Here is a 72,089-nt window from a genome sequence, read left to right on the forward strand (position 1 = left end):
AATGCAAGAAATTGAGGCCATGAAATATCAGGACCCTTACCTCTCATGTCTTCCAACAAGTTGTATGGAGCCATACCATGTCCAAGAGGAAAGTCTTGGAGACTGATACGACGTCGAGTCCTCTTGGTTTCTTTGGTCTTATTTTCCTTCTTTTCTCGTCCATGATCACTTTGTGATGTGACTCCTTCTTTCTCCTTACCTTTTCCACAGCCACACTTAATGCCATTTGATTCCATGTCCACCTCATTGGAATTTTTCACCTCTACCACATGCACATTTGGATCTAGAAAATGTGGAACTCCTTCCACTCCACGTGGAGGTGGTCTTACTCCATTTGGCCTTTGTAGAAGCCTTGGTTTTTGACTAGTGCCTTCACCTGTATTCATCACTAGGTAATTCAAGTTAGGTCTTCGTGGCTCCCCACGAGGCCAAGGACAAATATACATCCCATGTCCAGACTCTCCGCAATTCCAACATTGCAAGACTCTCCTAGGTCATGGTGGATCTTGCTCTTCTGACTTCTTTGCTTGTTCCTTTGGACCTATAGCTTGTGCAAGGTGAATTGACAGGTTGCTTAAAGATTCATTTAACTTCTCAATCACTTGAGTTGTTACCTTGAGAATCTCTCTGGATGTTGATGCTTGCAATTTTTCCCTTGGTCTAGGACCCTCTATTGGAACCTCTCCTCTTAGACACTTGAGTTTCCTATACTTCTCAACAGCCCTATTTTCAGCTGCAGCAAAGGTAGTAGGTGCACCCTCCTCAACTTTTATCTTGAGTGTGAGAAAGAGACCGGCTATGAACCTCTCCTTATTTAGGAACTATGCACCATCACCAGGGTTAGCAACATTTCTCACCCATACAGCCCAAAGACGTAGAAACTCTTGTTTATACATGTAGTAGTCATCTAAGTCTTTTTTCTTGTGAGAAACGATTTCTTGCCATAGCTTTTGAGTGTTTTGGGATCAAAGAAATATCTCTTGAAATGATCAACAACTTCGTTATAGTTTCCCTTAACCTCGTGAGATAGAGAGTCAAACCAAGTGCTAGCATCCTTCCTCAGAACTACCTCAAATATTTCTAAGTATTAATCATCTCCTATCGCTCTTTTTATGTTGCAAGACATTTTGAAATTTGCTAGAATTAGCTTGGCATTTTCTCCAGGCTCTCCAAAAAAGAGAGGATATCATGACATTTGGCATTGATCTCCATTGAATCAATTTCAAAATGGAAACACGTTTTTGTTTTTCTTTCTTAAAAATATTTACACAATAATGTTTTCTAAATTGCAATCTATTCTACAACAAAATAAAAATATGCACATTAAATGACCTATGATAATCAACAAGAGGCAAGATGATAGGGTTTGGTGACGCAAGAATTTCTCCTACTCTTTGGCTCCTCTTTGGGCACCAAACATGAACACTATACGTTGTTGAAAATGGATTTTCCTACTAATTGCAATGTTTATTCTAATGTGTGGAGTGAAATGAAAGGGAAAAACCTCTATTCTTGGGCCATTATCCATGGTCTATGCATGACTAATGCTTAAAGCAAAACAAAAATATAGACGTCCAAACTAAGGTCGTATCTAATGAGAGGAAAAATAAACAGATTTACTAAAGTGTTTATCTCGGCCAACCTAAGAGGCCCCAGAATTCTACGAATTACTTGTTGAAATTGTAATTTTGTGCTTTCAATGATATGCACCTTTTGCCTTGCAATAGGAACAAATGGGTCATACAAATCTTCGTGACTCATGCAAGCTTCTTGATTACTCTACAGGCTCAGTATTCATAACAACATACACAAGTGTTCCTCAGTGGGGGCACCAAAATTGAGGCGGTCCAGGGCAGGAAACAAGAGAGGCGACCTCTAAACACCCCTCAAGGCTCCCATGCTGGTTGGGCCAACCACAAGCAAGAAACAACAACAAACCCACAACCAAACAAGTGAAGGGGCACCACCTAGTTATGGTAGGTGAACTAAGATGCAAGAGAGATTTTATCACAACCAAGAAGATTCACCACAAAACACACAAGCAATCTCACACCAAGACACACACAAAAATGGACCAGGGAGAGCTAGAGCAAAGGGAAGAGAGAGAGGAATGAATCTTGTGTAATACCTTATTTGACTTGCGAATGGAGATGGTTCGTTATGAGGATATCATAGAACTTGTACAAAACTAACTCAATGCTTAGTGAATGTTGAACATTGCCAACACACACACACACACACACACTGTCTTAGGGTGTGGGAGTGGGAGACCTCTCACCACAATACCCTCTTACAATGGACACAAAATTGGCATGAAAACACATTAAAACAATTTCTAAAACAAGATCAACCAATAGAAACTAAAAATACACAAGTCACCTTGAATTCACCAAACCATATTGCACAAAAAGTGGAAGGACAAAGATTTGAACGTCGAATCACGCCTTTGATGCACCAAACCTCAATTTATCAATGATAGAGGAACATATACAATATGGATTTGAGATTTTTGAACTCACGCTCTCTCACTTGCAATGTGTAGCTTGAAAGCTTCTCTCCCACCAAAAGTCAAGCTCACAAAGTGGTTGCTACACCTAAGTCTCTTCTCACGCATAAAGTGTTGGGGTCTATGTGAGATTTTTGGGATCCTTTACAAGAAGGAGAGGGGCCTATTTATAGGTTGGCTCATTAAGATTATTGGAAATCCTAATTCACAAGCTAACAAATCAAGATTATGATTTTTTGAATATCAAAACATTGTGGGCATTCTTTGTCTTCTTGAGTAATGGATGTGGGCTCAAAAGAGAGCATTATTGATCGTAGATAAGGTGAAAGTAGAGTTTTAAGAAAGGGGGGAGAGAGAGAGAGAGAGAGAGAGAGAGAGAGAGAGCTACGATGCACATGTCTTGACGTGAGGTGTCTTTTATGGTTAGGTCAATGGCTATTTTGTGTTAGTATGTTAGTGGTTAGTGTTAGTAATCATTAGAAAGTTAATGATATATTTACAATGGGTAGAATGAGGTGGATGGTTGAAGTAAGATGGTTGAATAATTCCTTGTGATGGTGAAGCTTGAAGAAGTTTTGGACTTACTCTTGTAGGTTCTCAAAATGACTATCGATCCTCTTCTTCTTCTTCTCTTATTTATGCCACCGCCATCAAGGGTGATTATCGCGATGAAATTGGCAATTCAGTTGATGAGATATTTCAATTTATAGAGCTTAAGCATGGTTTACATGCTGAATTTTATGTATGTAGAGAAGGGGTAAGATGGAATATTGTACTTTGGAAGTAATAGAGAGAGGCATAGAGATGGTGTATGTACATGTAGAGCTCATATGAGAGCTATGGAAGTAAGAGAGGAGGTTAACACTAGGTTGGTAATGGGACACTTTTATGTCGTGGGACACTTTTATGTCTTGTTAAGTGACCATTTTCCTTGAATTATGTCAAGAGTTTCAAAATGGATTTTGAGGTGCTATTTGTCTATAAAGTTGTCTCATGAGATGAAAAAAACTTGACATTTTTTTGGAATATCAATTCCATCTTTAACCTTGTCCTTGCACAACATTTCACAACCTAAACTGTGTGAAAAAACGGGTCCTGTTTTTGGCTTTTTTCAACTTTTTGCAACTATACCACTCTAGAATTCATGTTTGTGAGGTCTATAATACTAGAGAACTATATTTAGGAGTCCTCAACATGTCCTGATGCTTCTAGGGAGAAATAAATGTTAAAGTTGTAAGTTATGACCAAATTACAAAAATTGTCAAATCCTTTTTTTTAGCGAATTTTAGCTCTTCTATGATTTTTTTGGTGGCTTTCATGATATCCAAATGCAGTTTTGATTTTCTATGTCGCATATTGTAACATAAAGCTAATATTCCTTGAGTTTTGGGGCACCTAATACCCTATTTTGCATAGTAGACAACGATGGTTGATTTTTTCAATTATAGAAGAAAACAAAACATTCTAGTATATCAAGTATAGCTTTTTCAATATTGTTAGTTTCTTGTGACAACTACATGCATTTTGTAGGTAGTAACCATATCTAGTCATAAGGATCAAATTTGGCTAGATATTAAATAGTTTCTATGGGATTCTACAACTCATAATGTTGAACCCACTTTTTTCATGTTTGCTGTATTTAGCACTTCATCTTTGTCCCCAAGATTCCCCTTGGTAAGAGATGTATTATTCTTTTGACATGCTCCATGGCTCCTTATGAACCTAAAGGACAATAGGGAACTAAGAGAACATGCATATATTATTTGTATTCAGCGTGGCTATAGAAACTTTGATGATAGATTTGCAGAATGGTAAAAATTCAACTTTTTTGTACCTATTTCTTTTGGAAAAACAAAAAATAGTGAGTGAGAAGCAATCATATGTTTAGATCACCAACCCATTGAAGTTAACTAGGGAATTTATCTCAAGTCCTACAAAAATACCTAATCTTTTTTTTATGCAACAAAACGTAAGAAATGACTGTTTTGATGAAAATGTACTGGTCGATCAACTTTGGAGGCTTGGTGTGACCAAAAGATGAGAAATTTTACAAGTTTCTTATTTTTTCCATGTGTAGTAGGCCTTGAACTATAACCTCATGAAAGGATTTTACAAAATGAGTGGATCTACTATGGTTTTGGAGGTTTTTTTCAAAACCCTGAAAGGACACTTTTATGTCCTGTTAGGTTACCAACCTAGTGTTAATGGTGAAGAACGTGAGAGAAACCATGGAAGGTGCAGGTTTGAGTGAGGGATTGAAAGGAATGTGTGTGTGTGTGTGTGTAGATGTGTGAAAAGAGGTGAGAGAAGACTATGGGCTACTTGTGAGAAAAGTGGGCAGACTGGGGTCGAATCAAAAAAATCACACCTCACCGGTGGTATCTCCAAAAATTATGAAAATGTTTTAGATGATTATTTACAGCTTGGTCCACATTTTGTCTTCTAACCACTGCTTCAAATTAGAAGTGGAGATGGATGTAAAAAATCCCAACAAAATGCCTATTTTTCTTCACAAAAAAGTCTTCAGTGGTCTCCCTTTTGTTGAATTTGCATATGGCTCCAAAGGTGAACCCCTCCTTGCATTAGAGCCTGACCTAATTGATTCTTAGGCGTTTGAAAGTATGCATGATTGTGGATTATGAATAAATATAATATATGTATATGATGGAAAAAAAACAGGCTAGTATATATAAACAATTCATGGAATCTAGAATAGTGTGGGCTATATATATAAAAAATAAATACATGAAAATATAGAGAATCAAATGAGGAGGGCCCTCATTTGTTTTTATTGATGTGTATTTATTTACAAGCAGTAAGAAGAAATACCTATAGAAAATAGAAAATTAGTAAAAGGCAATGACTGATGGTGGAAGGTATTTTTTGAGGTTTTTCCTTGGAGTGGATTCACACCAAAAATAAGACAAGCTTTCATGAAATGATTTTATAGAATACGTAGGGAAGAAAGCATATTGTATTGGGGAGTAATATATGTAGCATACTTAAAAAAAATAACGCACACCTAGGTAGAAATATTTAAATAAATACCAAAATAATTATGAAAATTCCTTGTTTTTAGGTCCTATATACAATGAAATATTTACACACCAATGGGCCATAATATACTTTGGCGTTTGTTTTTATTTTTATTTTTGGCTCAACTAGTCTAGTGACTAGTTAGCTGAGGGTTTTAAGAAGATATGGGAAAAGTCCCCTAACTTCACACGCCTATGTACAATGAAAAGGTAGGAATAGCCACATTGTTTAGGTGATTTTGGTAGGATGAGGTAGCTCACTATGGCAATTACGTAGAGCCAAAAGGCGGCTATCACCAGTATTGTCAACTTTATGCGATATAACTTACTATGCGGGATCCTTTGTAAGTGTAGCCCAAGTTAAGAAGATTAGTAAGGAGAAAAAACCCATATAAGATACTAGTACTGTCAACTTTATGTGATATAACTTACTACACGGGATCCTTTGTAAGTGTAGCAATCCCAAACGTGGCATGAGGGAGGAACAACCCCTTTACACTACGCAGTAGTATGCAAAAATTTCCATGCATCTGATAGAGTCTCAACAGCCACGACTCTAGGGAGAGAAATGTTAGTATCAAGTATAAGGTCCCCCATTTTTCACTATCCGAGTATTGCCACATTAAAGCACCACTATACTAGTTGTGCATTGGTTACCATATCATCCAAAATGAGTTACAGGCACTGTTCAAGCTAAAAAAACCCCAACCTTTTGCTAAAAAAAAACAAATCCCCTTCACACTACGCAGTAGTTATGCAAAAATTTCCATGTATAGTGAAGAATAGCTCCGACACTAGGCCAGACAAATGATAGTATCTCGTATAAGATCCCCCATTTTCTTGTCCAAATATTGTCACATGAAGCACCACTTATATGGTTTAAAGTGGAAGTGCTCTTAAATTCAATAGGTTGTCATGGGACCAACACCTATATTGTTGCACTGAAGAACAATACAAGTTCTTCAAAGTGACCCAACTAGTGTCCATGAGTGGACTAAAGGCAAGGCACTTTTTGAAGAGGGTTCCTCCCAAGCAAAGTAGTGCACACTCCCAAACGTTAACATCTGAAGGTGGATGGGAGTTACGGAAGGATCATTGCAAGTATACAATGGACAATGATAGCAATGCAAGTGTTGTGATTAGCTGACAACATGTTTGGGCGGTATTCAACAAATTGATGAAGATAATATGGCTTGCAAGCATGGTAACATCTGAAGGTGGATGGGAGTTACGGAAGGATCATTGCAAGTATACAATGGAGAATGATAGCAATGCAAGTGTTGTGCTTAGCTGACAACATGTTTGAGAGGTATTCAACAAATTGATGAAGATACTATGGCTTGCAAGCACAACCAATGAGAAACGATAAGAGTTACAAAAATTGGTGGTGGAGTTCATAAAGGAGGTTGTCATAGAATGGGGTGAAACAAACATTACACACTATATGGGGAGTGCTTGTTATTTCACCTTGTTCGGTTCTCTGCTATCATCAATGTGTTGTGGCTTTATGGACAGCATATCCTCTATTGCACATGGTGCATACTTTATGAACATGTATAATTCATTGTATATTTAGAGCACGCAAGGTATGAACAAGTCACACTATAGTGGCCAGCGGTGTCTACTTCAAGAATACAAGACATGGAGGGGGTTTAGTGCATTCATGCTATCTTAAGAAAACGTTCAACCGTTTTTACTGTACAAATTTTGGATGCAAAGTTTCCATTGAACATGCAAGGTTGTCGCAATTGGCAAAATAAGCCTATTTGTGACTGGCCCATGCTCATTTATCAGCGTGTTGGAGATCCTCACAAGGTCCAGCAAGACATGTAGTTTGGCAAGCATCAAGGACTAGGGTTGGAAAAGTCTGGGCCAGGAGGCAATATATGTACTTGGAATCTCATGAAAATGGAGAATCCATTGCACTTGGATGCACATATTATCCCCATTATCTGAGTATCATATCATATTTTTTTGTGTCACAACCCTCTTGTTTTTTGCATCAGGTGTTTTCATTGTTTGATTGTTTACACAATTTTTCAAGTAGACGTTTAGCTCTAGTGTTTGAATAGTTCTCTACTTTCATGTGGTTTTGTACTTCTAAAGATTATTTTCTCATCCTTTTAGCGGCTCTTTTCCACCGTGTGAACTCACCCTTATATGGCCACCCTATATAAAGAGGGAAAAACCCCCATCATAAACACAAAACACTCCCTCCCTCACCAAATACCACAAGCTCTAAGGACATACCCAAACACACTTTCTAGATGGCAAGGACCAAACAAGCTGCAAAGAAGAATCTAAAGACCAATAAGGTGTGCAGAAGGTGCGTGAAAATCGGCAACCAGAAGAGATAGCCAATCCAACACGTACAAAGACGGACACGTCCAATGAGCCTCCATTGTGGGAAAGGGAGGACATCCCAGTGAATCATAGGGTGGGCAGAAAGACGCTGCCAGGAGGAATGGGCATGAGGCCATCCGGTCTAGGTTGCCAAAATATGGTCAACAAGCCAGTGCCTAAGGGGATAGGTGTCATGCCTTCTAATCCACCCAACAATGATGAGCATAGAAATGATTGATGAAGATTATGATCCCGATGAAGATGCCCCCGAGCCATCTCCCAAGTGCCGTTGCAAGTCAAAATTCTACAAGAAGCCTCAAAGAGCATGTGCACAAGGAGCTCAGAGGCCCCCACAATGACAACCTCAAAGAGCAAGACATTATCAAAAGATGGTGGATGTGATTATCAGGAAGGCACCATTTGTACGGACATGTAGAGAGGTTCTACAAGCTACAGTGTAGAGCTTTGGATGTACGTTGCTACCCTTGAATCAATTCAAAAGGCTGCAGAGGCTTATTTGGTCAATCTCTTTGAGGACTTGTTCTTATGTGCTATCCATGCTCATTAGGAAAAATTTGAACCCCAAAAGGGCCTTGTAAGGATCCCTAATTTTAAGGGATTAAGGCTAAAAATGTGTGTGGTTTAGGAGACAAGGCCATTGAATCAGGGTATTCTCATAGGATTTTTTTTAGGCTGTCATATGCTTTTTTTAGACTGAAATAGAGGCTAGGAAGGGAGGAAAGGTACATTCTCTCTCTACCCAAAAAGGTGGTGACCCTTATGGACAATACCTATCCTACCCCCCCTTTCTTTTTCCACATCATCAAGGGCATCCAGAACCGCAATGCAAAAAATCACTTTTTTTTTAAAAAACCCAAAAAACCTCGATTTTACTCAAAACTTAAATTTTCTCTCTCAATATCCCACTGCTAGACCTCCAAAATGTTGAAATTCCCACCTTTTTTTATTTCCTTCTAAAATCACTCCCCTCTCTTTCACTCTCTCCCTCTCTCTTCTGTCTCCTACTTTGTAGCACACACTCTTCCTCCTTCCCTCTCCTTGTTGTAGGTCCACTCCATAGCTTTATTGCAGCTCCTCGCCCCCCCCCCCTAGCTCTCCATTCCATAGCCCTCCTCTCCACTCCGTAGCTCTCTTACAGCTCCCCATCCCATAACTCTCCACTCTGTAGCCCTCCTCTCTACTCCTCCAGCTCACCATCCCGTAATTCTACACTCCATAGCTCTTCCGTCCACTTCGTAGCTCTGCTGCATCTCTCCATCCCATAGCTCACCTCTCCACTCCATGACTTCATGGATCTGTTGCAGCTCTCCATCCCATAGCTCTCCACTCCATAACTCACCTCTCCACTCCACGGCTCTGCTGCAGCTCTCCATCCCATAGCTCTCTTGCTTGAGTTCGGCCAGCTTTATTCCCCTTTCTATGGAGCTAAATGAAATTACAAACCTCCCAATCATAACAAGATTGCCAAATTTGGAAATGGTGTCTCTATATGTTCGTTGTTGCTGCCAAAGGACTTCGCACCCTCAAAGCGTCATTACTTTCAAACTTCACAACAACGTCGTGGTGCAAGTCACACTAATGTGCACCTTTGGGTGCATGGTTTCCTCTACCCTAATGATCTATCCATCAATGTGTATCCAACATTAAATAGCCTTGCTTCATTCTTACAATATGTAGGCAGAGGGGAGGAAGGTCTTCTTTGGATATTGCAAGGGATTGTTGACTATTGGAGCTGATAGTGCACAATAGTCTTTGCATCAATGTCAACTTCTTTCCCATACCACTAGTGGATTGTGCTAAAGGATCGTTCATGCAACTCGCTTCGCGGCCATCATAACGAGGTAGAGAAAAGGGAAAGAGAGAAAGAGAACTCAAGAATCTGAAGGGCAACACGACGATGGTAGAGAAAGACTTAGGGATGGAGATGGCTTGAAGGTAAGATCTTGAGGGAGCGAGCTTCAGGGAGAGAAGGTAACTCTAATGTCAAGACAAGAGAGCTTCCGTTTCTGAGAGTATGTGTCTTTGTGTTCAAAGTGAAGGGAGAGGGGTCTCTCAAGCCCAAAATCACAAGCTAAAAATAGAGGGAAGCATTGAGAGATAAGTTCGTGCACGTATGCAGCTATTAAAATTTTGTTTATTATTATTTTATTTTTTTGCAAAAAACGGATTTCGATGTGAAATTTCGAGTCTCTAAGAAGAAGCTTGGCTTCCAAGAAAAGAGCTCTAAACTAAACTCCTCCTCTCTCTTTTCTAAAAAGTCTCTTTCTTTCCTAAAAGTACTCCTCCTACTCCTTGTCTTCTAAAATTACTCGTCCTTTCCTAAACTTGCTCTCTCTTTCCTAAAGGTTAACTCTTATCTTTAGATACAGTTTTGAGTCTTAAGTTTTCCATCAACCTATTGTTTTCAAGTGAATAAGGGTCATAATTAGTAGTTTTAGAGTCCGATTTTCAATCCGATCGCTCCATTAGAATTCTCCTTGAATTAATAAAATGAAAACCTTAAATATTTACAAAGTAAATGAAATAATTTTATTAAAAAATATTGGGTGCATTACAATCTTCCCAACTTAAGGATTCGAGATGTCCTCATCTCAAGGAAAAGTCAGAGTACTACTACTCTTATTACTTGCTCTTATATCCGAAAGGGTGGGTCCTTAGTCTGCTTCACTTGCTATTGCTGCTCCATTAGTCAATCGTGGATAAGAGTTCCGATAATGTCCCAACTCTCCATATTTAAAGCATCAAACATTCAAGGATCAAGAATCTTGCACATTAGCGGCATAAGATCTTTGTGGTTGACTCTCTCTGAAGCTATAATTTTGTTCAATTCTTCTTGTAATCCCTTGTTCCTTCATCAAAGGTTTAGCTTGTAGTAAAGCATCTGTACAATCATAGGTTTTAAAGCTTCTAATCGTGAACTAATTGGTTCTCTTAAACCTTGACAAAAGCGAGCTACCTGCTGCTCTATGGTCATTGACGATGTGTGACATCTAAGCCTTACAAACTTTGAGTAGTACTCTTCCAAGGATAAGATGTATTGTTTCAAGCTAAAGAAAATATTCATCTTTATCGCTTCATGGGCAAGGGGTAAGTATCTTTCCTTCATCACTTGTTTGATTTTACACCAACTCTAAAAGTTCTCCAACACTCACATGTCAAGACAATGTTGTTTCCACCATAATTTCACTTTGTCTGAGAGGTGAAACATCCCTAACATCGCTTGATTTGCAAGTATGGTCCTTGCAGTAGAGAAGTAATCATCCATAGCTTCAATCCATACTTCTGTATCTTTCTCAATATTAGCACCCTCTCCTTTAAAAGAAGGTGGTTGCATTTGTTTGAGCAACAATTTGTTTTCTTGAATTTCCGTGTAACTAGCATCATTCTGAGGGTTTCCAAACGTAGAAGGGATTTGAGGATTCACCTAAGTGTACATCAATGTTTATAATAACTCAAATCAATAGGGTATTTTCCAAACTTAGACTTACCAATTCCACTAACAGCTCAATCGTATGGCTTAACCAAGCATTACTTATCCGATGCATTAAAACTCAATCACATGACTTAATCAATCTTGACTTATCCAGTCCATCAAAACTCAATCACATGACTTAACCAGTCATGATTATCTCTATCACATGACTTCACCAGTCATGGGTCATCCAATCCACCAAAAAAACTCACTTACATGACTTAACCAGTCAAACAATTTCTTTGTAGAAAAACAACTCAATCTTCTATTCATAAAGTAATCAAAATGTCATATATAGGTCTACAAAAGATCTCTCAAATGAGAAAACATAATAGAGGTTTCAACCATAACTACGGTACACATCAAATCGGCATAATGTAATATCTCTGGGAGTCAAATTATGAGAATAGAAAACCATACAGACGAGGAGGCTCGAAGTAGCCAATTAAATCTTTTAAACCTAGGCTTTGATACCAATTGTGAGGTCCCAAACCCACACACGATTGGGGCGACTTGATAGATGGCATTTCCTTATTCTCAAGTTCCATTGATGACACTCTACTCTGTTTCCACAAAGCAGAGATACGAGCAACAGAAGAGAGGAAGTCCTCTATCCTTAATGAACGTGGTTATAAGGGTCATATGCCACAAGACAGGTTGATAAATGAAGGATTCTAATAAAAGTTGTTTCCTAACATAAAGATGAAATCCCATTATCCATAAACAACGCTTTTTTCTCTATGTTTAAGAGGCACGGCCACCATTCATAAACCTTCAATAGGATATGAGACATAGTCTAAACTAGCTAGTAATCTTGTGAAAAGTACCGACTAATCGGGTCCATAGCTTTTAGGGACACGCATATTTGGAACATCTCGACTCTTGGCACAATGAGTCTCTAATTTTGCTTCTCTTAATACGAGGGAGTGGAGAGTTTCTCAACTAATCGAGACCATCCATCCTTGAGTGGCAACCTAAGCTAGCCCCCACTTTCCACCCCACACTCACACATTTTAGCTTGGTTTCTAATTACTACAACACTATTTTACATATACAAACAGTGTTCCTTAATTAATTCCAAACATAGGTTCTTTTATACAGTCCTTCCAACAATACCAAAACAATTCAAACAAGGACTAATGAAGACAATCCTATATTTCAACAAAGATAACTTTTCCAATTTTTCATCAGTTGCCACTACCCTCAGACTTTCTCTGTCGAACCAATAGACCCTTTACAAAGGATCTATTTGCTAACCGTCAATTGCGTAACCTTCCCATCCCACTAACCGTGAGCCATCCCGCTAACCGCGAGGCATCTTGCTAATCTCCGGGTATCCCGCTACCCGTGAGGCATCTTGCTAACTGCCAGGCATCCCGCTACACGCGAGGCATCCCACTAACCGTAAGGAACAAAAGAGAGCTAATAACCTCAGCTTAATCTCCACTAACCATGAAATCATCTTGCTAACCGCTAGGCACAAAAGATATTCTTCCAATAATTATTCTCTTTAATTGATTCCTCAAACATGGTCAACCAACTCTTCATATCAACGAGTATCAACTTATCAAACAATAACAATTTTTCAAACAATAACATTTTAAAAAACAATGATAATTTATCGAACAGTTCTTTCACTAATCGATGAAAACATATGCTTGTTTCTTGTGAGATGGAATCACGTTTCTTGGAGGGTTTAAGGGGTTCCCTATTCTTGACTTCCCAGGGCAACATGAATAACAATGAAAAATTATAAATTTGTCTTACCAGATTAGCGACATGTTTGATTACCTCCCGTATTTGAGGCTGTACGATTTCACATTCTTTCGGAGTCGATACCTCCGCTTGAGTTATGATTAGAGTAGATGATATCTTCTTTTGCACCTTCCATGAAGATGGAACGATATAAGCATCCTTTGATCTTCGGTCCACTCGCTTTTAGGCCATCGTAACAAGGTAGATAAAAGGAAAAGAGAGAAAGAGAACTCAAGAATCTAAAGGGCAAGACGACGATAGTAGAGAAAGACTTGGAGATGGAGATTGTTTGAAGGTAAGAGCTTAAGGGAGAGATCCTGAGGGAGAGAAGGTAACTCCAACGTCAAGGCAAGAGAGGTTCCGTTTCTGAGAGTCTGTGTCTTTGTGTTCAAAGTGAAGGGAGAGGGGTGTTTATATAGGCTATCAAGGCCAAAATCCCAAGGTAAGAATAGAGGGAAGCAAAGAGAGATAAGTTTGCACACGTTTGTGGCTTTTTTTTTTGCGGACACGGATTCTGATGCGCGATTATGAGTCTCTAAGAAGAATCTTGGCTTTTCCAAGAAAAGAGCTCTAAACTAAACTTCTCCTCTCTCATTTCTAAAAAGACTATTTCTTTCCTAAGAGTACTCTTCCTACTCGTTCTCTTCTAAAATTACTCCTCCTTTCCTAGTATTTCTCTCTCTTTTCTAAAAGGTCAACTCTTATCTTTAGATACAGTCTTGAGGCTTAAGTTTCCCATCAACCTATTGTTTTCAAGTGAAAAAAGGTCATAATTAGTGGTTCTAGAGTCCGATTTTCAATCCGATTGTTCCATTAAATTGCTCTTTGACTTAATAAAATGCAAACCTTAAATATTTGCAAAGTCAAAGAAATACTTTTACTGAAAAATGTTGGGTACATTACATGAAGCCTGCAGAGAGGTTGCTTGATGCTATCTCAAAAGTGGAAGGGCTCTCAAATTCAATACGTTGTTTTGGGACCAACACCTCCATTATTGTACAGAAGAATAATGCAGGTTCTTCAAAGTGACCCAACCAATGTCCATGAGTGGACTAAAGGCAAGGAACTTTTTGAAGATGGTTCTGCCCAAGGAAATTATTGCACATGTCCGAACATCTTTGGGTGCATAGTTTCCTCTATCCTAATGATCCAGCCATCAATGTGTATCCAACATTCAATAGCCTTGTATAATTCTTACAATATGTAGGTAGAGGGGAGCAAGGTCTTCGTACGCAAGAAATGGTCAACTATTGGAGCTCATAGCGCACAATAGTCTGCGCGTCAATGCCAACTTCTTTTCCATACCACTAGTGGATTGCGTGAACAGATCATGCATGCAGAGGAGGAAATGAAAACTCTTAAGTTATAGGTGGAACAGAAGGACCTTAAGATTCTGAAGCTTGAAGATAAGATCTTGCATCTTAAAAAGATGCCCTTAGGTGCAACGGAATGTAAGAGGAGCCTGCAAAGGTAGTGCTTGAAAAAGAAGGGTTATAGCTAAAAAGTGCATTTTTCTATGCTCCAATTTGTGCTTCAAGTTTCTTCTATGGTAATTTTTTTGTCCCTCTTGTAGGAATTTTATCTAAGAGCTGTGTGGTGGCCACAACCACGAGGATTGCACCCATTTGTTGCGTTTGTGCCTCAAGAAATCGGATTTTGTAGCTCTTCTACAAGCACCAAATGTAGAACATTTAAACAATGCTGTCACAAAGGAGTTGATGCGAAAGTTTTCAAATCTTGTGAGCGATGTTGATGTACAAAAGGCTTGTGATGAAGTGGGAATTAGTACTAAGGGCTACATTTCCTTATATGATCTCCTTAAGGATGCTTTAAGGGAAAGAGGAATTACTGAGAATGTTTTTCTTATACCACTTAAGGTCAATCTTGCTAAGAAGGCTTCGAATGAGGATGTGTACTTTGAATAGGGGGCTATTTGCACATAGAGGAGATAATGCCTTCATCGATATTTACCAAGCGGTCAAAAGGAGTAAGGAAACACACCAATGCAAGTGTAGGTGGAGACACAGTGGACAAGGGATTTCCTTACTCGATGTCAAATATTTTTTTTTTAATTTGAGAAAGCCTCAAATGGCAATGGTACATTTTTATGGTGTACCACCTAATGGTGAGGCTACCATAATGCATAGTCTTTTTTTTTCAAACTATGGTTTTTCATATGTTATTTTGGACATTTTGTAGTGCTAGGAAAAAGGGTGTTTGTGCTTAAGCTATATGAGTGTCAAATTGTGAATAAAGTAAGACTAGAAAGGATGAGTATTACTCTCATGGAGGCATTATTTAATGCAAAATGTGCAGCTATGAACGATGATTGTGCACCGTCTTTCAGTGTTCAATCAAAGAAAGAAATTTGGTGGCTTGGTTCTACTGAGGTTTCCAAGGAGACCCATGAAGTGCTTGCTTGGATTTTTGAACGCATTCAATGGATAACAGATGTCATTGAGGCACGGCTAGTTGGGTAAAAATTCCAAGTAGGGGAGTTTGAATTTGACTGGCACTTAGGTGGAGATTTGAAAACAATCATGCGCATTCTAAGGTGCAAAAAAGGGACTGGAGCTTTGTATCCTTGTCCATTTTGCATTAAGGGTTGTAAGGGGAATGCACGCAAAAATGCAATAGTTAACAAAATAGAGGAAGAGTGTAGTTTACAAATTACACGTATGTGAGAGCATTTGGTGCTACGATGTTCTATGTTGGAAGATCCCAATCCTACCAGAAAAGACAGTAAATGGAACCCTATACTTAACTTCCCTCTCAAAAATGGTCATTTTTGAACACCTCATGCTTTTACGTGCATCTTTGATCGTTTATTAAAGCTTCATATTGATTATGCCTTTACAATGAAGCCTTCGGAGAGGTCGCTTGATGCTATCTCAAAAGTGGAAGTGCTCTTAAATTCAATAGGTTGTCATGGGACCAACATCTCCATTGTTGCACAGAAGAACAATGCAAGTTCTTCAAAGTGACCCAACCAATGTCCATGAGTGGACTAAAGGCAAGGCACTTTTTGAAGAGGGTTCTTCCCAAGGAAGGTAGTGCACATGCCCGAACATCAACATTTGAAGGTGGATGGGAGTTGTGGAACGATCTTTGCAAGTATACAACGGACAATGATAGCAATGCAAATGTTGTAATTAGCCGACAGCATGTTTGGGTGGTATTCAACAAATTGATGAAGATACTACGGCTAGCACGAACAACCAATTCCAAAATTTGGTGGTGGAGTTTACAAAGGTGGTCGTCACAACATGGGGTGAAACAAACATTACACACTATATGGTGAGTGCTTGCTATTCCGCATTGGTATGCTCTATGCTTTACTTTTTATCATCAATGTGTTGTGGCGTTATGAGTAGCAGATAGTCTATGCGCATGGTGCATACTTTATGAACATGTATGGCTAATTGGGTATTTGGAGCACGCAAGGTATGGAGAAGTCACACTATTGTTCCAGTGGTGTCTAGTTCAAGAATACAAGACATGGAGGGGGTTTAATGCATTCATGCTATCTTTAGAAAATGGTCAACTAGTTTTACCGTACCACTTTTGGATGTAAAGTGTCAATTGAAGGTGGAAGGTCATCGTGCTTGGCAAAAGAAGCCCGTCGACTAGCCCATGCTCGTTCATCAGAGCGCTTGAGATCCTCACAAGGTCTAGCACGACATGCAATGTGGAAAGCATCAAGGACTAAGGTGGGAAAAGTCTAGGCCAATGGGCAGTAGATACACTTGGAATTTCATGAAAATGGAAAATCCATTGCACTTGGATGCACATGCTATCCCCATTATCTTAGTATTAGAGCATATTTTTTCGTGTCACAACCCTCTTGTTTTTTGCATCGAGTGTTTTTATTGTTTGATTGTTTAAAAATTATCAAGTAGACGTTTGAGAGGGGGAATGGGGGAATGTAATGCCTAGGGGAGACTAGTGCCTAGAATCCACCTCCCAACCTTCCACTATATAGGCCAAGCTCCTAGCCCTTTGCCCTAGCTAGATTCCCTTTGCACATTGCCTAGTCTGGCCCTTGGCCCAGTCCATGACTCCCTGGCCTTGCCCTTGTCCTGACAATACTCCCCCCTTAAAGAAGAGTTTTTGTCCTCGAAAACAAAAGTGGGAAATTTCTTCTTAAGAACATTAATGTTTTCCCAAGTGGCACCTCCCTCAGGTCGATCTTTCCACTTGATTAAAGCTTGTCGACGTACATGATGACGCATACGTAAATCATGATAGTCAAGAATTCGTTCAGCTTCATGCGGTAAGGTAGGAGGTTCAATGAAATCGACCAGAATCTGTTGGCCAATGACATTGTAGTCCCCATGTAACCGCTTATGTAAACGGTTTACATGAAACACCGGATGAATACGAGAATGTGTAGGGAGCAATAGTTTGTAGGCACAATCACTCACTTTCTTGAGTATTTTGAAAGTCCCACAATATCGTGGAGATAATTTAGGTGTTGGCCCAGTTTTTAGACTTTTTGAATGCTCTAGCACACGTAAAAATACTTCCTCCCCTTCCTCAAAGGTAACTTGCCGACGTTTCTCATCAATGTACTTCTTATACCGATCCCGCGCTTGTCAGGGCATTTTGACGAGCGAGTTTTAGCATATCCATGTGGTCTTGGATAAAATCCTTAACCTGTTGGAGTTTTTTGGTTGCCAACCCCACCGTAATAGGTGACCTAGGTTGAAAACCATACATGAGCATGAAAGGACTAAATCCAGTCGTGACATGCTTAGCACTTGTAAGCAAACTCAAGAAGAGATAGATATTCTTTCCATTCTGTTTGTTTCTTGCTAACGTATGCACGTAGCATATCCTCTAGCACTTGGTTAACTCCTTCAGTTTGACCATCTGTTTTTGGATGATTGGCAGTACTGAGGTTTAGTTGTGTACCCAACCCTTTAAACACAGCCCTCCAAAAATGGCTGTTAAGCTTGGGATCACGATCACTGACAATGTTACGTGGCAAGCCATACAACTTGTATAGTTTGTCCACAAATAACTTGGCTAATTCTGGAGTCTTAATCGTCGATTTGGTTGGAATAAATTTACATAGTTTAGTCAACCAGTCTACCACCACCCATACTGAGTCATGACCTCGTACAGTGGTTGGTAAACCCACAGTAAAATCCATAGAGATACTTTCCCATTTACCATTGGGAATCTCCAAAGGATGTAAGAGTCCTCCTGCTTTCAAGCGCTCTACTCTGTTAACTTGACATTTTTGGCAATGCAAGATAATCTTGAACAAAGCCATGTAAACGTGGCCAGTAAAACTGTCGTCGTACGAGTGCATAAGTCTTTCCAATACCCGAGTGCCCTGCACTTGGACTATCATGACATTCATAAAGAATTTGGCACCGAATGTCTGTGTCCATCGGTACACAAACTCTTCCCTTATGAAGTAGGTACCCATTGTCGATGGTAAAGTTCTTTCATCGATGTAGTTCATTATCGATAGAGGAGAACTCTGTGTGGAGGTTAACGCTACACTACCATCATTGGAGTGAGAAGGATCCCTCATTTGTACATGGCTCCACACTTTGGAATATACGTCATCCTACTCATATTTGCGCTTTAGAGAATCCAAAAATTCACTATGAAGTTCCATGAACAAGAGAGAATTGATCTTTGGCATACGACTAAGAGCGTCAGCCACCACATTGTATCGTCCTTTACGATACCAGAGCTTGGCGTCATATTCCAGAAGAATCTCAGCCTACCTGGCTTTCCGACCCTTCAAATTGGTTTGCTGTGTAAACCATTTAATGCTTTCATGGTCAAACACAATCTCAAACTAAGCACCATACAAATAATGTCTCCATGTTTTCAAGCGAGACACTATTGCATAGAGTTCGCATTCATAAGCAGAGTAGTTCTGCTATGTTGCATCAAGCTTCTTGCTTTCAAATGCAATTGGCTGCCCGTCTTGTAGCAGAACTACTCCATTTCCAAAATGAATGGTTTCAAAGGATCTACAATAGCTATTATTGGAGTTGTAACTAATGAATCCTTGAGCGTATCAAAACTATGTTGTTGAGCGGGTCCCCACTGAAAAGCTTTGTCTTTGCCTTTTAGTTGGTCCATCATGGGAACAACAATAATAGCATAGTTTTTAAGGAACCTTCGATAAAAACCTGCAAATCCTTTAAAAAAAATGTAACTCTTCCAGATTTTTAGGAGAAGGCCACTGCCGAATTGTGTCCACTTTGGATTGATCCATATGTAGCCCAATAGAGCTGAAATAACATGCCCAAGATAGTGAATTTATTCCTTTAGAAAATCACACTTAGATTCCTTGGCATATAATTGATTTGTTCATAACAATTCCAACACTTGTCTCAGATGTTGTAAGTGTTCTTCTTCAGAAGCACTGTATACTAGAATGTCATCGAGAAAAATGATGACAAATTTTCCCAAGTACGACTTCAAGACACTATCCATAAGTGTCATGAAGGTTGATGGCACATTGGTTAAGCCAAATGGCATAACCAACAACTCGTAGTGTCCAAACCTTGTTCGGAATGCAGTTTTGGGTATATGAGCAAGTCGAATATGTACTTGGTGATAACCTGACTGCAAGTCTATTTTTGTAAAAATACGAGCATGAGTGAGCTTAGCGAACAACTCATCCACGCGTGGCAATGGGTACTTGTTCTTAATAGTAACCGCATTTAAGCCACAGTAGTCTACGCACATGCGCATACTACCGTCTTTTTTCTTCACTAATAGGATAGGAGAAGCACATGGTGAAGAACTGGGTTGGATAAACCCTCTGCTAAGATAGTCAGAAAGCTGACTTTCGACCAGCAGCTTCAGAGTAACTCATGCGGTAGGGTGGTTTAGTGATAGGTTTACTGCCTGCAACCACATCAATGCTATGTTGCACCAATCGTGTCGACGGTAATCGTGATGGCAAATCATTAGGAAAAACATTGTGAAATTTCTTTAATAATTTTTTAAAATCAGTAGCAACCTTTGCTTGTTGAGAAGTAGCCATTGGTGGAAAAGATAAGAGAGAAGCATGCGGCATTGAGGAATGTTCAACAGATTCAATGTTAGAGAGAAAATGAGACAATGACTAACACAAGAAAACTTTATCTATTTCATTATCAAAAACGAGCTGCATAAGCTCAGCTGTACATATCAGTGGGTGAAGAAGGTACATCCTTCTCTCCTAACAACAATACATGTGCGCCATGGGATTCAAACATCAAGATGTTGTGCTCATAGCTATGCTTTAGTGATGGTCGTAGGCTATGCAACCATTCCCTACCAAGGACCACGTCTGCCCTCTCCATGTTCATAACCTGAAAATCCAAGGATGTGGAGTAGCCTTGTACTTCCAACGGTACAACTCGGACTTGAGTATCCTAGATTTCGGCATCATGTCCATTCATCATTGGTACCTTGTAGCGGTGGATACTCGGAGTTTGAGGCAATTTGAGTTTTTTCACCTATCCATAATTAATGAAATTGTGAGTGGCATCGTCATCTACCAGGATGCGCACTTTTTTTCCTTGTAGAGATCCATGCATACGTACTAACTCATGTGGTCCGAAGGTTTGTTGCCACATGGAAGCGGTGAGACAACATTCATGCACCACCTCGGTGTGTGTTACTTCCACTGTAGAGACTCATGATGAAGACTCAAGAGGTAGCAGTTGCACCGTGTGCACTGCTTTCTCCTTGCCATGAGCAGCAGATTTCCCCTTGGAACAATCCTTTCAGTGCCATGACCGCTTCCCAAGCAATGAAAACATAATTTCTCTCTTTTAGCGTGTCTGAAGTGCACAAAATTCTTGAATATAAAGTAGTTCATATGTGTCGTCACCCACCGTAGCGTCTCGGGCACTCTCCGTGAGAGCATCTGGCCGCGAGCCCTTACGGGCAGGATCAGGCGTATGATGCTCGAAATCAAAAGTCATATTGATATTTGAATCCATGGCAACACCGTGTAGTGTAAGAAAGATAAGGAAGAATACCTTGATTCAAAAAATAATCCCATAGTCGTAGTTTGCACCGGAGCCGATAATGAGCCGTGCTAATTACGTTGGTCGTCAAAGCTTTAAGCTACCCGTAAATCCGTGATGTTGGATACTTGTTTGAAAACTTGCAAGTTGTCGTCAAAAAATCTTGATGCATGCTACAATTTCTACAATTTGGAAGAAGTAGCAACGAATTGACCTCCTGTCCTCGAAGAAGTTCTTGGCCCTTCGGCGAGGTTATGTTGACCTTGGTGTTCAAAGACGAAAATATTATTGTATAGTAATTAAGTGCAAAATTTTGCAACTTAATCACTCCTGGATTGCTGAATGGTATGCCGAGAATCGAGGGTCGTGCCCCTCTTTGTATGCCATAATTTGTTTGGCTTGTATGTCGTAACCCGTTCGGCTTGTATGGGTGTATGCCGAGGTGGGCATGCACCCTAAGCCAATAACCAATTTTCCCAAGGGTTTTGACCTTAGGGTAGCGTGTGAACAAGAAGGCCATAGTGTGATGGCGTCCTGCTCAGTAGTCGTCGAGAGCGAGGACATGTTTGCTACGTCGTGGGGAGTGGTCATTTGTGCCTGCCACAAAAATATTCTCTCCAGCATGGGCTCCCATGCCTGTCAAGGTTGAAAGCGCTCCATTTCGTGCAGGTGCTACAGTTGGTCTCCCTCCTCGCAAGCGGGGCTGCCACCCAAACTTGTCCTCCAACAAAAGTAGTTGGCTCTTGATACCAGTGTAATGCCTAGGGAGACTAGTGCCTGGAGGCCACCTCCCAACCTCCCACTATATAGGCCAAGCTCCTAGCCCTTTGCCCTAGCTGGATTCCCTTTCCACATTGCCTAGTCCGACCCTTGGCCCAATTCATGACTCCTTGGCCTTGCCCTTGTCTTGACAGGGAACACACCCAGCACAAACACAACGGCCTCTTTATAGCTCAAGGTATCCACAACACCCCTATCCTCTCGCAAAACACCTTAAAAAACACACTTTATACTAGCAGACCACCACCTACTCAATTTCCATTGTTTACACACTCCACAAATCCACCACACAAAGCACACCTACTGCCACGGTTTGTCTCCACCCTTACACACGCACATAGCCGCTCAATCTCACTCTCTCACACAAAACTCCGTCGATCCGGGGGGGCACACACATCCACACTACTGGCACCGAGGGGAAACATGAAAGCAGGAGAAAGAGAAGGGGGAAAGGGGAAACAAAAACAATATGGGGCAACAACGGCTTGATTGCACTTCAAAAGGCATGTATACTCGCTTGCACGGCCATCACCATGGCCATTTTCAAGAAAAAGTTACAAAGGGGTTAGCTTGTCAGAGAACTCCACTTTGCAGGCTTCAAATGGCACCAAAAAAGCCCCTAATTTGATTAGAATTTGACATTTATAGGGGGGGGATTCAACTTTGGAAATTATCCTTTCATTAGCTTGTCTAGCATCTTTCGAGAGGGGGGAACCGCCTTGTTTCATCTGCTCTCTCTTGCTTTTCTTGCACTTGGAGGGGGGGCATTAGCGTTGTCGCTATTGCCCCCTAGGCTTTTTATTTTTTTGATTTCTTTACTTTATTTTCTACCTCTATAAAGGCTTATTTTGCACTACTTATTTGGCCTAACTTTGACCCTCTTTGTCAGACTCCCTCCAGCCTTCTCTCTTTCTATTTCTTTCTCCTCTTTCATTTTTGGTCCGGCCTTGAATTGGCCCCCTTGGTCTCTTACAATGGGTAGCCCTCAGGCTCTCTCTCTCTCTCTCTCTCTCTCTCTCTCTCTCTCTCTCTCTCTCTCTCTCTCTCTCTCTCTCTCTCTCTCTCTCTCTCTCTCTCTCTCTCTCTCTCTCTCTCTCTCTCTCTCTCTTTTCATTGGTTGCGGGACTGGACTCTTTGTCGGCTTTGGGATTCTCTCTCCCTCTCTGGCTCATTCTATTGCTGGACCCTCAACCTTGATGAGCAATAGCGATGTCGCTATTGGAGTGGGGGGGGGGGGGGGGGGGGGGGGGGGGGGGGGTGACTCATCTCGTAAAAATGGGGGGCCTTTTGAGGTCCGGGCACAAGGCCTTACAAAATTGCCACGTCATCAAACTATGACCGCCTAGTAAGAACCCCCGGTCACCTACCCTCCCTCCTCACGCAGGCGTGCGCCCTTGGCGCCACCCCCGCCGGCCAAAACTGCCTCGTGCGCCGCCCCGCAGAGCCGTAGAGCCACAAACGGACTCATCACCAAACTCCATAGCCAACATCAAGCCCCTTCGTCCCCTTTGATACCTCCTATGGGTGCCCACTTGTGGCCATTATACCATGAGGCCTGCGGCCCTGTCATCGCATGTGAGACAATTTTTTCCACGTGGCAATCGTTTGCCCCATGGCCCCTCAAGCTCACAAAAAACCCCCCAAAAGGGTATTAAAAAACCTCCATCTTGGGTCTTCTTTCCCCATGCACCCATGTACTGCTCCAATGTCAGACTGCCAAGCTGCAAAGCTCGGCCGATGGATCCTATTCTTGACTTTGAATTCCCCTGCACTCACCACACTCCAAACTCCCCGGGCCTACAATTCGAGGCCGCAAAAAAAGGTAAAAAACACCTGCCAACTCCTTCCTCGACATTTGCTCCCAGCTTCGTCCTGTTGTATCCTGTTGACCGAGTATCCGATTGACGTGCCCTCCATTTGTGCTAGCTCCACATGATGCACACCATCATCGAGAACCTTGGAAAGTCCAAAAAGATCCCAGATGGCACATCCTCCAATGCAGTCAAGTGGGCTCATAACTCGCCCCCGAAAAATCTTTAATTGATCACAACTTTCTATCCAGAGCTCTGATTCGCAATCCGAGAAAACAGGCACGCTCCATAATTCAAGCTCTATGCATGCATCCACTAACATCAGCCTCGGCTATCTGTCCCTAGCTTCCTTGCCCGTCGAGGATCTCCAACACCTTCTATCTTTGCACTGCGATATCTTGAGCACTGGGGCTCCGCGGTTTGACGAGCCGTTTGGATCGGCTTCTAGAGCACATTGAGCACTGCATTGTGGGGCACCAACTTGGCACTTCAAACACCTTCATTTGCCTTCTAGAGCCTTAAAAACCTCTTTAAACATACACTTCCGCTATCCTTTGGCTGTCCAAGACCTTGGTACCTACCCTAGACTTTTGCATTGCACCTGGCTGCTACCTCTGAGTGGCATAGACCATTTCTTAGCTTAGACCAACTTTGGTTGCACCAACGTTTAGCTTTGTGTGTTTGAATAGTTCTCTACTTTCATGTGGTTTTGTACTTCAAAAGATTATTTTCTCGTCCTTTTAGCAGCTCTTTTCCACTGTGTAAAACCACCCTTATATCGCCACCCTAGAAAACTCCCAACACAAACACAAAACACTCCCTCCATCACAAGCTCTAAGGACATACCGAGATGCACTTTCTAGATGGCAAGGACCAAACAAACTACAAAGAAGAATACCAATGAGAGGCGCAAGAGGCAGAAGATGCGTGCAAATCGGTAACCAGAAGATCTAGCCGACCCCGAATGCACACAGTCGGATACCTCCGTCCCTAGAAAGGGTAGGACATCCCAGTGAATCATAGGGTGGGCAAAATGACATTGCTAGGAGGAATGGGTGCGAGTCCATCTAGCCCTGGTGCCAAGATGTGGCTGGCAAGTCAGTGCCTAGGGGAATGGGTGCCATGCCTTCTGATCCACCCAACAATTATGAGGGCAACAACAATGATGAATATTATGATCCTAATGAAGATGCCCCTGAGCCACCTCCCAAGCACCGCTACAAGTCAAAATTCTACAAGAAGCCGCAAAGAGCACATCCACATGGTGCTCAGAGGCCCCCACTGTAAGGTTTCCACTTTCTGAAACCTTAAAGGTTGTATAAAACTTAATCAAACTGATATGATTATTGAAAAAGCAATGTAGAATTGTCTGACCATGGAAAATATTGGTATTTTGGGAATCTTAAGCACAGCAAACCCCGGGCTAGAAATTTTCAGAATTGAATTCCGATAAAAACTGGCATAGTTATGACCCCTTGAAGTTTACACTATGAATTGAGTAAAATAGGTAAAATTGAAGGGTTGCAGTAATCATTTAAGCATAGACTTTATTAAAGTCCTCCTAGATATTTAGAAGATATTTACCAATTAAGCAAAAATAGGTCAAAATATAGCATAATTGATATTTTCAAAGCTGGCAAGTAATGGGAAGGTCATCACTGACCTGCTAGGGACTCATTTAGGAGCAAGGGTCATTTTTTGACCTGTAGGGGGCTGCTTGAACTGCAAGCAACTTCTTTTTTCAGCCGGTGAGAGCTTATGAGTGCCAGAAAACTATAAATAGGACCCCTAGCTTCACATTTTACACAGACTCGGAGCCTTGATACTCTCTCTCTCATCTAGAGAGGACACTACGCAGAAATCATTAGAGATTAATCTCTAATTGATTAACCTAAACGGTAATTAGTCTAATCCTTCTTAATTAGCAAGGTTAGATTAAGTTATTTTGCTAATAAATCAAAGATTAGACCTATGTATGCTCATCAACCTCTCTTAACTAATTAAGAGAGGATAATTAATTAATCTTTGCTGATTATTTTAATTAAGCTAATTAATTATCCTATCATATTAGGGCTGAAATTAGCCAAATTAACCATGAATTAATGATAAATATATTAATTAAGCTTAGATTAAGATGAGGTAATTATCAGAGTTGAATTAGACATTCACTAAGCTAGAAACATTATCCAATAATTTTCTGAGTAATTTTCCTAAATAATTAGGCAGAATTACTCTGTGTTTTGAGATATTTAAATAGGGGAAATTAGTAAATTGATTTCAATTGATGTGATATATTTATCAGTGGTTAATTAGGTGTTAAATAACCCGTGATAATTAGGATAAGCTCAGATAATCAATCTAGCTAATTAATTAGGTAGAATTACTCTATTTTTTTAGCAATTTAAATAAGGGAAATTAGTAAATTGATTTCAATTGATGTGATATATTTATCAATGGTTAATCAGGTATTAATAAACCTATGATAATTAGGAAAATCTCAGATAATTAGTCTAGCTAATTAATTAGGCAGAATTACTTTGGTTTTTGAGCAATTTAAATACGGGAAATTAGTAAATTGATTTCAATTGATTTGATATATTTATAAGTGGTTAATTAGATATTAAGAAACCCATGATAATTAGGAGAAGCGAAGATAACCAATCTAGATAATTAAGTAGGCAAAATTACTCTGTTTTTTGAGACATTTAAATATGGGAAATTAGTAAATTGATTTTAATTTCTGTGATATATTTATCAATGGTTAATTATGTGTGAATAAACCTATGATAATTATCAGAAGCTCAGATAATTAATCTAGCTAATTAATTAGGCAGAATTACCATGCTTTTTGAGCAATTTAAATAGGAGAAATTAGTAAATGGATTTCAAATATTTTGATATATTTATTAGTGATTAATTAGGTGTTCAAAAACCCTTGATAATTAGAAGAAGATCAGATAATTAGTTTAACTAATTATCTTAGTGGAATTACGCTATTTTTAGGGGTAAATTAAAGAGGGAAATTAGTAAATCATGCACTATAATTACATGCTATTTATTAGAGCTTTATTATAGGGTAAAGAGGCCGTGATAATTATGTCAAGGTTAGAAAAGTAGTAAAGATATTTATCTAAGTCAAATTACACTATTTTTAGCTAAAAACTAAAGAGGGAAATTAGTAAATCGTGCTATATGATTACATGCTATTTATCAGAGCTATATTATAGGGTAAAGAGGCCGTGATAATTATGCCAAGGTTAGAAAAGTAGTAAAGATATTTATCTAGGTCAAATTGCACCATTTTTAGCTAAAAACTAAAGAGGGAAATTAGTAAATCATGCTATATGATTACATGCTATTTATCAGAGCTATATAAAAGGGTAAAGAGGCCGTGATAATTATGTCAATGGTAAAGGTCTATTCCTTGGATTTTTCTTGTTTAGAGACTCTGATTTTTATTAGACCTAGAGACCTGTCAAGGATCCCATCCCGATCTCGGTATAGGCGGGTTGGGGACCTTACGCCCACAACGGCAACCTTGAAGAGCACGACGCTACTGTAGAGCGTCCATTGAAATCCGGCCTTACCAGAAGATAGTGAACTTGCTAATCTGGAAGGCACCATTTCCACAAACATGTAGGAAGGTGCTACAAAAGCCTACAACATAGAGATTTGGATATGTGTTGTTGCCCTTGAATCAATTCAGGAGGCTACAGAGGCTTATTTGGTCACATGCTTATGTGCTATCCATGCCAAGCATGTACCAATCATGGCCAAGGACATGCAACTAGCACCTCACCTTAGGCATGAGTGATATTTTATGTTGTCAAATCTTTTTGTAACTAGCGGATGTATTGGAATCAAGTTTGCTTTGTAACTCTCAATTTTTCATTGGAACTCATTGTATTTGCACTTTGCAATAATTACAATCACGTCTCTTATTGTCTCTCTATGTAATCTTGAAACAAGTTTCTCTATTTGTGGAAAGCTAGAGGGCATATCTCTCAATGAAGTTAAGCTTCATGTCTATAATTTTCTACATTTCTTTTAGTTAACTGGTTGAAGGTGAGATGATAATTAGTTGTCCAAAAGGTACTCTAGATGGCATGTATATGCTATATGATGCCAAATAAGGATACAAAATTATCATGTGATTGGCAAAACAAACTGTCCATTGGGTACAACAGGTGGCCTACACATGCTAGATGGTAGCAAATTAGGTCAAAATAGCTTTGTCCACAAGGCAGCAAGATTTGGCCAGACAGCAATCTTGCAAGGTCTTTTCTCGCTGCCTTGTGGACAAATCTATTTTGGCCCTATTAGCCTTTATCTAGCATATGCAGGAGGCCACATAGAGTACCTAATGGAAATTTTCTAGCCAATCACATGACATTTTTTATCAATGTACAAAAATAACATTCAAATAGTTAATACAGATCACTAAAGATAAAGTATTTACAAACTGCTTGTTCAATGAACGATCAAAACTATAACCTGAACTTTGCAAAATATCATGAACAAGAGACATGATTTCATTAAACGCTTGTACATCAGGCTTAACTATCTTTTGATAGTAGGCATTTTGCGATCTCTCTACGACCTTCTTCAGCATTGGGTAGGATGGATGTAAGCACAAAGGCAAATATGGCTTGGGCAATGTCAACCCCTAGGGCTTGACTAAGTGCTATGTGTGTCATGATCTTCCCACAAAAACCAATGCCAAAAGTGGCAATTGCAAAGGATTTTTCACCAGAATAATTTTATGGAATGTTTGAGGGATGGTGGCTAAGCATAGGAGTTTTATAGCTGCCTTAAGCACCCACAAAACAAAATGTATGTTGGGGGAGAAATCCTTGTGCATGATGCACACATCCTACATTGGTAGTTTGTCGATGTAGTGTGCAAGGGCTGCCTGAGGCCCAAACACCGTGTGCTCCCCCCGCCCCCCCGCCCCCCCCCTTCCAGCTAGCCCACAGATCCATGCCCAAAACATCCTACAAAAATGGAATTGACTAAAAGCAAAGAACAAAGGTAGAATTATCAACCTACAAGATCCTTAGAGTTACCTCTCATTGCTTATCCTCATCATCCATAGTTGGTGTGGCTTCAAGGTTGATAGAGGATTTTCTCTCATCAACTTTATGGGGGCTACGAAAACCAGGCGAGTCGGGGTGGGTAGGAGTTTGGTTGGAAACAACCCTGGCTTGTGCTGCAAGAAATTCCTCGTCTGTGACTTGACTCTGCTCTACATCAAGAATATCCATTGTCACTAGCGCAATTGTGTTAGAAACAGAGTCTCCCAATGGAAGTAGCTTGTCATCTATAGGTTCTGGTGTAGGATCAAGGGGGGAAATCCATCTTTTGGTGCACTCTCTCAACCATTCTCCAATTATCTTCAAATACAAGTTTTAGTGCTTCATACATAACAGTCTTGCTACAAAACATAGTAGGTGTGACATTAAATGCCAATGTCTTGAACAAGTGTAAAAAAACATGCACAGGATAGCACCAGTAGAGACCTACTGATCTAGAAGCCTTTCCAAATTTTAATGAAGAGAAAATATCAAAAATCATCTTCTCCTTCACAGAGAAGAGTGACCAAACATCAGGTTGTGGCCATTCCATGCTCAGTAATGAAGGTTTGTTAATAGCAATGATCTTACCATATCCATCCTCCGAGGTTGGCACTACATACGTGTGTGAGTAGAAGACGATTCAGTGTTGTAGTAGCATCGAAGGTGGAATGCTTGGAACCATCATAACACCAATGTCGGCATGAAGAGTGTTGAAGATTCCTATGAGACTCTTGATTTGTTGTTCCTCAACAAAGTCAGATGGGAATATATTTATGACAACACCAAAAACTATCGACTCAAATGGCTAAAAGCACGCTTTGGTGGTACAAAAAGGACTGTCCTTGACGGCACCTTTGACAAATCTTCGAGCTACAATTTCTACATGTCACATGCAAAACTACCTATCATACTATATATCACCGGCGGATAGATCTTCAAAAGGAGAATCTCAAAACACAAGGTCCGAAAAGTTTTGACCTAAACTACAAAAATTTTACCAGTCCCCACTTTTTCATTGGTAGAAGTAAAATAGGTCCTTTTTTTGTACCACCAAACCACGCTTTCACCCAAATACAAATAACAAGCATTTAGAATCCACAACCAACAATGTTTTAAGATTTACAATTTAATGGAAAATATCTTGAGCTTCCATTCCTCAAGTGCATGGAACGCCAAGAGTACACATGTTGAACAATGGCCACTATGCCATTGACCCTATGGTTCTTGAAACCAAGAAGTATCCCCTTCCAATGTTCATCGAGGTTTCCACGGTTTTTTGAACTTGATGAGGCCCAATAGATGTAGGTTGCATGAAGACCCAAGATCCTTTAGATAACACTTGCGGAATACATACCCCATCAGAATCCCTAGTGCTATTCAAGAAAACCGCTTCTATCTCATCCTTTGGATTCCTTGAAGTGGATGGGGTTGGCATGGTAGCACCTGAAGAAGAAGAGTTATGTTATTAGAGAGATAGGCTTGTTACTTTAGTAATCAAGTGAGAAGGAGAAATGGTTGAATGGGGAGCAAGGAGAGAAGAAGTAGTTCAAAGAGATGGTGTGGACGAAAGGGGGAGACAAGTGTATGTGTTGCAGCTAAGGAAATCTTGGAGGCAGTGGGAAAAGTTGCTCAATCGAAAGCAAGGGAGAAGAAGTAGTTCAAAGGGATGGTGTGGATGAAAGGGGGAGACAGGTTGTGTAGGTATGGAAAGCTTCCATATATGTTGTAGCTATGGAAATCTTGGAGGGAGGGGGAGAAGTGGTTCAATGGGGAGCAAGGAGAGAAGAATTATTCCAAAGGGATGGTATGGATGAAAGGGGGAGACATGTGGTGCAACTATGGAAAGCCTCCATATATATTGCAGCTATGCAAAGCTTGGAGGGAGGGGGAGAAGGAGAGAGAGAGAGAGAGAGAGAGAGAGAGAGAGAGAGAGAGAGAGAGAGACCTATGTAATCTTAGAGAGAGATAGAAGAGAGAAGAGGTAGAATAGAGGGTATTGCTGAGAAATGCAGATTTTGGTCGAAGAAACTTTAGTTTTTTGACCATGTATTTTGCTAGGAGAGCTTTTGGGGAGTGAAAAGTGAGATTTAAATATTTTAAAATAAATAAAAAATTTTAAGGTTACTTTATGGACGCGCATAAAAATGGAAGCAAAGCCCTCTCTCCCCCCCCCCCCCCCCCCCCCCCTCTCCATCCCCCCTTCTCCCTTTTCCCCCTTCTCTCTCTTTCTAGGGGACAAAGCTATAATGAGGGTATAGTTGTGGCGACCACCCTCTTCCTATGGGTCCATGCTTAATCACCCCTTAAGCTAAAGGGCCCTTTTGGGGTTCATATTTTTCGTAATGAGCTTTGTCTAAGGTACCTCCAGACAGAAGGGTGAAAAGAGTTTGTCCATCGACGAGATACAAATTCGAAGCTCCGGACATGGATAAGTTTTTCTTATTTTTCGTAAAGTTTGTTTTAAACTTGACATGATCAAAGAAAACATTTAAATACAAACATTTGCAGTGTCTCTCTCTCTACAAGTTTAAAATAAGCACATAAGTGTCTTCCTAATTGTGTTTTCAAGTTTTCACGAGTATATGCATCCCAAGCACTATGTGGGTTTGAGGGAGAATGTTTGATACATGCTTTGGAAAATGACTTAGCCACAATTACATCTTTTAGATTCCTTGCTTTTGGGGGTGAGTGTAGTCGATACCATGAGTCCCTTTAGTCTTTGCTAGGGTTTCTTTTTGTCTTAGTCTGCTCAATGGCCTAGGCCTAGGAAAATATCGATCAGGATTGAACTTGAAACTTATGAGAATTGACTATTAACTAACAATGAGTGTGACCAATGATATCTTTATACATTAGGATATGGCATATATTATAGTATGTGGATGATGGTAGGCATAAGCAATTTTTTTTGTTTAAATTTATGAATTTATATTTTTATATGCTATTTTATCCTTTGTTTTTCACGAGTATGATTTGCAAATTTTTAACTTAGTAGCTGAGGAAAATTTATTTTCTAATGGAGAGATATGCAATGGAAATAGTAAAACATGTATTTCACTGCAATTGATAGTTCGAAAAAGCTATGGACTATGGAAAAGCATACTAAGTATATGGATATTTTATTATTGAAGTACTCTTTATAAGCTATGATCGCTTTATGTCCTATAAATCATTTTTGAACATTGGTAAATCTATAAATAAATACGTGCAAGAGAAAAATGTTCACTCTTGCATGAAGGAAGATTGCACCCAATGCTTGTGTTCATTTTCTCTCCTCTCCTCTCTACTCTCTCCATGCTGATGTACTACTCCACTCTAGGAGGTGCACTCGCACATTCTTTGTTGCTCTATCCCACCCTCTTTTTCTCTCATATCAATTTTACTTTGGATTTCATTTATCTATAATATTTCATGTATATAGCTAGACTTCACCAAATTGGTCTACCTACCAAGAATGATGACTTATCTTCCAAACTTACTCACTAGAGGTTTCATATTGACCATTGTTTATAGTCTATTATAATGTTCTCTTATCCACTTATGTTCTGTAGACCTTCTCATAATTTACAGTGGTTTAGTTAAGAAGGAGAAGCAGCTTTTAGCCTCCACACCCACTGTGTGCTCGCTTGTGTGTGTGTGTGTGTGTGTGTGTGTGTTTAGCTATTTTAACTTATATAATAGGATGTAATTGAACTTTTACATTCAAAAGACAGTTGGCTTCAGAGAAAAGGTAAAACTAGTACAAAAATAACCGTAGTCTTAGAAATATCTTTGTATATGGCATATGAGAATGAAGCCTCATTCTAGTATACAATGATAGTAATCCAATAAAGAATTACTTCCCAAGTGGTAAGAGCAGGTATCCTATCTCACTGACAATAGCTTTAAGACAAACAAAATGCCAAGAAAGGATAGAGCCCTCACCTGCATTCATCCAAACAAGATAGTAGATTCTTTAGCCTTGAATGTGTATTATAGGTGTCAATGAACTATATCAGTTCTTATCCATGTCCAACTTACAACCAACCACTGTCAAAAAATGTTCATGTCTTTTAGTTCTTTTCAAAAAAAAGTTTGTTTATCTCATTAAATGTCAGTAATTATATGGTTTCTTTATAGCCCAATGTTTTAAAAGACCTCAAAACAGATATTTAACATATATATCATTTTGATCAAAAGGCCATTACCCCTTTTGATCCAAGTGTCCTATTTTAACCCATAGTTTAGTTTTTTTTTTTAATTGTTATGCCAATTTGTTAAGGCCCAAATTCCCAAGTATCATAAATCATAAAGTAAACTAATTATTAACTTGAGATATGTACCAGTACTAGAACATCTTTGCTAAATTTGTCAGGCTCCGATTTCACTAGCTTAACTAATTATCATGAAGCTATAAAGTGTTTCTCAATAACAACTCTAGATACCTTCCAAAAAAACCTATGGGCTTTTGTCAACCTGACTCAACAATCTCATATTCATTTACAACTGTCATTCTAACAGAGTTTGTATTGAAAAAAAACCCCTACTAAAAGACTTCAAGTTAAGAAGACTAGCAAGGAGAAAAAACCCATATATGTTACCTGTACTATCAACTGTATGCGATATAACTTACTACGTGAGATCCTTTGTAAGTGTAGCCCAAGTTAAAAGATTAGTAAGGAGAAAAAAACCCATATATGTTACCAGTACTATCAACTTTATGTGATATAACTTACTACACAGGATCCTTTGTAAGTGTAGCAATCCCAAACGTGGCCTGAGGGAGGAACAACCCCTTTAAACTACGCAATAGTATGCAAAAATTTCCATGCATCTGATACAAAGTCCCAACAGCCCCAACTCTAGGCCAAAAAAACGACAGTATCCAGTATAAGGTCCCCCATTTTTCAATGTCCAAGTATTGCCACATTAAAGCACCACTATAGTGGTTGTGCATTGGTTACCATATCATCTAAAATGAGTTACAGGCATTGTTCAAGCTTAAAAAAACCCAACCTTTTGCTCAAAAAAACAAAGACCCTTCACACTACACAGTAGTTATACAAAAATTTCCATGTATCTCTGATAAAGTGAAGAATATCCCCGAGACTAGGCCAGACAAACGACAGTATCTCATATAAGGTCCCCCATTTTATTGTCCAAATATTTCCACATCAAGCACCACTTATATGGTTTATCAAAAATACTTTTGTCAAAAAATGGTTTACATGCACTATATAAGCCACAAATTTAAAAAAACTAATTCCCCTTCAATGGCCAAAAAACCAAATAGTACTCAGTATGATCATCAATGTATTTCAAGCCATCTTTAATTGCCTAGTTATGAAGTCGTAGAAAAAAAGCAAAGGAAAAAAAATAGGTATCGTTAGTTGGTAACTGCTCATTTTAGCAGGAAAAACCCTTAACGTATCTCATCAAGGTATCAAGGTGAGTACCATATGGTAGCTCAACAACTTCCATAGTTGCTAGTATCAAAAAAGCCCTCACACCTCTCCTTGAAAAACACGCAAAGGAAAATAAACCCATACATTAAGTGACGGATAAGCACCCTCATCTTATATAGCGCCTCCGAGTAAGTTCAAGGTGAAGACTCCCACGATCAAGTACTCAGTAGGCTATTGCTACCCACCGCCTCTATGGACACTCCTTACATACCGGGAGTTGAGAGGGAGAGAGGACCTGTGTATGGGTATCATACGCATTGTAGGGTAGTTAAGTAAGACAAACAGAGCCAGCGGGCGTGAGGTTTAAGGTAATGAAAGTAGCTACTTCAAAAAACCCCCCCAAGGGGTGGGTTCCCATCATGCCATGTTTGGGAGGAATAAGTTTAACCCCCCATTTTCCAACTAATTCTTTTCCAAAAAGTATTTTCACAAGGGATTTGTGTAAAAAATACATGCTTTTTTTCTATACATATAATCAAACTACTATAAAATGTGTGTGTGTGTGTGTTGTTATTTTAAATTAATACATATACACAAAAGAACATAATAGTTCAAAAGAAAGTTGTCTTTAGACAAGCGACAAGAAGTAACACAAAAACAACTCAATCTTTGAATCATTTTTGTACATGGACATGAGAATGAGGTCTCATTCTAGTGTTTTTGTATGGGGTAATCTGAAATAATTGTCTATAATGTGGCGAGATTCAAGTACATTAGTAACGAATAGCAACTAAGCCAAAAAATATTCCAAGAAAGGATAGATTCCTCACCTGCATACATGCAAACAAGACAATAGATATGTTAGCCTTGAATGTATGTATTATAGGTTTTGATGGACCCTACCAATTGTTATCCATGTCCATCTTATAACATTTTTTACCTCAAACCTACTATCCAAAATATATGTGAATTACCGGAATGGTTTTGTTTATTTGTTGTTTTCCTTGTGACTATAAAGCCAATGCTTTATTTTAAGGTGTGTTTTCTTTTTAGTCCTTTTTTAGGCTCAACTTTATCTTGTATTCAGAAAGGTCATCACTCCTTTAAGATTAAAGAGAGTACATAGGTTATAGATAGGCTTACTATAAACCCTTTTTTTTTAATGTTAATATCTATTTACTTTGACAGTGTAAGCATGTCCTCATGGCGGATGTTTGTAGCATAGCTATCTGGCACTAACATAATGTTAATACTCAGGGAAGTGACTTGGATGGGGCACGGAGACTCTTTGAGGTTATCAGTCTCAAAAAGTGAACTTAATAAGCAAACACACCAACTCAACAAGAAAACGGCCACCACTCAATGATAAGGGAAAATTGTTTATGTCCTTTCTCAACTCTCTAGGTCATCACGCCATTTTGACACTCGAACGGACTTGAAATGCAACAAAACTGTAGGCAAAGGTTTAGGACACCTAGGGGAACTATCCTACCAAATCTGGTTGCAATTTGACAATGTACCAAAATCATGATCCATCGTGAAAAGGGTCCTAAAAATTACAACAGAACATACCAAAAATGTCACCCTTTGGTCTAAGAACACTCTCCTATGGTCAAAACATCAAAAAATAGTGATTTAAGCACTCAAATTTGAAGATTATGCTCACTAGCACGTAGTCGCGCAAACCTCAATAAAACTGACAATGCTTACACTTGAATGAAAGAGCATGGAAAGAGGAACACAATGCAAGTTTCAAAATTGAAATTGGACTACCCAATCATTAGTTACAATGATTACAAGTTGGAGCTTCGTAGTTGCTTGAGTGTACGTACAACAGAGCTCCTTTTTCTTCAAAAGATAAGCCTCCTTTCCATATAAGATTTATTGACCTTTATACCTAGGGATTTCTAAATGGTCAGTGGCCGGCTCACATGGACCTTTATAAATATCATGATAGAATTACAGCTTAGAGAAGAGGTTTACTACTCTAAAATAAGGATTTACAAAGAGTATCACTACTCTAGCTTGAAAAAATAATAGAGAACAAAAGTAGAGTCCAACCAAGTGGGCGCTCATTTGGTCAATCCGCTAACATCCCTCCCTTTCTAGCTTGTGTCATCCCTTGACATGACCACGTGCAGTCTTGTCATTAGGGTTGTTTTCAGCTTTGTCTTCAAGGTTTGTCTTTAGCTTTGGAAGTGCTTTGTCGTTGATAATGCTCCCCCTTCCTTTAATGATACATATTTTTGTGTTGTTGATACATGATTTGAGCTTTGATTGGTTAAGGCAAGTTTGCTTCTCGTTGTGCATTCTCCTCTTTGTTGCCAGTCTTGGCTGTGAAGATGGATTTTGTTGTGTCTGAGTTTGTAGAGTTGATCATCTTTGTGTTGTTGCCTTTATGATGGATTTCCTTTCAAGTTCCATGTGATGTAAGTTGTCTGTAATAGGTCGCCAACTTTGAAGAATTGTGTGAGGCACCTATGGTTGTTGCGGATAGCTCTCTTGCTGATCTTCTCAATGCTTATTGTTGTGGGCTGGTCATTAACTTGTCATTTTTTAATGGAGCTTTGTTGTCATCCATGAACATTAGAGATGCTCTTGATAAGCATGTTGAGATCTGCAAATTTTTCTCCAAGTCGTTGTCAATTTATTTGAGTATCCATTTCCTTTGCTGATGTAGAAGGAATGTATAAAATAAGATGGTGTATTTCTAGATTAGGGTCTAAAACGTGGATGACCAAAGGGAAAAAAACCAGTGGGAAAAAAGTGCCTTTGGTATACGCTCTTATTAAAGTTGAGCACTTCCACTTGAATTACCTATCATGCAAGGTTAGTGCTTGGGAAAAACAAAGGAAGAGTGCCTAATGCAAGTGCCAATTATGGGACACTCTATATGCATATTAGAAATTTATCAAACAAAAGCATGCAATGCGAAAGAGGGATTGGATGGGTGCTTCAAGGAACAAATGTAGCGCATGTGACATCAAAGGACATCGCAATAGCTTCCATGTTTCCAAGAAGGTTTTTTGTTGTAGAAGCTTGTCCACTCATACCCCATTGTGCTCAGTGCATGAGTTTCTTTTGGACTTCCTCCTTTACTTCACCAGACATAAATTTCATTGACTTCGACTCTTATACCCACCTGTACTATCATGAGCGGCACATTGTAATTATGCTCAACTCTTCCAACTTGAGCAGTACCTAGAATAGCTAAGACGCTTAGACCACATAGAGTATTTCTTGAAGCTTTGGGACTAACACCTCGCTCATTTAGTGGCTTAGCTTCTCGACTCTGACTTTTATGCCATGTGTATTGAATGGCAACTTGGATGTACTTGTTTAAGGCCAAAAACCCAATTCCATAAGTTCTTGGAAATTTAGCCCTCTTTCAATGCCACCATTTTGTCTAGTAGACTAGCATTCTTCGGCTCTTCTTGACTTTCTTGTTGTATGTTGAAATTGCTTTGTGAAACATGTTCCATGATAGTAGATGGAGCCTTTGCTTTATCTTCCATAAGAAGCAGTTTTCGATATGTGTGGGTTATTTGTGATTGAGTTTTCGTGAGCGATTTAGGAACTCACCTTGTCTTTGGTCTATGTCTAACCGTCTTTGGAATTTGCTCTTCTGCTTTGGCTTGATGGAGACTAGGCTTCAGTATCCATATCTGATTGTTTCATTGTAGAGTCCTTGCTTTTTCAGTTTGAAACAAGGTATTCATCTTGAGGTTGTATGACCCTCATTTGTGATTGGCTTTTACTGGCTCTTGGTTGTCCTTGCTTGCCTTTGGGTGGAGCCCTCTATTCCTTGACTGATCTTTGTGGTTCCAAGTTAATCTAAAGCTTTGGGTAACCATATTTTAGTGTTACCTTTGTAAAATCATTGTGCTTTGAGTAGCTTGATTGGATTCATCTGCTGCTTTACATATCTTTCTTGGATAGCTTGGTTGAAGTCTATCTATGGCACCCATACTTGTTGCATTGCTTGTTGCTTTAAAGGTCTCTTGTCATGACTTTTGCGGTTGTTATTCCTCCTTCTTAAGTTGTTTTTCTTTTTTTGATAGCTTGGCTTGCTCTTTGTAGAAATATTAATTTCTTAACATGAGTAGATCCAGGCTGTTACTTTAGGCTTTTTGGCCCAAACATTAATGTTTCCTTGGAAGTAGCCCTAAACAGTGATTCACTCGTTTGATATGACCCACACTGTCACCTTTTGTTGTTGAAGTTGAACCCATGCTTGATGTATCCAATCTGGGTCTTTGGCTTTAATGTGCTCTTTGGATACTAATACTTGGCTGGTTCTCTTTGACTTCTTTTGAATGCCTTTTGTGATGGAAACTTTGGTTGATAGACTTTTTTCTTTGGTCTCCATTGCATTGTTGATGGTGTAGCTCTTGATGTAGAGGCTACACGGGAAGTGTGATGGAGGCTTGTTGAAGGTAAAGTCATATTGCAAGGTTGATATTCTTGAATATTTACCTTAGATTTACCTTTTTTCACAATGGTTGGCGATGTCTTCTCCGCATGGATTTGAGAAGCTTCATGGACTGTTATTGTTGTCGTTGTCTAAGCTTTTGGTTTTGTCGAAAGAAGATATTTCTTCAGCTTTTTGTCAGGACTAGACTCTATTTGATGTGATGGAAGTCGATTATTTGGAAAATATCCTTGTACTCCCCAGTATTCAACTTGAGTACGGCTTCTGCCACGCCAAAGCTAGGAATCAAAATTTTGAACTTGTGTACACTATTTCTTCTAGCTCTTTGATTGGCAGCTTCCCCATCATTATCTAAGTTCCATAAGACATTAGATTCTTTGTTGAATATTGATCTATCACAGTTGAGCATGTGATTTTGAGTCCTGTTTCACCACATATATTGAATTTGATTATTGTTGGAGACAATCAATCTTCTTCCTTATCCTTGTTTTCTCTTGATCTTGTGTTTTTTGAACATTTGACTTTGAACTTGGATACTTTGTTCCTTCTTCTACTTTCATTTGTGCTCTTTCTGGAGTTGGATTCTTTCAAAAAAAAATGTTGATTCTTTGGGTATGTCAATGATGACATATTCTTGTGGTTGCTTTGTTTCCTTTGTTTGCACTTTCGCATTATGCTCCATGTCATAGCTATTTGTCTTACCTTTTCTGCTTTCACACTCACAAACCTCATTTGGTTTCTTGAACACCTTTATCATAAATAAGGGAGTTATGTCATAGACCCGTGAAAGTTCTTCTTTAGCATCATGTGGAGGATCCCGTATAAAAAATTCATCCACAATTCGTTTGCAATCTCTTATTAATTTGGTTTTCGTAGCTTCAGAGAGGTTTTCAGTTTCTTGGACCGCCAAAACCATTAGAAAGAGTCTTGTATCATAGCCATCTTTGTCACAAAATGTGGTGTTGGTCACCTCATTTACGCGGACATCAAGATTCGCTAGTATTTAATCCCATCCATAGGGCTCAAATAAATCCTCTGAGAATGGCTCCTTAATGTAAGATTCATCTTGTACTGAACACTCTAGGATGCAATATTTCTCTCTAAGAAGTCCACATTCAAATGCTCTACACATCCAAATGTGAGCCTCGTTCACTAGCCAAGCAGACAACTGTGTTCTGTCATACATAGTGGTAGAAAGTTCTTCTATCGAGTTTGGTTTATATCCCTGTAACTATGGTCCTTGATATTTACCATGGTTATGACTCCTTTGTGTCGTAAACAGAGATGGTCATAGCCCCAATCTTGGACCATTTTGAGTTGATGCATAAAGGGTCGTCCCAAAATAACTTCAAAATTGTTGTTGTTTCCAAAATCTACCACTGCAAAGGTTTATTCATATTCTATCCCACATGAGGATAATATCACTCGTTCCACCATCTCTAAGGGTCTCTCCACATACCATCAATTAATTGCAATTTCATGCGCAATTTCTTGAGAGCTAGTCTTCCCCATTTCTCCCAAATTTATTTTGTATCAATGGCTATTCTAGCCCCGCTATCAAGTATGGCTATTGTTTTTACTCCTTTGTACTCAAGTGATAAGGTATTGTTTCCTTCCTCACCTTCGAAATAATCACCCACATTATTCATTGGTACCGGCTTTGTCTATGGTTTCTTAGGCAAAGTTTCACCCATGTTGTCATCTAAAGGGATGTCTTGATGAGGGATTTCGACTCCCATATTTTCAAGTTGTTTGTCCATTTGGTCTTTTCAATAACTCTCAGAGAGAAAGTGTTGGACGGGAGCGACTCACACACCCATGAAGTGGATGCAAACACTACCTAGATCAACATAATGTCAATCGAGGACACAGATGACACGATAGGAACACGGAGGAAATCTCTTAAGCTTGTCAGGCTGAGACCATCCTACACATACAACACTCTGGAAGGCCAACTAAACCACAATCAAGAACCTCACTGCTCTCAACTACACCACCTAGCCACATACACACATACACACATACGGAAGGTAACTCACCTAATCATGTCAGATTCATACGAAACTTAAGGAACACCATCCCCTCACTAGGATACACCTGGCCCTAAGCTTCTACACTCAAAACCCTCACTCTAAACCCATCTGCGGAAAATTTGTAGGATGACAGAGCAGAATTTTGAAAGTGCCCGAAACTGAAATTTATGAGTACATATGCATAGCTTATGTCGCCACGATTCTATAGACTACTAGCATGCAGAAAACAGACATCGTTTGATACACTTACAGCCACAAATAGCTCGTAGATGCGTCGGCGTGTGCGCTTCGTCTCGCGTGGAATGCTTGGCATTGTCGCGTAGCTCTCCTCGAGCCTACAGCAATGGTGCAGTCGGATCTCCAATGTGTTGAGCGAGCCGGGCGTAGCGAGAGGATAAAGCTCACGCTCACTCTCTTTCTCTCTCACACACAGTAGACGGCAACACTAAGTTTTGATTATGAAAAGTATTTTTTACAAAATGACCTAGGTACCTTATATACTAAGGCTACCTTAGGTTTAACCAAAAATGGGGTTGAAAGGGTCAAATGGCTTTGTATTTACAATCTGGAAGTGCCATTGCACCCCGGCTTCAGAAACTAGAATAACTACTCATTACAAATGATGTTTATAGCCATAATCCGCAGCATTTCATAACTCGCAAAAGATAAGACTTTGGTATGAAACTTGAGTTATGTTGTGTTGTTGACCCAGCGGTCAACACTCCTCCCTTCCGCGTTCATGTCGTCCACGACATGACCTGATTGTCGATGGCGATGTGGTCTTTGCTGTCGTTTTGTCGTTGTAAAGAAAGTATAGACTATAGCCTTTGCAGTAGCTTGTCTTGTTTGTCCAATCCGATGTACATAGTCTTCACATGATTCAGGAAAATCATAATTGATGACGAACTTTATGTCTTTCACATCCACGCTCCGAGCTGCAGCATCTGTTTCTGTCATTATAGGTCTAGTGCCAGATCTAAATTCAAAAAGAACCCAATGTCATTGAACTTGACTCTTATCATCATGGATAGAGAAAGCTCCATCCATCATTTGCTCCAGCAAATCTGTCAATTCGGAGTATTTGTGATTCTCAGAAACAACTTCTACAATCTGTAGAATTGAGTGATTGGCTTTCTGATCTTGTGAGCCAATGACAACTTTGTAAGGATTTTGTAGATTGTATGGCTAAACCCTTAACTTCTTTAGGCCAAGTTGCACTCCAATGCAAAGTCTGTCTGTCAGGCCGAATCCAGGACTTAATTATTGTAATTTGAGGTTCAAAACCCTGCCGAGCATTCGATGCGCATTATCAAGGACAAGCTTTTGAGATCCTCTGATTACCCTTATGTCTGCTCTTTGTCATTGAGGACTTCTTTTTTCTTGAGTTATTTTGTGTTGTTGACCCAGCGGTCAACACTTTGCTGTTGTTTTGGCTTCATTTGTTGCACTGCTTGTATCTTTGTCGAACCATAACAAGAACTATGATCCATTAGAGCGGACGTCTATCTTCATAACCATTCATCTTTTGAGATCCTCTGATTACTTTTATGTCTGCTCCTCTTCATTGGGGACTTCTTTGTTCCTGTGCAATTATGTTGTTAGTGTTGTCTGCAGCTTTGTCATTGTAGGCCATTCTTCAACTCGTTATTGAGGAGAAGTATGCTATGATCTGAAATTGGTGCTCCAATTCATTTGTCAATTGATTTGAGTAGCATTTCCTTATTGTTGATGTAGAAGGAATATTTACAAGAGGATGGTGATAGGTGTCTTTAGATTAGGGTCGAAAACCTGGATGACCAAAGGGAAAAAACCCAGTGGGAAAAAAATGTCTTTGGTATACGCTCTTTTGGAGTTGAGCAGTTGAACGTGAAGTACATGTTCATGAAAGGTGAGTGCTTGGGTGAAACACGGAAAGAGTGCCTGATGCAAGTGCCAATTATGGGACACTCTATATGCATATGAGGAATTTGTCAACAAAAGCATCCAATGTGAAAGAAGGAGATGATGGGTGTTTCGAGGAATAAATGTAGCACATGTTACATTAAAATATGTCTCAATAGCTTCCACCTTTCCAAGAAGGGTCTTCGATGTAGAAGTTTCTCCACTCATATCTCACTGTGCTCAGTACGTGAGTGTCTTTTGGACCTTCTCCTTCACTTCACCAGACTTAAGTACTTAGACTTAGACTCTTTTGCTCACCTATACTAGCATGAGCGACACAACATAAATATGCTCAACTCTTCCAGCTTGAGCAGTACCTAGAATAGCTAAGACGCTTAGACCACAGAGAATATTACTTGAAGCTTTGGGACTAACACCTCACTCATTTTGTGGCTTAGCTACTCGACTCTGACTTGTATGACTTGTCAGTTGCATGTTGACACTGCTTTGTGACAAGTTCTTCGGCTGTTGTAGTGGCTGTTGAGACATACTTTGTGAAGTTTCATCGTTTCCCCGTACCTTCTTCTCTTTGTAGTGCTCAGGCCTCTCGTCACTCTTTTCTTCATGTGGATTATGGATTTTTTTATTTTTTCTTAATAATAAACAAAGAAAATCTTAAAACGAACTTCACAAAAGAAAAATCATTCAAATAGAAATCTAAATGCTATGTACACTATACACAAGTCCCTAGGGCTCATATATGGATTTTGTCCCCATACTCCTCTGTAACACTACTATGAGGGCATATACTCTAAATTTCATCAAAAAATTATCACAATAAAATGCAAAAATTCAATGCATCTCACAAAACATTGCCCTCTAATAGTCATAATGTTAGGTCCACATTCAGAATGCCTCCCCCCTTCCTATTTGGAGTCATCCTTTACGATAGGGTATCGCAAAGGGTATGTGTTTTGCTTGGGCAATTAAAAGTTGTGCCTATGCAAGCCTTGTAATGTAGCCCTATTATGCAAACACAGTCAATGCATGGAAAAGATTTATGTTGTGCAAGATGTGGGTATTAGCAATTTTCTTATTGGCATTTGTTGACGAGGCTTCCTATTCTAAGCAATGTAATGGTCTTTGAAGCTCCTGTATCGTTGCTTGATTGAAGCGACTTGCTCTCTTCTAACTGTATTGTAATCGTAGGAAGAATTGTAAGAATTCAAGCGACGATGCACTGACAGCAGTTTTGTTGTTCTTCTTTGGGACCCATTTCTTTGTGATTATTGGATGTTTTGTTGCTGACGCTCATTTGGGAACCCATACTTGTCCGTGCTTTGTTTGTGTTTGAAGAGACTTCTTTGGGATCCACCTTTTTGTTGTGTGAGTCGACAGTGGTCTTTGCTTCGGCCCTTGTACGCTTGGTTGGTGACGGGATTCAGGCTTTGAAATTTGATATTGTGGTTGTTTTGGAATCCAAATGAACTCCTGACTTTTTTGTGCTTGAATCAACTTCTTTGGAGCCCAAACCTGAGTTGTGAAAGCTTGCGACTTTGTGATATTCTTACCCGTTTGTGCACGCTTTCCTTGTTTTTGTTTTGGTGTTGGATCTTGTGATTTGTCATTAGAGATCTTTGTCTTCTTGATCCATATCTGTTTTTGGCCGATCTGGCTTTTTGGTATCCAGATTTGTCGAGCTTTTTGGCTTTGACTTGTTGTCCTATTCTTTTGACCCGTCATGGTTGTTGCTGAAGGGGTTGGTGATAGTGATGGCCTGAGTTGATGATAGGGGATGTCGTAAGATTCATCACTATCGCTACTATCCTCAGCAATGTTGACTTCTTGTACTTTCCCTTGATTTTTTGGCTGGTAGTGGAAAATTACTGTCTGTTTGCTCTTGGGTGGTAGTTTCTTGGAGGACTTTTCTAGCCCATTGATTAGAGAATTGTTAGCTCGTTGCTCTGGTCGTATTTCTCCTAGCTGAGTCTTTGCATCCTTATTAGGAGCCATGTATGAGGATGCTTGTGGTGGCTGTGTCTTCACCAAGGACTTTGGAATCCACTTTTGATGCACTTTATTCGTGTAGCGATGACATTGATTCCCGGGTCGTTGATCTTCTTGAAGCTCGAAGTGTTCTACAGAGTCATAGAACTCGTCATTTTCTTCATCTTTTGATTCTCCACATTTCTTTGTTTGCTCCTTATTTCGAGAGCTTGTTGATGTCTGGATCTCTTCGTTTTCCTGGATTACACTCACTGCAAAATAAGGAACGACATCATAGCCATTTTCATCACAAAACTTTGTTGTAGGAGCATCCTCCACGGCGCACACGTCCAGAGTAGCCATGATGTGTTCCCATCCAAAAGGCTCTAACTCTTCTTCAGGAAATGGTTCTGAGATATAGTCCTTATCCTCTATAGCCCGCTCTAGGATACATTCCTCACATTTCAAGCTACCACATTGTGAAGCTCCACACATCCACAGGTCTTTAGGCTTACCTAACCAAGCTGGAAGTTCTGATCCTGCAACTGTGGCAGAATCAAACTCCTCAATCGGTGTTCTTGTCACATCTCTATAGCTATGGTCCCTCAAGTTTATCTTTGTTATGGTTTCCATATGTCTCAGGTATATATGGTCATAACCCCAATCTTGGACCATTTTCAATTGTCGCATGAATGGTCTTCCGAGAATGATGTCATAGTTTTTCTTCTTGCCAAAGTCAACAACATCAAAAGTGTGTTCATATTCAATGCCACAAGAAGTAACAAGTACTTTTTCTAGCAGTCCTAGGGGCTTTTCCTTGTGTCCGTTTGCAAGCTGCAGGGTCATTCGTGTGGATATCAAGGCAGGTTTTTCCCATTTTTTCCAAACCTCTTAGGTTGAAATGGCCACACCAGCTCCACTGTCAAGGATTGCCATGGTTTTTACATTATTCAATTCCACAAGAAGGGTGGTGTTTCCCTCTTCTCCCTCGTAATACTCGCCTACCTTGGTTAATGGCACTGTCCTAGTATTTAGTTGAGGCATTTCAAGCTCTTTGATGCCTTCCTCGTTTCGAGTCATTGGGGTTTTTACACCAAATTTCTCTAGACATTTACCCACAATAGCCCACATGTTTGGTCTTATTCTGAGCAACTCGGCTAACATTATTGTACAAGTGACTGGGGTAGATAGAATATCTACTAGCTCCTTTGAATCAATGGCTTTGTTGGGAGATAGTCTTTGTGATGGGACTGCAACCACATCTGACTTGGTCTCGTACTCTCCCATGTAGGACGGTAGTGTTCTTAGCGGATGGGGTTGACTATCCATGGATTGTACAGATCCTTTTTTGCCCCAATACGATCTCACGTCTAGATTCATTTGAGATCTAGTCTCAAATTCCTCTATTGGTGGTAGAAACACTCCTCGTTCATCACCAGTCTTGTCTACTCGTCTTCTTAGGTCATCAGCTTCATTGGCCTCTCTGACTTGTTTTCACAATTCGTCAAGACCATCTATCTCTTTACAATTCTCAGGTATAGCTTGGTGAAATCCCTTGAAAGAGTTATCCATGGTATTCAGTACTATCCTTGGTTCTAATGCTGGGTCTTTGAGGTTTGGTCTGTGCTCATGACTAGAATCTGGCTCTTTTAGTTCCTGGTTTGGTGGGATTACTTGTGTAGGCATGACACTGTTCACATCCTCAGGTTTTGCAACCGGTGGTTCTAGGAAAGCTTGGGCTGTCTGAATCATTTTCTTGCACATTTCAAATTTTTGCTTTTCTAGTTCCGCATAGGGATATGTCATCCACCTTTGTTCTTGGGTTTGGTTGTTTTTGAGCCTCAGATCAGAGGCTCTCAAGAGGGCATCTAACGTCTCATTAACCTTCTCTGCCAACACAGATCCTCCTGAACTAGCACTTCTCGGTTTCTCATCCGTGGATGGTTCTTCTAGAGGTTTAATCATCTGTGTAAGAGAAGGTGCCTCCTTTTCTTCATGTTGTTTTATCTTCTCCTCATCTTTCGTAAGCTTCTCAGCTAGGGATTTTTGCTCTTGTTCCCTAAGTGCTTTCATCCTAGTCTTTCTAGCTTTCCAACTATTTCATTTGCTCTTGGTTTTCTGACTAGGTACGTCTATCTTTGGTCCATCATCTGTCATTGGACTTGTGTCACTTTTCGTGTTCTTTGTCTCTGGATTCTCATCATATTTCTTTTGAGCTTGTGCTCTCGTAACCACTTGAACTGGTACGACATTTTCATTTTCTGAGCTATTAGGTAGCTGAACACTCTCCTGATTTGATTTGGGTTTTACGGGCAATCGGGGATCAAGTGAGTGATGCCACACTCAAGACAATAGGCATTTACTTCAGTGATCTCCATATGAGGACATTGTTTGACCAAGTGGTTGTCACGACTTTTGTGAAAATCTGTCTCTGGTTGAGGAGATTCTTTTAGCATTTCCTCTTGGCTATAATCAAGCTTTGACCTAGATAAGTCGCTATTTGCAATGAATCACAATGTCTATTTGTCCATTTCATACCTTCTTTCTTTCGACTGAAACCCAGGAGGTGGAGGTTGTACCGGCCTCACCACTCCATGTGTTTCTCTCACATTTTTTTGCTCCAAAGGGTAATACTCACTTTGGTTGCTATACCACATTGTAGCTCGTACTGGCGTTGGTTTATTTGATGCTTCCATCATTGGCATGTATCTCATGTCTACCTGCATTCTAGCACCTCGCAGCAGCAAAGGTCCTAAGACAAGCTGTGGCCTTAAAACTCCTACTGCTCCTGGTGCATTCCCCGTAATGTATCTAGGTGGATTAGGTGCTTTTGGAACAGGTTGTACATACCTCTCCCTAGCATTTTCCATGCTATAATAGCACTCTTCCTCTGTATGGTTCGTCCATTTTCTCTCAATTTCACACCACTTCGGCTCTCCCGAATCAGACCTTACAAGAGGAATCAACCTCTTGACCAAGTTGTTGACGATAAGCTTTTCTTGATCAATAGGTGTCGTTGGCTTGGCAATGGACTCACTTATTTGTGAAACACTGTGCTGAGAGGATGTGTCATCTCCTTGACTCTCTAAGTCCTTTTCTTTGTATGCCTCATAGTTATCCACTAGATAAAGAGCCTCTTTGATCAACTCGTTTAGCATCATCCTCTTTATCATATGCAGATCCTTCTGAAGGCCCTCATCTCTCACTCCCTGGATAAAGATCAGCATCGGTCGTGCTTGCGTAGGTAATTCCGCTCTCGGACAGAGCTTAACATATCTCTTGAGCCGTAATGATGCTTTGCGTGCTGATTCATTCTCTTTCTGTTTGAATCTATGGATTTGCGAGACCGTGTTGTGAGCAATGCCTTCTGGAAAGAATTCTTCAATAAACTCCTCAAACAGCTCATCTACGGTCTGAAAATCCCATTTTTCCACCGAGTCAAACCATGTAGCTGCATCATCTTCTAGAGTCAATCCAAATCCCGCAAACTGTGTCGCAAAATCACTCCTCTGCTCTAATCACTCTTCTAAAATCCGTTACGTGATCTCTTAGATCTTTATCTCCGGAGTATTTTTTGTTTACCCATTTCTGGACTTGGGATGGTCTAACTCGTCGATTGTCTACAAGTCTAACCAGAGACTCTCCCAATCCTTCTCTCGTTATCGCTCTTGAAGGGAATCCTGGTGGCTCTCTTCTTGGAATTCCTATAGGAATTCTCATGTTTGGTGGAGGCATTTGTGGTCCTTCATTGACCAAATATCCACCTCTTTCTAGTACAGTCTGTGGATTTGTGCTTTCTACAACTCTGTATTCTCGTCCATACTTGTCGACAACTATAGATCTCCATGACACTTGACTTCGTATGTGTAGACATATAAGAGCTTGTAATCCGTTATCTCTTCTAGGTATGGATTTGAGCACCTATAAAGACTGACCTCATTGTCGTCAATGTATCTATATAGTCCTTCACTCTCATGACCAATCATCCAAACTCTCTCAACAAGATGGGTCTTTATCAATTGCAAGTTTGGAAGATCCATTGTGGGAGGATATTCCTCTATCATCGGGATCTCCAAGCTTGTGTAAGCTGCGTTTGAATCTAGGGTAGACATGATTTCTGGACTTAAGAGTTTTTGCTTGGTTCAAGTAGACTTAGTCCACTGTGTTCGAGTGCTTTGGTTAGGGAAAAGTCGAAACTATGTCCAAAACCGCAACCGTTTCGGCACAATTCTCGCAAATTGTCGCTTTCAGACACCCCTAACTTGCGTGTGAATTTCTAAGATCTGTAGAGCCGCTCTCAAGCTATGTTTTGATATAAAAACTTTTTCGATCCGATACCGTTTGTGAAAGTTATGACCAAAACAGTGAAATGCAGTTTAGAATGGTCAAAATGAGTCCAAATTAAATTTTGAAAAAAGATTTGGGATCTCTGTGACATTGTGAACACTCCTGTATGGTCAAAAGTACAGTTGGACCCTAAAACTGGCCTAGAGACATCCTACGCATAGGATGTCTATATGCTCACAATTGAGCAAAATTTGGTCTAGAGACTCCCCTTAAGTCTAGCAACACAATGGTATGCTCAAAATTTTATTTGGACCTAAAAACTGGCCTTGAGACATCCTACGCGTAGGATGTCTTTTTGCTCAGAATGACTTGAAATTTTCACCCCAGGTTCTCCTTGATGTTCTGATCACAGTGGTGTGCTCATAGGTTGGTTTGGAGTCCTAAATCAAGCTGGAGACATCCTACGCGTAGGATGTCTAACTGCTCAGATTTTGTCCAAACTTGATCCCAAGATTCTCCTAGTGCTCAGCAACCCAATAGTATACTTAGATTGGAATTTCGATGCCAATAGGTCAAGATTTAGGCTACAAGAGCTTCTAGTGCACTCCAAGAGTAGGATGTCTAACAATTCTTGTCTTTCCTTGGTAAATAGGCCAAACAAGGTCCAAATTCACTTTTGAAAAAAGTTCTGGAATCCTTGAGACACTGTTAACCCTCACGGCACACGGACACCCATCACCTACGATGGACGCGTATTATGTATTTGGTAGAGTCAGGTACCGGGCTTGTCGGACCAATAGGGAAAGGTAGAGTGATCGTCGATGAGAGGCGCACTTTAACTTGGACATTCAAGGGATTAGTTGGCTAAGCATGGGCGCCCAAGTGTGAATGGGGTGAGCTCCTATAAAAGCCAACTAAACCTAATTTTTACTCATTCTCTCATTTGTGCAATAGAAGAGTGCTCTTGCTCCATCTCCATCTTCTTCTTCTTCACCTCCTTGTGTGTGTGTGTGTGTGTGAGAGAGAGAGAGAGAGAGGGAGAGTGTGTGTGCGATCGAGCATTACGAAGGCACGACGGCGGCGAAGCGGTTGAGTGCGGCACGACTGCAGCTTCTTCTTCATCGCGGCGAGGAATCCACCACGAAGGCGAGCGTAGAGCGGTGAGTGACACACCCTTTGTTTCTTGAGCTTGCTAGTTTAGGCTTGTTGTGTGCTTGGAGCCGTTTGTGGCTCGCACACAGTGTATTGGCAAGTCCCTTGCTTCGACAGTGCGGCAAGGAGTGCACATTTTTGGCGCCGTTGCCGGGGATATGCCCTACACTAAGCTCGGTTAGCACTTTACGCTTCCTTGTGGTGCAATTTCTATCATAGGAAAGGCAGGGAAGGGGTGTGTGGAGATTTCTGTTTTTTTACGTTTTCTGCATTTGCTGTCAAGTTTCAATTTCTGCTATTGTCTGCGTTTTTTCAATTTCTGCAATTTTTGCATTTTCAAGTTCGGCGTTTTCAATTTTTGTAATTTTCTGCATTTCTGCGTTTTTTCAATTTTCTGCAATTTCTGCATTTTCTGCAATTTCTGCTTTTTTTCTGCTTTTTTCTGCTTTTCTGCAATTTTTGAATTTCTGCGTTTTTTCAATTTCTGCGTTTTCTGAAATTTCTGCATATCTGCGTTTTCAATTTCTGTATTTTCTGCACCGAAAAAAAATAATTAAAAAAAAATATTGTTTCTCCAAAAAAAAAATTCTGAAAAAAAAATAATAATTTCGGAAATAAAAAACGCGAGTGAGCGGGCGGCAAAATTTTTCGAAAATAAAAAACGTGACTCTTAAAACGGACGGGTTGGTTTGTATAAAAGATAGATCGGGATCGGGATCATTTTCCCAAGCCCAAGCCCAAGCCCAGGCCCAGGCCTCAGTCCTCAGTCCTCTGATATATACTAGACTCACTCTTATATATATACCCTACTCCCTCAAGAGAGAATGAGAGCATGTGGGACAAGTCCTCCACTCTCCTCCTTTCTCTTCCCACTTGCACCCTTAGACTTTCTAGTTTGGGCCTAGTTCCCTACTGGAAATTGACAGTTTTAGGGATTCCGAGGGCATAGAGTGACCAAACGGAGGGCTGTAAAGCACGGCACGATCCTTTGACCGATACGCTCGTTTCGAGCTATCACACGGCCCATTCTACGACACTCTCTAAAAAATCTAGCAAAAAAACAAACAAAAAACACGCTAAAAACTAGTCACAAGGCCTCCTAGAGCAGCTTTTTGACACCTTAGGGTATCAGAAGCTCATGCACTTACGCTCTGGGCGGGTGCTAGAACACGAGCATATTGAGGGTGCCTCTGTTCATACGGACACCCATTACCCATCCACGATAGGATCTAGACCCTCAGCGGGGACACAAGGTAGCACCACCCAAGACCCTAAAATAGCCGCTAGTGATTCCTCCTCCGACTCAGAAATCATGGAAGCATACCCTACCCAAAACACTGAGAGAGAAGGCCATGCACCTCCCGAAGCTCCACAGCCTAGTACTAGTATGTTTAGCCGTTTCATGGAAACATTAGGTAGAGCTACTCACTCGGAACCTGATGCAGATGAAGCACGCGAAGGGGGTGGGGAAGTGGACTCTCCTTTCACATCGCAAGTGGACCCCACACCCCCAAAGAGTGTCCATGTGGATATCCTACCAACTTCTTACCAAGAAGGCCCTGTTGAGCTGCCTCCTTCAGAAGTTCCCTCTAGAGTACCGTTGGTGACAAGTAAAACCACGGGGAGCAACATTGCTTCTACCTCACAAGAAACCATTAACACGTCGACTCTAGAAGGATTGTTCATTAATGATCATTGGACATACGACCTCCACACTGAGGTGTTGACGGATCTACACTTTGGCCACGCCTACCATGTAGGATGGATAGAGATTGTACGATCCACCTCTAGTGCCACGAGCATCGAAGATCAACAGAAAATGATCTGTCATGTTATCCATGGCATTATTCAATCAGAAAGGCAAAACCGAGGGGTAAATATACTCTCAACTGGCCCCATGAGATTTCTGGATACGAGCAAGGCTCAACTGCCTACTCTATCACAAATGGAGACTCCTCTAATGAGCCCCATGGACCCATCTTACGTCATTTCACCTGGGGTCTCTATGCAATCTGAGCCTCCGAGCGAAAACTTTAGCTTCCCTAACTTGGCTCAACCCTCTATCAAGGAAAACACAGTGCTCACTCCAGGGATAAGCCTGACAGAGAATGTACCGATGTCATCTACAGTTAGCGCAGTGCCACTACCTAGTGTCGTAGTACCTAATATGGGGCCTCGACCGTACGTGCCTCTAGCCCCTTATGCACACATGGCCCCCACACCTCCAATTGTACCACTTGCTTATGCTCCTCGAGTGCCGCTCCCTAGCTCTTATCCGAGTGGACCTATGCCCGGTTATGTTCCATATCCTGCATCATCCACACATATGCCAAGACCGATACCCGTTCCTCTCCCACATATGATTCCAAGAGTACCTCCACCGGCCCTGCCTCCTCACATAGGTGACTTGGCAGTGTTTGCTCAAACCATAGGTCGATCTATCGCGGAAAATATGCGTCATGCATCTGATAGAGAGCCTAGAAGTAAGGCAGTACAAATTGCCAAACTCACGCAAAAATTCAATGGGGACGAAGATGCTAGATAACACATTGAAGTGTTTGAACAAGTATGTGATTCCTTAGGGGAACGCAACGAACTACATAAGTGCAATGCCTTAAGCTTGACATTAAGTGGGAAGGCTGGAGATTGGTATAGGACCCTAAGGGTGGACGAGAAAACAATCTACCCTACCCTTCGAAGGTTGTTTCTAAAGGAGTACATACGAGAAGGTGTGCTTTGGGGTGTAGCATCTCAGCTACAGAAGGCCGAACGTAAGGAAGGAGAGTCAGTAAGGGACTTCATTAGTCGTCTAAAGCACTTAAACTCTCGCTGCCCTGTAAATGAGCGCTTCAACAATAACCAACTGCTTGATCGATTCATTCGAGGGTTGAGGAATGAAGGAATCTATAATGGACTAGTGATTAGAGGTATCACAACCTGGGAAGATGTCACTGCCAATGCAATCCAATTAGAGGACAACTTGATGATAGCAGGCATGAGGGTGTCTACTGACACGAGATCCACTAGCTCACAAGCCATTGAGTATGAACCCATGACTGCAAAGCCCATTGCCAATGAGCCAAAGGTATTTGAGACATTCTTGACAGACCTCACCAAGGCAATCCAAGAGTCTCTTAAGGATAACCGACCCCCTCAAAATAGTCACATGTATCCAAGAAGGGAGCAACAATGGTGTTCCATTTGCTTAGGTCCACATAGCACTAGTGAGTGCCCTACATTTAGAGTAAAATTTAATGGAACTTGCAACGCATGTGGTAGGTATGGTCACCAAGCTAAGGATTGTTTAATGATCAAACGTATGATGGCAAATAGACCACCTGTAGCCTGGACGGATGCGCCTCGAGCTCCTGTATTGATGCCTACTCCACCTGTTGAGCAACTACCGCAACACATGGTCCCTAGATCTCAAAATGTTGTACAAGCTACACCGCTACCACCTCCTGTGCTAGGACCGCAGCCCCCGCATCCAAGAGTCGCCCCTATGAACCAAGTGGGTTGCGAGTCATCAAATGCTTATGCAGATGGCTGTGAGGAGGAAATAGACACTAGTATTGCCTACGGACTTGATACATTGGAAGAGTGTCCTATATACTACATGGAAGATTGTTGGGGACAAGTCAAGCCGGTTTATCAAGCTGCTGCTCTCGCATCCAGAGGTCAAAATATCAACACCCAGGCTAGGAGGCCACCTCTTCAATGCTACGAGTGTGGTGGACCACATCGAGTAGCGGAGTGCCCTATTAGGCTGCAAAAGAATGCTGCACAGATGCAAGTGAATCAAGGGAGCACGTCTACAATGCCAATACTCACATGTAATCGTTGTGGCATAGATCACTTGATTGCCCAATGCCCCTATAACCCAAATGCGCCTAAAATCACACCCCTAAATTTGGTCGAAATTGCTAGTGTGACATCGCCAATACCACCCGTCGCACCCGCTTATGCGATTACACGGTCCATGCTTCAAGGGCCAGGACATATCCTCGAAGAGAGAGATACCGCGTCAGTTATCCAAGCAAAGAAAAAGAAGACACGAAGGAAGAAGTCGCAGAATACGGAAAATTCAAAGCCAAGTTCCAAAACAAACATAGGAACAGGAGATGACCCCGTGTATATGAATGACCTCGAGGATGATTCAGATTCAGTCGAGACAATGGAGACTAGAACCAATACCACAAAGGGAAAGACCGACAAAGAAAACCGTAACATGGAACCAAATGAAAACCGAATAAGAGAAAACCATAAAGAGCCTCTGAAAACACCACAAGTGTTTCCAAATCCAATCCAAGACCCCCAAGATAAACCGAAGGGGCAAAAAGGGAAGAATCGTAAAAAGAAGATTGGGACGTACCCAAACCCAGTAGACGAAATTAAGCAGGTGAAACATCTAAGAGGTTTAGTGGAGGAGACTCAAAGGAAACTAGAACCAGAACCCATGCAGGTCAAAATTCATGACACAGTGTTTCCCACGCAAGTTCATCCACCCCACATGAACCATAGACCGTTAGCCATATCTAGTATCATCCAAGAAGGGAGTGAGGACAGGACATCAGAAAGTGAGCATACACCCTTCTTGTTGGGAAGGATGTTTAACGAAGGAATACCTGATCCCATTGAGGAATATGAGATTCCATCCTCACCAGTTCCTAGTCAAGGACCTACACCCTGCAAAACGCCGATGAATGTTGCCAAACTAGTGGACTTCATGTCTTCTGAGGTCCGAACCACGATCATAGCAAAGCTGTATGGAGATCCTGAGTTATTCCTTGCACTTCGAGCATTCCTTAACGGAGAGCTACGAACGGGATTACCGCAGTTTGCGCAACCAAATAGGCCTGACTCGATTATGATTGATGAGGAAAATCATGTGCAATCACTTGACTTAGATGGACACGAGTCTGTGATCGAGGTACCCATTAACGAATTAGGGCAGTATTTTGAAGGCGACGAGTCTAATGCGACCCTACCCATCACTACCAAGGGATTAACTATAAAGGGAATTCTTGATGGTGGTGCGGGAGTTAGCATTGTTACAAAAGATTGTTGGGAATCCATGGGAAAACCCCGCCTCAGTGTTACTAACATTGTGGTAAAGATGGCAAATGGTACCATAGCCAAACCTATGGGGATGCTCAAGGATCTTAAGATCAAAGTTCTAGGACACAAGGTACGACATACGTTCATTGTAATGGATTTCTCTAAACACCTTATTTCATATGAAATGATTTTAGGACGACCATTCATGAGGGAAGCACAAATGGTTCATGATTGGTCTAAAAATCATGTCTATTTGCAATTCCAAGACTCTGTCCTTAGAGTGGATTTGGTGACTGGTAAGGTACACCCCTTAGGGAGTAAAACCATTATTGATCATCGCTCTGACACCACAGTTCACTCGGTCCCACTACAATATTGTTACACTTGTAAGAAGGATACATACATTGGCCAAGATTCTCCTTATATGGATATCCTACCTGGGATGACTGAGTCGGACAATGTGGATTGGGTCCACCTAGCATCAACCATAGACACTTGGGGAAATAGAGGGACGACCTGGGTAACACCTGAGGGGGATGAAATGCCTATACCCTTAAATATGCTACAAGCAATGCATATCGCTTCCAACAAGACTCATCTTAATGTAACGAAGAAAACATACAAGTGGGTCCCTAAAGCTTCTTTAGTGACCATAAAACAGAAGCCTTGTAAGAAACGTACCACTCGCTCCAAGAAAAGTAAGAAAATGTTGCGATGGATCCCTAAACGACTATTGGAAGCCCAAGGCTACTATCAAGGAAATGATCAAATCTGGGTACCAAAACGTAGATTGTGCTCTTACCTATCACTTGACCCAAGTGAGCCCAATCCCGTAGCTCCAAAACGAATCAATGATCGTGAAAAGAAAAAAATCACAGAATGCTACACACCCGCTCCCGAGCTAGTTTGGGTACCAAAGAAAGAACGATTTGTTCCACCTAGCTCAGGAAGGGGGGAGTCCCATGAAGATTCTAGCTCCTCATGTAATACATCCATAGAAGTAAAAGCTTCTACACAGCCTCCATCTATAGTAGTGGACCTCCATGAAGCTACCAAAGAATCCACACCTCCCAGTGTTCAAGAATCACCTAATGAACCACTTCAAGTTCGATCCTGGGAGAGTACCTTACCACCGTTGCAACTCGACAAGGCACCTAGGGTAATAGAAAACTACTGGCAAAAATCCTCACCTATTACCAACTGGAACAATTGGTTTCAAAGGGTGACAAGCTCATTTCAAACGGTATGATCTACCCAAGGAAGGGGGGAGTGTTTGTGGACATTCATCATTCATTTGTTTCCCTCTCAACCTTTTTCCCTGACCTCTCAATTCCAATCTTAGGGAATGTACATATAAAGCTTTATACTCAAAAAAAAAAAAAAGAGCAAGAGCAATTAGCAAACGAGTATGCACATTAAAGTCAAAACATTGACTCAGACCTACACATGTCACATTTGGTACAGTGAAATAGAAACCTATGCCATAAAACACCTTTGATCCTCATCACTTGAGTGATGGAGGGTAGGTAAGATTAGTACGATAGGAGTGTTTCTGTTTTAGAGTTGAGTGATTAGCAAAGTTCTCTTTTCCCACTGATGTTCCTCCTAGAGGTATTGTTTGTGTTTCATAGTGTGTACAGGAGCATGTTGCTATTGATAGGATTTGGACCTTCATGGAACCTTCAGATCAAGCGCAACCATCAACACAAACAGGTGTTTCTTGTCCATTAGCATTGCCGTTATCTTTTTTGCATCTATGTTTGTCTACTTTGATTGTGATTGGTAGCATAATATTCAGCGCATTGGCTTAGTATCAAACATTTAATTCAATGTAATGTTTTGTCATAATCACTTGCTTAGGTGTAAAAATCAAGCAGTCCGACTAAGCTAGTTTGACCAAGCTAGGTATTAGAAATCTTCTCTTAATACCATGGGGAATGCCTTCCTAATAAGCATTGTATGAAATGTACTAGGGCTTTCTAGTGGGCTTAACCCTATTGACCTTTAGCTTAAGTATTATAAAGGGAGTTTACTAATGTGATGAGCCTGGGGAGGGTAACAGTGTTATATGACCCCCCAAAGTTACAAATTTAAATGCTGAAAATGAACAAGAAAAAAATCAAAGTGCCACAATGTAAAATTTTAAGCATGAAGAGAAATCCCTGCTTAAATTGGTACTTCACTCACATGTATTGCCTATGGTACTAGAGCCCTAGAGGTTCCCAGTGTGGGCGCTTTTCCTTGAAAAGCAAAAAACCCAAGGCATACAAAATAAGCACACACATCATAATTGAATCAATGTGAAAAGACCTTGGGGGGTCAAAGAAAAAGTAATCAGTCAGGCGATGATTTCATGAGAAATTCCTTTTATGGTAGCTTAACTACAAGGTTTTCTAGATATAGCCTCTAGTCAGCCCTCGAACATGAATACTTGGCTCTCGCGATTAAACAACTTAATTGACCACTGAAAATTAAGAAGCTTACCCATGGTATTAATATTCGATCTCTAGTGCCTTTTGACCGTCATATTAGCGACCCCAGACTTGTTTAATTTTTTACCTTTACATCTGTTTATGCATTTGATTACATTGCAATTTAATGTTCATTGCTAACAAATTGTTTGAAATTCTTTTACCAATCAATTTGTCTACCTAAAATTGCATATGCTTTTTAAGAGAATGCAATTACTGTGCCAATGTTGTTTGATTTTGCAGTGACTGAAGAAGGCTAAGGACATTCATCTCAAATGCTCTTCCACCTCGACGAACCAGCTTCAACTCAATAGCTTCCGAGGACGGAATCTACATCAGGAAGGGGGGCATGTTAACCCTCACGGCACACGGACACCCATCACCTACGATGGACGCGTATTATGTATTTGGTAGAGTCAGGTACCGGGCTTGTCGGACCAATAGGGAAAGGTAGAGTGATCGTCGATGAGAGGCGCACTTTAACTTGGACATTCAAGGGATTAGTTGGATAAGCATGGGCGCCCAAGTGTGAATGGGGTGAGCTCCTATAAAAGCCAACTAAACCTAATTTTTACTCATTCTCTCATTTGTGCAATAGAAGAGTGCTCTTGCTCCATCTCCATCTTCTTCTTCTTCACCTCCTTGTGTGTGTGTGTGTGTGTGAGAGAGAGAGAGAGAGAGAGAGGGAGAGTGTGTGTGCGATCGAGCATTACGAAGGCACGACGGCGGCGAAGCGGTTGAGCGCGGCACGACTACAGCTTCTTCTTCATCGCGGCGAGGAATCCACCACGAAGGCGAGCGTAGAGCGGTGAGTGACACACCCTTTGTTTTCTTGAGCTTGCTAGTTTAGGCTTGTTGTGTGCTTGGAGCCGTTTGTGGCTCGCACACGGTGTATTGGCAAGTCCCTTGCTTCGACAGTGCGGCAAGGAGTGCACAGACACTTAGAACCTGTTTGGCAGAAGAAGCAACAGGCGGCCGTGGCCAGAAGGACCATAATTTCCTGAGAAACCATTGTAAAATTCTTTTGTAAAGAAGCATCTCTAAGCCAGGAAATTATCAAGGATGTATGATTATCCTTTTGGGAACAATTGTATATTAGAGAGCCAGTTTTAAGATTAGGGGCTTATGGCCGGACAAGCCATTTTTGCAAAGACCTAATCTATAAAGGCCATTTTCTGTAAGTTTTGGATAATCTTTTTGGAGGAAAAACTGAGAAGACAGCGTACGAATGAGAGCTCCTTCTTGTTCAAACTTGTAATATTCGCCATTGCGGCTACGGTAATCCAAATTCATTTTTGTTTCTTGCATTGTGTTCCTCTTACTCTGCTCTTCCATTCAAGTGTAAGCATTCAAGATTCGGTGAAGGTTTCAGACGCATCCGTCTAGGCCTTAAATCGCTGTTTTGAGTGTTTATATGCGTATTTTATGTTGTTTTGACCCTAGGAGAGGCTTTAGGGACCTAAAAACGACCCTTTAGGATCATTCGTTTACTGTTTTTGCGTACTTTGGGACGAACGATCGCGATCGTTGTATCTCTCCAGAATGCTATGACAGTGATAGGATATGTTCATGATAGTCCCCTGTAGCTTCCGTTCAAGTTTCATGCGATTCCGATATGATTTGCATGGTGAACGGGTGTGATGACTGTAGAGCTGTGTAGAAGGACATAGGCAGACTACTTGGCTTTAGTGCGATTGATTTGCTTGTAGAGTTAGTAGTTGCATCTCTTCGAGTTCACTTCATTAGGATTGACACCCTAGTGAATTTCCATGCTTCATCCGAGTCGCTTCCCCTGTATCGATAATTTTATGTTGATGCTTGAGAGCTATGCTATGGACGTCCGTCGCGGAGACCCGCAAATATTGGCGCCGCTGCCGGGGAATGAATTCTAGGTGATGAGTGACTGCGTGGTTATTCAGGGTTTTCTTATTGTTCCAAAAGATAATTTCCATTCCATTTACATTTCAGTGAAGCATCTAGACAGGGGTTTAGTGCTTAGTGGAGTCTAGGGTCGGTGGACTGGCTAGATCTACTCTTGAGAGATATAGGGAGTTGTGAGTGAGGTTGCTTTAAGTAATTTTTCTCTTCAAATTTCTTTGTATCAATTGAGTATTGATCCATCATCCATTTTTTATCCTGTTTGTTTTGTTTGATTCATTTTCTTATGTTCTTTCATTTCTGTACTTAGGAGTAGGATAAGTAAATCACATTCCAGTCATATTTGGGGTAAAAGTTAGAGACGAGAAACCAGAAAACCATAACTTTGGCAAAAAGGCCATAAGACTCTGAAATTTTGAAAATCTGACCAAACAAAGGTGAAATTGATTCAAATCACAAAGTGGTAGCACCAAACACTAGGAAACACTTGTCAGAGAGAGCAGACAAAATTTCATCAGATTTGGCCTTTGTACTACGATCGCGATCGGTGTACCTCAGTGCCAGAATTGGACAAGATTTGACATGTGCCTTCCTGATAAGATTCTAAACAAGTTTGTCTAAAGCAACCACACCCAAAAACATCAAAAATCAAGGAAATCAGGCCACTTGGGTAAAACTAGCCTAACAGACCCAGAAACTGTAAAATCTTGAATTTTGGTGATCCAAATGCAAAAAGACTTGGGGGATAGCCTTAAAACATCAGTGTCTACAAGCATGCCAAATTTGGTCTAATTTGGGCTCCAAACTACGATCGCGATCGGTGTACCTAAGTGCCAGATTTTGACCAGATTTCATCTGTGGGATCCTCAAGTGTATACAAACATAAAAGTCTAAAGGACCTAGGGTCAAAAACCACAAAAAAAATGGTCAAAACCACTGAATATAGATCCAAGTCAACAACTGCTAAACTGGCATAGAAATTGACTTTCAGTAGACCAAAACACATCAAAACTGAGAAAAAAGCATACAGAGGGATAGTCTGTACACAAGACAATCCCAAATAGCTTTCATTTCCCAAAACAAACACCAAAATCAAATCAAACTGATAAAATTGGGAAAACAGGCACTTCCAACCAAGAAATGATAAAAACTTGACTTTTTTGAGTCCAAATACAAAAGTGTCTAGCAGGTAGTCTTAAAATAGCCTAGTGAACAAGCTGGTAAAGTTTCATCTGATTTGGACCCATAAGTACGATCACGATCGATGTACCTCTAGCCCAGATCTAGCTTATTTTTTACATGATCATAAACCTAGGTTACACAAGATACCAGGAGTTTTCAAAACTCAAATTGGACGTATTGTCAATAATCTACAAGCAAAATTGTGTTAAGATCATGTTGAAGTGTTGAATCTGCTAACAATTGGAATGATACAGTGATCTCATAGCTATCCAGTGTATTCATTTGCAGAGACCGGTCAAGTAACAGCCCATGCACTCGCCGGAATTGAAAGATTTTTCCATCTCCAGGTAAGAGGTTTGGATTCGGTCAGTGAATCCCGCTTTGTTCATGTTTTTGAGATCGGGAACACAAATCAACAACAAACACCTAAATTTAGCGGATCAAACGAGTGTCGCGTCAACGGAGGAGAGTGTAAACCAAGGGATAGTACGCCCATTGGAACCGATCCTTGAAGAAGTCATTTCTGATACTTCTTCAGAGAGATCTTCCGAGTGCTTCACAGAACACTTGGGACAAATAAAACTAAACGAGAGAGAAAACATGGCAGCAGGACCATCAGACCCCTCGGCCATGCTAAAGCTGTTGTTCATCAAGTATCAATATGACAACAAGCAAGGTGCCAAGATATACAAAGACGGTATGGACCGCTACTGTGTGAAAATAGAAGATAGACCAAGCGAGTTTAGGGACTTAGTGTATGTAAGCTATAGTAGAGACAGGTACCTAGATGACGAGGGTATCATGTATTTGGTAGTCCTAAATCCTAACATTGTAGACAAGTGGGGATTGATGGGCACAAAAGCCAAAATAGATGAGGAACATGAGGAAAGGGCTCCAACAATGAGCTTACCGAATGTGAAACTAAGGCGAGAAAACGAAACGATGCAAATCAACACGGATAATGTCTACCTGGGGTTATACAAGTATAATAATGGAGAGCAAGATCTCTATTATAGATGCGAGGATCCTTACGCTGGGGAGATGACTGAGCGGAAAAGACTTTATGTCTTCACCTACACCGAGGGAGCGGAAATGAAAATTGCCACATATGACAAGTATGGAGGACAATATGCAGCAATCGAAAAAAAAGAATTGGAGGGTTATACGTACTTTGGGGGACCACTTCACCATTACTATGTCACTCCAAGCCCTCTTAGAACAGCACCTACAACTGTTGTGCCAAAACCGTTAACCACAGACGGAGGGAGGACTCATGTAGCTGATTCTTTCAGTCGACCTCATTATTCGATGCCAAGCCCCATGGGAACGTTACATTCCAGAGAATCAATGGCTACAAATCGAGGTAGTACGGTTCCTATCTCTACACATACGGCTGTAGGTCCAACATTTGCAGCCATCCCATCACATTTGCCTCCTAGTAGTAGATTTGGGGCGGATTAGCCAACGAGAGCAACCTACGACCTCCCTGATGTACGAGAACGATTAAGTCGGGACATGGGAGCAATGAGAGTGACCGCAGACCATAGACGGCAGACCATAGATGGCAGACCATAGACGGATCAGACCATCCCAAGTAGCGAAGTGCATGCCAAAGAAGTATAGCGGCCCGGGGGATCCATATGCCCATGTATCTCTTTTCAAACAAGTCTTAAGAGCGGAACAGATCACTGATTTCCATACTCAATATGAGGGATTCGGGTTGACCTTGGAAGGGACGGCCTTAACATGGTTTCAACCTTTAAACCCTGAAATTTTTCTGAATATTGAACATGTATTGCGCGAGTTCGCAGAAGAATTCTCAAAACGGGGTATAAAGCATAATACTGTATCGCAGATATATGCTTTTAAACAAAGGGAGAATGAAAAAGTGAAGGAAGCGACCTTGAGATTCAAGCAATACATTGAGAGATGCCCGAGAAGAGAATTACCGCAGGATGAGAGATTGTCTGTGCTCTTCGTGGAAGGACTTAGGAATGAAACCTTGAAAAAGGACCTTCACTTGAAGGCCTGTAGCACATTTCAGCAGGTTACGACGGAAGCATTATATCTTTTCGACAACTGCAAAGCATATGGGAAAGTGTCCGAGGATGCTGATTCAATAGCCAGTGGCTCTTCATCGATTAAGAGTGAACCCTCTACCAAGAAAGATGCTCAGGCGTCCTTAATGCCGACAGCTGATCAATTGATAGAGGAGGTAACAAAGAGAATGCAACAACATGTGAGATCAAATCCGGTGATGAGACAGTCTCAGACGAGGAAGTGTGACGCATGCGGGGGGGATCATTCGACGCCATGGTGCACACAACAGCCTAAAGCTCCAGTTGCGAGTGGACGAGTACTGAAATGGTGTGCCATAAAGCAGAAATGGATGAATCATAGCACTGAAGAGTGTTTTTATAACAAAAATTTTGTGAGGGAAAGACCGTATGGACCTCCAGCAGGACCATCTCAACCACCTCCTCCAAGGTATCAAGTTGGACCAAATATGAATTTGGTAGCTGGAGCAGACAGACCTCAACCTGTGTTGGGTCAACAACCTCCATTACCATAGGAAAATAGGGCCATGATTAGATACGCTCAACCTTGTGAAGCAACACCAGGAACAAATAGTACACTTAAAGTGTCTTATTACGAGGAACCAAACGAGCCTTACGTAACTGAACCCGAATCACAAATATACGCAAACGAAGCATATCAACCGTGGGAAAATAGTGAGGGTATGGCACCACCAACGTATATAGAACAACCTTCGAGAGATCAATATTTGGTAGACGAGAGAACGTTAATGTTCATTGCGAACCAAAATTACAAACCAAGAGGATATCCCAATAGAACAGGACAACCTATGGGACCACCTCCTCAAAATCAACCAACAATTGGATAGTGCTATAGCTATGGAAATACGGATCATTAGGAGCGTAACTGTCCTTTCAAAGGCGAAAGAGTGAAAATTTTTGGGTTTTGCGATGAATGTGGCGTGAATCACATATTACCAGATTTCCCGAAGAATCCGGACAACAAGGGAAAAGCGACTATGAATATTGTGGGGGTGATACCAAGCGCTAGCAGCGGATCAAAAACCAATCCCATGATCCGAATCAACACGATAACCAAAGCCCAAACCAAGGACTTAGGAAAAAATGAAACTTTGGAGGAAAAGGTCGAGTTGCCCATACCAACAGAAATTGAGAGTTTATCCGTTAGAACTCAGCGAAAATCCTGGAAGGCAAAACGAGACAGGATGAAAATGAGAATATTGAAAACGCAAATTGCCATGCAAAACGAGTTGCATGAAACAAGGGAACAACTCAAACAAGAGAGAGAGAGAGTAAGACAACTGAGGCCATCAACAAACCGAGGAAAGCATCCTCAGGAGGATCAGTCTTGGTTGACAAAGTGCTAGAGCCGTTAGATGCTCTATTACAAGCATACGAAGCAAGGCTAAAAACAAACCAAACCTTAGAGCAGAGATGGTTGACTTACCCTCAACCAGAAGTGGAAACGAAGCGCTTGGAAATGTGTAAACACCTCATTGAAACAGCAAAGGTACAACACACTAAAGAGCGTACCATTTATCTAGAATGATGCATGGAGAAAACCCTGTAGGAGTTGATGATGATCTGCCAGATGCATATCTTTTCAACATAGAAATGGTTCCAAGATGGAGCGAGGACTTAATTCCTTTGCTGACTATCGGGTCTTTGAATATGACAAGACAACCATCTATCATTGCAGCATCCAGATCATTGGTAATGTTGGCGGGCAGGCTATATAAATAGGGAACGGATCGAATCCTTAGGCTTTGCGTTGAATCTGACGAACGAGAATTGTACCTAAACCAGGCTCATATACAAACAACGGGAATTCACAATGGGCATGCACAGATGTACCAGAGATTGATGAGAGCGGGTGTGTATTGGCCAAAAATGCAACATAGTGTTCATATGCATGTCAAATCTTGTGTCAAATGCACGCTTCAAAAGCCAATAGAACACGCGACTCTATTTAGATTGTCTGTAGCACCCCGATGGAGTAACTACATCATTGAATACCTCACCACCAGGATCCTACCTGAGGGGATGAGTAGATCACGAATCAAAACAATCATGAAAGAGGTAGAAAACTATGTACTGATTGAGGACGCTCTTTACAAGAGGGGAAAGGACCATCAATTGAGAATGTGTGCGACTGAAGAGGAATACATTCCTATCTTAGAGCAAGCACATAGCGGACAAGCTGGTGGACATTTCTCAGCTGACAAAATGGCCAAAGCAATTCTTATTGCGGGCATATGGTGGCCTACACCATTCATGGATGGTGAAGAGTTTGTGAAACGATGTGATGAGTACCAGAAAACAAAAATTCCGAGAGCGCGAGACAATATGCCCTTAAGGCCAATGATGGGGGCAAGAGCGTTTGCGAAATGGGAAATAGATTTTGTAGGACAGATAACGTCTCCGGGGTATAAAACGCACGCTCAATACATTATAGTGGCAACAGATTATCTAACAAAATGGGTAAAGCAACAACCAGAAATGATGCAAAAACGACAGCACAGTTTTTGTACGAGAACATTTTCACCAGATATGGCTTACCAATTGAGCTCGTGAGCGATAGAGGCACTCACTTCATCAATGAAGTGATCAAATTCCTATTGGACAAATTCATGGTAATTCACGGGAAGTCCGCCCCCTATCACCCACAAGCAAACGGCCAAGCAAAAAGTACGAATAAAATTTTGGTGACAATTCTTACCAAAATTGTCGGCGAATCGAGAGCTGACTGGGATCAAAAGCTGCATTTAGCTTTATGGGCGTATCGAGTAGCTTACAAAACATCCATCGGAACGACTCCATTCAACATGGTTTATGGAATAATGTAAGCAATTTTGCCACTTGAATTCCTTATTCCCACACTTCGAGTCGCTAAACAATTAGAATGGACGGGCCATGAATTATCCAATCAGGTGGATGTCCCAGAAAAACTGGATGAAACTAGATTGAGAGCAGTTGCGTCGATCTGTGCGCAAAAACGAAACATGAAATCATTCTTTGATCAACACGTAATCAGCAAGGAATTTTCTACTGGGGATTATGTTTTAATGTATATCCTAAAACAACATTCCCGAAAACTCAAAAAGCGAGGGAATGGACCCTACGTGATTCATGACATATCATCTAGCGGTGCCATCAAACTTGCGACATTAGAGGGCGAGGAAATGCCTAACTGGATTAGTGGTTGCAGACTAAAGAAATACAACTTGCCACTAACCACAGAAATGCTTGCCAAAATACACGCTGCGAAGGAGCGCAAGAACAAAGCAAAAGAAACAAAAGCTCAAGCGCAGGAGGAGGCCAAAGTCAGGATTTTAAAAAGAAAACAAGCATTACAACAACAACTAATTCCTACACCACCGGACACGACTCAAATTCCTTTATCTATCATTCAAACTGATGAGCAATGGGAAACAGGAATTGATGTTCAAATCAATGTCAAACTCCCGCATGGCAGGTATCAACGAGCATTAATTGAAACAGGTGCAAGAGTGAATGTGGTCAACGTCTCCACTTATAGGATGCTTACAGATGAACCACTCGTGCAATCCACATGTGATCTACGAGCGGAAAACGGTGCAACAATGCCAACGCTGGGAATAGTAAACTTACCGATCAATCTTGATGGAAATAGTTGCCCTCATCAATTTTTCGTAATGGAAGACGGAGAAATCAGAGAATCAATATGTTTAGGAGTTCCATGGATGAGAACGTACAATGCAGTCACTGAATGGTCAGAACATGCGTTAAGGTACACACATGACTCTAACGTGTACATGACTCCATTCGCAAAAACAGATCACTCGTGGCCAAGTATCCCCATCGACAATAAGCAACCAGCTATTCAGCCAAAAACAACCCCAAAGGTTATTCAGAAGGTCTGGATCAGGAAATCATTGCTGACCAACAAACCGAGCAAGATATGGCTACCTAAGGGCAAACTCCTGATGGAAGCAGCATCATCTCCAAAACCTTTCGAAGCTACTTCCAAGTGGAAATGGCAACCAAAAATGGATAACACTAAAATGCCAGAGCTCGAAAGGAACACCAAAACTCAAAACACGAAGCCTGAATCTTCCAAATGGCACTGGAAACCGGTGAAAACTAGAGCCGAATCGGTAACGATGCAGCAAACCACATATAAATGGGTTCCAAAAATATTTGCCGGCACAACACCAACAATCAAGGAAAGAGCAATTCAACTGCAAGCTCTCATGTTCCATAAACAGCTACCCTCGCCATCAAAAGCCACTGAACACTACATTTAGTTCCCACATCATGCAGAGCATATTGTTACCCAACGCATTGTCTCAATCATCAGAATAGGGCCACATGACACGGCCATGCATCGACACAGAGTTCAAAACCCATGCACATGCACCACCCTTCATCCAGGACGACTCGGACAAGGAAGGGAGGAGTAACAGTCAGGGACGTTAAGAGGTCCAATGTTTATATATTTACATAATGTGTGAGTTTTTTTTCATTATTTAGAGTTCAATTTTGAACAAATTCGATCAAAACCTGGCATTTTTAGCAGTTTTCTTTTTTGTATCATCCGACTAGCATAATAATGAGCTGTAATGACAAATCCGGAGCATTGGGATGCTTCAAGAGAAAATATATGCTTAGGGGTGAGTATAATAATTTTGGCTAAATTTTTGCCAGTTAATAAGTATTTTCATTTTATTGTGTTTGATTTTCGTTAATAAAACATCTAAAATTTAAAAAAAATCTCGATCACAAGTGTCGGAATCATGTTCTGGAAGCAAATGCCGAAGTATCATGATCAAATTATCAAGCATGGAAGATATGAAGCTAATTTGAAGATGTCAAATTTCGGCCTCAATGATCATGACTACATTTCCTCAAAATCGCATCAAACGGTCATGCGACGCTGGAATGATGAACGGTTCGACCCACAAGAGGTATGCAGATTAAATCAAGATCAATGGTGAGAAAAATCAACCCTGTGTTATGAAAATCTCGGGAAGATATAGATCAGGTAGGCCAAATTCTAGCTCATTGTTCATTGTCACCTTTTGAGAGAGAAGGAGAGAGCTTTTTTGACCTAAAGAGAGCTGCCATGTTTCTGCCCCCTACAAATGGTTGGAGCCAGCATTTCACACCAGATTTCACAGGTATGTTCCCTATTAAGTAAAGATCAAGTCTATTATGCATGCAAGCGCGAATCTTTGCACAAACGGGCGAAAGGATCGAATCAAAGTCGGATGGGGTCAAAGAGGTCGAGGGCCCTTAGAGGCTTCCATACATAACTTTTTTCATCCACAGAAAACATCAATGTGCTCCCCACAAGGTCAGGAACAAAGCCATGTGGTCAAAACCAAATTTGGTGATGGTACACCGATTGCGATCGGTTCACCTCACTGACAAAAACTGGGACAGATTTTGCAAAACACCTCCCCTCAACCTCGCCTACAACCTGTTGGTGTCAAAACCAAATTTTGCCTCCATGGTACGATCGCGATCGATGCCCCCACTTGCAGGTTTTGCAACTTTTGAGTTGGCCCATACTTGGAACTCAGTTAAAAGTACACCCTCTTGAATTTTCAAGGAAAATGCACAAATTTTGCTCATAGAATGGGCCCAATTTGTCAAACACAACCCAAAAGGTAAAATTTGACCTACAACTACCCAAATCTGGTTAAAAATGATGATGGATGGTTTGGAAGGAACACTTGTCCGACTAAGGGTCAAGACAATTGCAGAAAACCTTGGATGGATCTTAATATATCCTACAAGTACAAATATGGTAATTTCAGTCTCGTCTGATCACACAAAGCTAGAATTGGAGCCGAGGATCACTTAAGGATGCTGAAACATCACATGGATATCCAAGAAATACCTGAAAAATGCACAAATATGGAAAACCTCCTAAGACAGGGTATAAAGTGCCTGATAAGGTCAAAATCAGACAATGGAGTAGGCTGATAGTAGCAGAACATCATGGGAGCAGTGGGAGCTCCAGAACTAACTTCAACTAACTCCAGGATCCAACCAAAATTCATCAGGAAAACCAAATGTGGTTAGACTTAGTAAAATATGGTCAAATAGTGAAAAATTTCTCTAAATTGTTCATTTTAAGTCCAAACTTGAAAATAAATCATCAGTGGGCTAGGCAAGCATAGGAGATCATGACCATCTAGTTTCCCCTAAATTTGGCCTCTGTACTACGATCGCGATCGGTGTACCTCAAATCCAAAATTTGACCAAAACCTATCAGATCCCTTGTACACATCTTGTTCAAGTCACCATCCAAGTTTCAAGCCAATTGGACATCAATAACTCATAAAAAATCAGAGTCTAGTCCAAAACTCCCTTGTAACCCAGAAATGGGACCCGTAAACTCAAAAGTGGTCCAAAAGACACACAGAGTGGACCAAAATGACCCTCCAACTATCAGCAACCCACTCATATGATCAAACCCAAATTTGGCCTTTGTACTACGATCGCGATCGGTGTACCTTAGATCCAGAACTGGCTCAAATTTTTATCAGTCATAGCTCTAGCCTTCCTAGTCCCACTGGTGAAATATGGACAAGAATGGATGAAATTTGTTCAAGTTATGATCAGTTTTAACTTTTGAACTGTTTTTACTAAAAAGTCTAAATGCGATTGATTGCGAAAAGCAAACCCTGACAGCTTATGATTCTCCTGACACAGAATGCCTCGCCCAAATAAAGACAGGCAGTGGACAGCAACACCATATGAAGTGGAGGAGCTTGCCACAAATGAGAAGGCTCACATCTCGGATGAAATACTGGCTCAAATCCCTTTCCACATCTTCATCTCGAAGTTTAAGGATGCTGATGGCGACTTGGTAAAGACAACTATCATGCCACGGGAGATATGGACTCTCCACCAAAAGCCAGAAGTAATAGAGGCTATGCGGGCGATACACTTGGAAATTTTTTTCAGATTACAGCCATGGGGAACAGATTACATGAGGGCCCAGGAACTCATGAGCTCAATACAGTATGATGGGCAGGCAACGCTCACAGACAAAGATGGGTCAAAGGTTAAAGTAAAGATCACGAAGGAGATCATCAATGAAGCCTTGCATTTCCTCCCAAAACAACACGATTTGTTAGCAAAGACAAAGTCACTAGACAATGAGAAGGCATTCGTCAAAGCGAAGGGGAACAAATACAAATACACTGACATGATCTACGGAGAGCTGGAATTGCCAATGAGATTGATATCTCAACATTTCAGAGTTCAAAAGCCTCCTCGCTACACCGAGCCGATCCTGCACATTGCAGTGGGCATGGCTTTAGCAACAGCCGAAAACAGAACCATCCGATGCGATTATGGTTCTTACATCTTGGAAAGCTTGGTCAAAGAAAATTTGAAAAGCTCGGCAAAAAACAAAACCTACATGAGTGCAGGGCCAATGCTAACTAGAATAGCATACCAGGCTTTGGGAATGATCGAGGATTTGCCAGCAACCAGCTCACAAACGGCCTTGATCCACTAAGCTAAGCTGGTTGCACACTCTGTAAGGACAACACCTGGCGCTACATCATCGCGCTCAGCAAAGGCCACCAATAAAAGTTCTAGTGATGAAGAGAAAACGGAGACACATGACGAAGGGAAGTCGCAAGAGTCTAAAGATAAAGTGCCTTCAGAGTTTGAGGAAAGTGAGGAGGAAGATTCAACAAAGCCGTTTGAGAGAAAACGAGGAGAGAGAAGTGCAATACCGCAGTCGGACATGCAAAAAGCATACGCGGAAGCCCAGAAAAGAGTCGAAGAAAGACGCACCAAATTGCGGGCTGACAGACAGGCTCGAGCAGTGGAAACGCAACGGGCACAAAAACGAAGATTAGAGAGGGAAAGGCAAGAAAGGATAGAAAATGCAACTCGTCTACGGGCTGAGAAGCAAATAATGGAAGCAGAACAAAAGGCTGCTGAAGTGGACATATCCTCACAGCCCATGGAACAAACGAAGGAAAAAGACGCGGCTGAAGAGCAGAATCAGACTAAACAGCTTAAGCGGATCCAGAGAGATAGGAATCTGAAAGCACGACGCGCGACGGATCTCACCCGCCAAAGAATAATCAGGATTCTAAAGAAAAGGAAAGCGGAAGCATCTGCTTCGCAACAAGGCGAGGAAACTTCCAAAAGGAGACATGTGCGAGAAAAATCAAGTCCGCCTCCTCCCTCGCCAAAATCACCTCCTCCCTCGCCTAGAAAATCACCTCCGCTATCTCCTCCCCCTTCTCCATCGAACAAAAAATAGCCAACTCCTCCCCCTTCAACCTCGCAAAAGGAAGCTTTACTACCTACAGAATCCATCGGATACCAAGAATCATGCCAAGTAGTGACTGGATTTGATTACAAGCAAACACTGCGAGAGTTAGAACGGCGATTCCAGTGTCAATATGTGGTGCTGAATGAAAAAGAAAGGCAGGTAAAGGAAGCCCGACAAAAGCAAGAATCAGGGCAAGAAGAGTTAGACAGCCTAAGAACACAACTAGAATGCACAACGGAGGAAAGAGACCTTGAGCGGCAGCAGACTCAGTCTCTGATCAAAGATTTGGTGGACGTCAGAACAGACCTGGCTGCCAAAGAGAAAGAGTGCCAAGAGCTGACGGCCAGAGTCCAAGAGGCGACAGAGCAGCTTGCCTACAAAAGTGCAAGATTTCAAAGGCTTAGCAACTCCTATAGCATTGTCAAGGGCACTCTGACGGCTTTGATAGCTAATCAGGAACCTGTTGGAGCATTGGTCTCCAAATCTAACAATGCCACAGCAACGAACACTATAGCAGCGCTAAAAGCAGAGCTAGAGCAAGAAAGGCTTCAAAGACAGCTGCTCGTATCAGGAATGGTGGCCCAGACAACGGCAAACGAGTTAAAATTAAAAGAAGTGGAGCAGCAACTCGCTCAAGCAAGCGCTGAACTCCAGATTCAGAGACAGATCGGTGACACATTGCTAAAGGAAAAAGAACATCTGCTTGTCCAACAGCAGATCAAAGCAGACAAGGCACAGACTCAACCGCAACTACTACCTGGACACCATGCGACAGACTTTCTTGGAACCTCACACCAAGGGCAACAAGAGCATGAATTTGAAGCACCCGATCTGGACATACGAGATGAACTCAGTGAAAACATTCAGGACATGCTAGAGGGGCCAGCCAAGGAATATATGCTCTATGAAAAGAAGATACTGGAGTTAGCAGCCCTGGCATATTTACAACCAGAAGAGTAGGTGGAAGGGTTTGGCCACGAATACCTCCCATTTTCTCTGTTGTGCCATGAAGTGAATTTGTGGAAAGAAAAGATCGGGCCAGCCTTGCCACAAAACAAAGAAGGGGGTTACGAGGGCATTGCACTCACAATGGAAGAAGCTCAGGTGCTTGTCGATGACCACCTCAAGTGGAGGCAGAAGTGGTTGGACAAAAGACCACAGGATCTAACAAATTACCACAACGTGCCTCAACCTGCCATCACACTA

This window comes from Adiantum capillus-veneris, chromosome 23, assembly GCF_014529385.1.
Source record: "Adiantum capillus-veneris isolate H3 chromosome 23, ASM1452938v2, whole genome shotgun sequence".
NCBI classification, from domain to species: Eukaryota; Viridiplantae; Streptophyta; class Polypodiopsida; order Polypodiales; family Pteridaceae; genus Adiantum; species Adiantum capillus-veneris.